Consider the following 72,089-nt stretch of genomic DNA (forward strand, 5'->3'; position numbering starts at 1 on the left):
TTCTTGCTTGGTGGAAACATGGAACTTTTTAGTGACACATTAGTGATGTATTGGAAATCCAAAAGATCCCTTCTGCTGCTTTAGTACAGATTGTGTGAGTTGTACAGAAGGTGTTCACAGCCAGTAGGAGTATGAGCCACTGCCCTGCACTTGCTCACTGTGTAGTCCTGCCAAAATGAAGTTCTGTAACTAGCAGCAATATTAATAGCAAGATTAATCTGATCCTGCTTACTTTTCCTTTTTACACAAAAGCTGTGTATTGAATAGTATCTATTGGATAGATACTGAATAGCCTGAAGACTTAGAGAGTTAAAAAAGATGAAGTGTAGAGCTAAGTTATATTTTCCAGTGTGGCACATGATTGCAGCTCACTTTACTGTGTTGTGAAAAAAGAGAACATAGTCTAAACTACTTTCAAAAAAAACCAAAACCATGGTCGGGCAGTATTTTCTTATGGCTGATCTGCTTAAGTAACTAAGTGATGGGACAGATGGTAGATAAAAGAAAGCTGGATCTTCAGGAAACCCCAACATCCCCTTTGAATTTTTGAAAAGAAAAAAAAAAAGGAAAAAGGAAAATGAGCAGATCCTATCATACTCCATATGTTCCCAAATGATAGACACTACCAAAGCATTAGGAAATTCATATTTACTCTGGGAACCTGACCGAGCTGCATATGGGACCTGCCTAACACTCACAGAGCAGCAGCTATGTGGCAAGTACCCTGTCCCTCTGTGGCACAAAATGCATACTGCGTGGGGACGGAGTAGCTCAATATTTGTTTCTGCAATAATGTCTCCTAGATATGGTCACCACAGGTTTGGATTTGGGAGTACAAAAGCTCAGAATCACAGCTGTTGAAAAAAATCAGGAAAACACTGGAAGTTCTTTCTCCTCGCTTTTCAGCAAAGTTTCAATTTCCACAGGGGAAATAAAATCAGTAATTCCTAATAAATACAAAGCTTAATATAAAAAAACTTTAAAGGTAAAAAAAAATAAGCAGCCTCTCTCTTTTCCATTAGCAGGTGTCTGAAGTCTTTTTTAGTCTTTTGGTGACACAGAGAGATGCTAAATGCAGTATTTTGCCACTATCATGGGTTGATTTATCTATGAAATGCAAATTTTTATGCAGCTGTTATACCTCAAGTGGTAAATAAGGCTTTGTCTGTGCTCCAAAATGGTGCCACTTTAAATATACCACTGTAGTTAAAGTAATACAACCCATCGGTTGTTGTTACAGCCCTGTAAAAGGGCATTCAGTCATGTAGTTGTCCCTGTATAGTGAGGGGAGGATATCTGTGGTGATTTTGTACTGCATTGAACACTGAAGTTTTTATTGGTGTTACGGTACCAGCTAGAATTAAAAGGGCAACCAAAATGCTATGCTGAGAAAGGTCTTGAGTTCAGACACGGCCTAAATGAGAAAGATTGTGAGCAGCTTCAGCTACAAACTTCATTTTCCTGTGGACAGACATAATGGTAGCACATTATGGGCTGTATTAAATATCATCATTAACAGTGACAAGAGTGTGGCAAAACCATTTCACTGAAGCAGGAAAATGTAAGGTTTCTGGTAGTAGTATCAGCAGTCTTACCGCTGAGCACAGAAGAATTTCTCAGGATCCAACTGTTGTGCAGAATAAGACCATTTAATGTTTACTATCAGAAGTCAGTGTCATCATGTTACAAAGCTGCTCCTAAGGACTAAATGAAAGTCTGTGCCATTGTAAAAAATTGCTAAATATCTTGCAGTACTTTGAGTCTAGCATTTGTTTTCTGATTTCAAACAGGCAGTGAAAAACATTTTTTGCCAAGGGTTTCCAATAGGGATTTCAGCTGGGTAAGGCTTATTTTAATGCTTGATTTTGTAAAAATCAGATTCACTTAAATTAATTGCCATTTTGCAAGGCAGAACAACTTAGAAAACATCTGCCTGGAAAAATTCTGTGGGTTCAGGGCAGAAGTTATTCTCCCAACAAGACACACATCAACATAGTGCTCAGTATGAATGACAGAAAGGCTTTAAACTGCATGCTCCATGTACCAAGCCCATGATCTGATTGTTACACTGTTGGATATTTTGAAAAGGCGTCTCTTTTTTTTCTCTCCTGTTAAATTTGGAATGGCTTTGATTTAATGCTTATGTGAGTAGAGTCATTACTTAGGATCTTAGTTTGTCCCCTGATCTTATTTAGAATTCTTTATTTTTGTATTTGGCCCTGCTGTTGATTTGCAAGGGATGTGCAACTTCTCTGTGTTATAATTGACCCATCTATAGTGTGGCAAATAACATTTCCTGCCTATCTGACAGAAATGTGCCAGACTTAATTAGTAACAGACAATGTTTTCAAAAGTGATTAGTTAGAGACATCCTGTGAAAATTGAGGTTTTTGAAGACTACCAGGTTGAGCCTCTGGATATGCATTCACACTTAAAAATTCACAAATAAGTTGTTGAAAAACAGTTGGTACTCTGATAAGATGCATTTTAAACACACTATTATATATCATAGTGAATATATTAATGGCTACATACACAGATTCTGAAACCTTACTCTTTCCCTTATTCACTTCCAAAGACTTGAAATCCTACCTGCTCTTACTTCATATATTCTGTTGCAGAGAAGGGCAAACTCTGCCAGACCTACTGAGGGTTACCTGCAAAACCTAGGGGTGATACATTCTATGGGCTATGAGAATAAAGAAGTTTTAAAACTTAAGATTCAAGTTTAGTTCTGCTCAGGATTTTATAACTCCATGAAAACATGCTTGTGTGACTGCCAAAATCTTGAAAAATATGTATTGTGATTTCGTCACCAAAGTGGAAGCTGGAGCCACTTGCACAGCACACACAAGTGCTATACAGCTGTTTTCATGATGGATCTCTTGCTTGCTGACCTGATTTCGACTGGAGTCAACTCAACACAACACTGTAAACTTCTTTGGATTATTAGAAAACATTCCTCTGAAGTATGCGAACAAACATGAGCTGCAAGCACTGTGTTGGAGATTACCTTGTAAATATAACATCTCTGCAGCAAGACTATGTACCTATGCTATATTTTTTTCTTCCTCTAGCTGCCTGAATATTAACATTTAATTGCAATCATATTAAACAACTTCCTGCCATTTTTATTTTTCCAGTCAGGAAGCATGATTCTTTTCTCTTGGAAGGAGCCAGACCAAGATATGTCTCTATAACTTGGCCTCAAGTTATATAGAGACTTGTAACTCTATATGTCTAAAGTTATGTCAAGTTATGTTCTATCAATCATAAGTAAATGTAAGAACTGATCTGAATTCAGTGTTTATTTTGATGTAGTGAGGTATGGTAATTTGGGACACATAAACTCATGGCCAATCTTCCACAGAATGTGAATTTGAAATTATGGAACCAAAAGTGCCTTCCTCATCCCTTGAAACATTTGCCAAACATGCTATATATGTGGCTGCATTTTAGTAACTATGTATTTCTCTGAAATCTCAGGTCTCTATGCCCTGGAAGGATTGTTGGATTTGTAGCACCTACACCTGCATCTTCAGAAGATTCCCTTTGCACAGAGCATAATGCATCCCCTCCTTGCTCCTAAGTGTGTGCCAAACTACAGCCAGTAACTACACACATTTTTGCTGGTTTTAGTGCTTCTGCCATCAGAAGCTGCTGGGACTCTGGGCACTGGAACACAGAGGAGGAAAACTCTGTTTCCCAACTCTCCCAGCAAACCTGCAATATGGAGAGGGTTAAAAAAAAAAAAAAAATAATTCAACTTCCTAGATGTAGTCATTCAAATTTGTGTTTGTGGCAGCTTTGGAAGAAGACTCCATCATTTTTAGATTCTCACTGATGGAAACACCCATGCTGATGTGTTCCAACTGTTCCAAAGTTCAGCTGTTGGCCTGAGGATCCCAGCCCTGGTAGATGATTAAGGTGATGTAGGCTCTGCATCATCTGTCAGTCCTGACTTGAAGGCAGTCAACCAGTGGCACTCATGGTGGACAACAAAGCAGGCAAGTCTTGCACAAGTCTGACCTGACAAACATGAATCCGCCAGATTATGGCTAATCTGGACCTGAGTAATGCAATTGCTCAATTTTTTAAAGAACTGGCATATTCTAAGAAAAACGAGTCCTCAGCAGCTTCTGGTGTTTTACATCTTTACCTCTCCAGCCCCTTCAAAAGGCAGCAAAACTATAGAAAGGGAGAATGAAGAAAAAGGTAGTGATAACAAAAAAGAGCCTGGGAATAGACTGAAGAGGAATAACAGTACAGAAATATCAGTTCCTGCTGCTTTCTGCAGAAGAATGAGTGTGCAGGAATGGGAAAAAAAGTAAATAAAGGCCAGTTGCAAATTGGAGACAAGTAAAAATAGCAGTGGAGCAGAGGAATGGAGAGGGTGAGGCAGGCATTACAGCAAAAGAAAAAAGGTGGAAAGTGGAAGGAAAAATAGAAGCCAATCTGATTTCCTTAGCTTGGGGTTAATAGTAGTCTGTAGCCCTATCCCTTTAGTTCATCTACTCTACGTTTTCCACACTCTGCAACAAGTAAAGCTGAATTTTACAGAAATTCTCACTTCACAGCAATTATCACCAGACTAAGTCCATCTTGTGCTTTGAAATTATTAACAGCTTTCAATTTTTATTTAAAGACTATTCGCAATCTAGGAGGGGGAAAAAAAAAAGATTGAACAGTTTTGCACAGGTCATCCAAACTTATTTTTAAAGTTCTTGTCTTAAAGTCTTACTGTTCTCTCAAGTATATCTGTGGTGTTTTGTTTGGGAAAGGAGACTGCAGGGACTTTATAGCACATAGAGAGATACCATGGTGATAAAACCTAATTATAATCTTTACTAAAACTGCAAGATGCTGAGGTACCAGTTCCTTTCAGATGTGCACAGACTGATTTCTTGGGCCACTTACAGACTTTTTCCTGTTACAACCCAAGGTCTTCCCTCCAAAACTGATGCCCACTGTTACATGGAGATGCAAGCATTTTGATGGTATCGCTATATAACTGTTGAACAGTGTAGCCATAGCCCTTGTGCTTCCCTTGTGCATTGCTTGACATATAGGCTTCTCCTTCACCATTCCAACTTGGCCAGAGTAGCTGGTGAGGAAATTAGGGTGTCCTCTTGCTTTTCTTTTCCTGTCAGATCCTTGTGTGATAACCAAAACCTGGTTTGCATTCCTCCACCTTCATCTCTTCTGCCACAAATATAATTACTTGATGTGTGTCTCACTAAGAGATTTCATATCTAAGACCTTCAAAAAGTCTGTCAAAGAGAAAGCAACAGGGAGGAAAGCTGAGAAACTCAAAAGTAGTTTCAGGTCAATGTGTAGTATGAACGTGACAAAACTTTACTGATCTACAAACGCTTATGTATCTAATTGTAAAATTTGAGCAGCTAATACCAAATGTATTTCATTGTTATTCCGTCTCTGTCTTTCTTTTTGAGTTTAGCCTTTCTTCCTGTAACAGTATCAATTATTTTTCAACACTGTATTGCATCCCATTCTTTCTCATCTCTTTTTCTGTACTACCCTTTCGTCTGCTAAATCATCAAAGATATTTTTGTTCTTTTACCTACCGTGGCAGAGTCTGTAAACACTCAGAAACATCTTAGAAAGAGAATTTCTAAGCATAAGCATTTGTGATGCATTTGCACTAAAAGCTTTGAATTGCTGTCTTTGATAAAGCTATTTGGTCTGATTATATTGTTTTGGAATCACACATTCAAGTACACCTCTCTGAAAAAATGAATTTTTCAAAATGTAGTATATTGCAGGTGTCAAAATGGAGGAGGATTGTTTTTAAATACTGTGTAATCCATGTAAGCAATTGTATTTCTATCCTAAAATTCACACAGCAGCAGTTAAGATTGACCTTTACAGTCCAGTATTTAAGTACCAACAACTCCTAATTTTAAAGATTTATTAAATATAAACAATAATAATTGTTCTAGGTTTAGTTCTTTTAAACTGCTTCCATGCATTTGAAAACTGCATGGACAGATATTAAACATGACAAGCATTCTTCATGAGTGCTGAATAGCAGGTGTAACAGCCATTGATGGTTGTGGTTGAAAATAATATTTCCAAATACAAATTCGGATCTCATAGACTGGAATTTAGGTGGGAGTAACTATATTTTTGAAAATTGAGTGATGTCCTCAAACTGCTGAAAGTAGTCAAGAAAAAGTGTATTCACATCATCAGAGGCCCAGAACTACAGTCAGCTGTAAGGTTACATGATGTATTGATCCCAGCATTTGAGGCATGGGCAAACCTTCCTCTCATAAACCTTTGCACCTGAAGACATCACTGCTCAGGGACAGACATCACAGTGGAACAGATTATGGGATCCATCTTTCATTTGTTTAAGTCCAAATCAGTCAGGTTAAACAGTAACTGAAGTTGAAAAAGTTAATCCACTATATTTAAGTTAATTATCAGGGGTTTTTTTCACCTGCCTTGTTCAATGGCAAGACGTCCAGAGAAATTAAATATGGATGTTGCCCCCACTTACACGTTAGCAAAATATATTTCCTTACTCTTACATGTCATCAGAGCAAGCCACTGAACACCCTCTGAGTGTATAATGTCTATTGATTTTCAAAAGCATCTTCTTGGCAGAGCTGAGCACCCTCTACTGAGCATGTCAGTGGGCCTTTAAAATCATGCTTCTGCAATAGTGATTCCTTAGCCATGTTCTCAAAAAGAATATTTTTTATAGCAACATACTGATTTTACTCTCCACTAAGTTGGTATCTGCTGTCCCTCTTCTTTTTCCTATGTATTGATGGTTTTAAAGCAAGGAACTGAACTGCTTTTAATAAAAAATATGCTGTGTTTAAAATGCTAGTGAAATCACAACCTTACATACACTAATCTGTCTTGTCTCCAGTAATAAATCAGTAGCATACATGTTGCCTTATCATATCTACAGACAACTCAAGGTACTTTATTATAAGCTGTGCAATGGTTTGATACTTTGTTTTGCTCCGGAAAAAACAAAAAAAAAAAAACCACCAAAAACCACAAAGCACAACAACAACGTTTTTCTGAAGAGAAAATATGCGATTCCAAGGTTTCCTTCTCTTTTGCCTGCGTACAGTGTACTTAAGCTTTCCATTGCATCTCTTTGAAGGACTGTAGGCAGAGAGTACTAGATGGATTTAGCGACAGCATTTAGTACAGCATTACTGAAACTCATAATCAGTCAGCTGAGGAGTTGGGTTGTGCTGACGTCTGCCAGAAGATTGGTGTCTGAGTACATCTCATGCTTTTCCTTGGGCATAGCTTTTGTGGATTGATGTGAAGACTGGAGATGCTGAGCACTTCTGATAGGGCAAGCCATTCTTGCATTGAGACTCATACCTGGACCAAGGATTCTGCCCTTTGCTAAAGTTTGTATGTGCTATTGGACTAACATTTGGAAACTGTAAAAATCCCTAGAGGTAGATATGGTGAGGGCTAAACCTCTGTACAGCCCCATTCTCAAACTCTGGTATAAGAGCGCAAGAAGGAATAGAAGATGGAGAGTTTTTGGTCCATACAACTGACTGAAAACTATATGCTATCCCAAGCACCAGCTGACTTCCTTGAAACTAAATAAAGCAGTTTGTGTCCTGCTGCTCCACACAGACTGTGCTTTCAAAAGCCATGCATGGAATTCCACAGAATTACACAGAATTATTACTAAAATATTGACTGTTGTCTGCATTTGAAAATCAGAGTTCAGAAGAGTTGATTGGAACAAAACGTGAACATGTATGTCTGCAGACCAGTATGCTTCAAACAGCCATATGAGAGTGGCCTTCAGACACTCCTATGGTCTCACTGTGCCATACAGGGAGAAGAGAGGCAGAAAGAAGGCTGATTATTAGGATGCATATACATCTACATCTAAATGTGTGGAAGTAACATGATACAATCCTCCTCAACAAACAGGGAAACTCCTAATGAGCTGCCTATTTCAACTTAGGGATGAGTCTCATTTCCAGGGAGTTTAGGTCTGTAATTCTCATTCAGGCTCTTTTTTCTTCACAAAGGTTTCAAAAGACCAGAGGAAATAAAGTAAGAGTTCAACCTGGGTTGTTTTGTCTTAAGTATCCTAAGAGACCTTTGCTTTCTTCTTTCCATAATCAAAAGTACAACTGCAGCTACATATTTACCCTTCCTATCCTAGATTAGATCCTAGCAGTAGCATTTTGTACTACTTGTAGCTACCTAATTCACTGTGCCGGGACACCAGTTAAAGGTCATTACAGTACTTAAATGCAGGTGACATAGATGCCCTAACACAGCTGTGTTCCAGAGGAAAAGAAAAGCAACATGTGGCTTCTCACTTTTGAAGAAGCATGTGTCTTACACATGAAATGTCAAACATAAGAGAAATCTTAAAGAAGTGTCTGCACTGAGGAGATCACGTCAGGATCCAAACTTGCCCAGACATCTCCAGACTCACAGTTTCAGTTCAGAGATCCACATCTAGAAGATATATCCTGCAACCCTTAGCAAAAAACCCATCAGTGTTTGGATCATGCTTGGTACAACATTTCTACCTGTCTGTCTTTACTGGAAGAATAAGAGCTAATTTTGAAACAGTTCTACTGCACAGACTAGGAGTGTAACTTCAGTTTCATGCATTTAGGCAAATTGCTAACAGTAGAGGACATTGTGACCAGTACTCTAAACATTCCCTTATCAGTGCCAAGTAGATTGGAAGGATCACATTGCTTGACCTGCTGGCAATGCTGATACCTTTCATAAAGACTGAAAACTCCATTGAAAATCAATTTTAATGAGAGAATATTGTCCATTACAAGAAGTATTTTCATTTCTGCCAGTTTCTCCCTCAAGCGAGCCACGCAAGGTGCTGTAGACAGGGTCTCTAGGAACTCACACATTTTTCAGCTTGTGGACATTCAAGTTTGCAGCTGAATAAATAAAGTTATGTTACACCCTTTCCTGTACCAGTTTACAAGGTGGAAATATGAATGAACAGATGAGGGAAATAAAATAGGTTTCAAGGAAATGTCTGAAACTTTCTGGTTTCAACTTTTATGCAATCAACTGTTTATGAGGATTTGGAGTCTTGGGTGATATGGTTTAGTGTGTGGTGTCACTGTCCACGGCAGGGGGGTTGGAACTAGATGACCTTAAGGTCCTTTCCAAACCTAACTGTTCTATAATTCTATGATTCTATGATTTATATGGACAGATGATCTAGATTTCCTATGATCATTGACCCATCCCAAGAAAATTCATGAGATTCCAAATACTATTTTGTGGACAAAACTGAAAACTTTAAAGTATTCCTTTTCCCTTTGTAAAAGTGTGCTCTGCTGGCTCTAACATTCATCTCCCATTTTCTACCATTCTCCTACATCCAATGTGCCTAACTGTGCTTTTCTCAGATAGTGCTTTCTTGCTCCTGTCTGTTAAGGACTATCTATCTATTTTGTAGACATAATTAACTATTCATTGACACAGAGTCTTGAATTTGATTCACCCCAAATTCCAGGAAAACAGCCCTAATCTCTAGGTTACAAAGTTATATTCCCTGCAGCTCATAAAGCTTTACACAATGTATTACAGCTCCAGCAGGAGAGATTAAAAAACTATCTGGGCACTGCAGTGGTTGGAAAGCTCTTCAGTAAGGTGGGAGATCTACTGCCAATCCCCTGTTCTGATGAATATTTGCTTCTAAAAAAGATGCTGACATCTCTTCCTGGCTTCTCTGAAGCCAGTTATGTTGGATCAGGGATGAATTTAGAGTAGAAACTCTGCAATCACATAGGACTTATGTATGTATTTTAGAATACTAACCATAGTCTACTAAATAGACTTGAATATAAATGAACTGTCACTATGGGAGAATAGCTGAAATTATCTTGGATGTACAGATAATATTGTCTCAATTGTGAACCCTGCTTTAGAATCTCATTTTGGTCTCTACCTTAAAATCTATATGTCAGAATAAAATAACCTGAGTGCCACCTACAAACTATAACATGACACAAAAAAGCCATCTTTCTATATGATAGAGCTACTTCTAATTTTCCCATTAGACCAAATGACATCATAAAGAATATCTGCCAACAACGTGATGTAAAACCATACCATGCATCATGAAAAATAATTGCAATTCAATTACTCCTGAATTATAAAAGCGTCAGCTAGGTGCAATAAGACAAAAGCCTCAGAACATATGAAAAACTGCTTAGCATAGATAATTCTATATGTTTGAACAAAATCTCCAAAATAAAACATGTGCGGTTTGAAGGAACAGGGTAATCATGCCAAATTAATTCTCATTTATAGGAAAGGTTTGAGGATCAGCGATTTTAAAACCATCCCCCTGAAAAGAAAATTCTAAAAGTAAATTAGCAAACCTTTCTCAGTCATAGAGGTCATACCCAGTAACTGGGCAAGAAACTTCTTTTTCTCTCTATCATCTTTTTGCTTAGATTCTGCTTTGGCAAATTATTTGCTGTTGGTGCTCAAAATCACAGAATGGTTGAGGTTAGAAGGCACCTCTGGTGATTACCAAGTCCACCCTACCTATTCAAAGCACAGTCACCTATATCAGGTTGCTCAGCATTGTGGGTTTTGAATACCTCCAGGATGGATACTCCACAATCTCTCTGGGCAACCTCTTCAAGTGTTTGACAACTCCAGATTTTTTCACTTATGTTTGAATTTTGCTCTCTGTGTTTCAGTTTGTGGCCATTGCCTCTTGTCCTGTGACTGGGCACCACTTAAAAAAGGCTGGGTCTCTGTCCTTTTTGCACCCTTCTTTCAGGTACTTATGCATATTGGTAAGATTCTCCTGATCCTTCTCCAGGCTGAACAGTCCCAGGTCTCAGCCTCTGCCCACATGTGAGGTGCTTAAGTCCCCTTATCATCCTCATAGCTATTCACTGGACTCGCTTCAGTACGTCCATGTCTTGTACTTTCACTTGCTTAGGTACTGTGGAAAAAGCTGTAGAAGTTTTGCTACCTGTCAGTTCTGTGCTTTAGCCACACTCCCTGCTTGAATAGGGGAGAGAAAAATATTACACTGAGGAAAAAGTAGGACTCTGGGAGAAATGGCTACAACGGTATTTTGTAGGAGAAGCAGAGAAAAAGATTTTTGCAGAAGAGATCCTGTTTGAACTTTCCACCGGGACTTCTTGTGAATTCTTGAGAGAAGGTATGTTACCTTTGGTATAATGAAGAAGAAAATGGCTTTCCCGCATCTCTTTTAATTATGTATACACAGAGGAAAAAGCAAATATATTTCCTAAAATACGGTTTTCCCCCTAAATTTAAAGTCTTACCCTAGCCTTGCACTTTCACAGACAAATGTCATGGAACAAGACAGATGTTACACGCATCCTGCAGCAAGGCAGGATAAGGTTCCTGCCTTGGGAACCTAGGGTAAGGTTCCCAGTTACACCTAAACTGTGGAAGGTTTTGAAAGAATACTTATTAAAATGAGAATAAAATTATTCAAACATGATGTCCCAGAATTTGCCAGAGAATTCCTCATATAATCAGTATTTTTAATAACTTTATTTCATGGATGCTATTTTTCAGTCTTCAAATGTACTTTTATAACATCTAGTAGATCTTTATAGAATATAGCACAATTTTATTAAAGTAGATATGTTAATCTAATAGATTTCACTAATAAGCTTTCTCAACCTCCCAATGATTATATTTCAATTTCTTAATTGACCTATTACATGATTCACAGAGAACTTGTTTTGCATGTATTTGTTCTTCTGTGTGTCAGACAAATATTAGTTAGCACTTTAAGTTCTTCAGAAGCATCAGATACAGGTTGCAAATGCTGTGAACTCCGAAAGAAGCACTGTCATATTCTGTCCCATTTCTGATTCAAGGCTATCTGCACAGCAGCCAGAGACCCCTGAGACTGCAGTGCCAGGCAGTGCAATAATCGCTAAGATATTGTCTGAGGTAACATTTTAAATAAAAGAAGTTTCATTATAGTGTATAGGACTCGGGAAATAAGACATTGTCCAAAGTGATATCTAAAGATGGAAAAAGGAACAAAAAACCCCCCCAAAAATTGACAGAAAAAGACAAAAATTGTACTAGAAGTTAAATCTATTTTTTTTAATATGAATCTTTGCTTTGCCCATTCTACAATTAAACTCTGTCCTTACAGTTATTTTGAAGTCCTGTGAAGCACATTCACAAGTGGCAGGTCATCTCCAACCTGTACAAGACCACAGCTTCTAGTACATATTTTTTTATGCCTCTAAAAACTGGTAATTTGCATTTGTTGATTTGTTCCCCTAGAGATGTAACTGCAATGAAGGGAAAATGAGAAGAGTATGCCTAATGCCAGGGTGCCTGACCCTTTCCCTCAGGCCACATATTGTGCTAGACAAAAGCAGGCATGAGCAGTACCTGCAAAAAGCAGTGCTAACCTGCCCTTGCTGAAGGGCATCCTGCAGGGATCAAACTTGTGTTGGTATCTGCTATTTTATGTTAAATTGAACATTTCTCATACACATAAGAGAAGTAAATTAAAGTTGTGATTGTAAAAGCATGAAGTCTAGTCTTAACCTGTACTTTTACCACATCTTTTTTTTTCTGTCACTAGCCTTGTAACTCTTCTAATTAGTCACCTGGAGCTGTAGCAAGACAGTGACAGACACATTCCTCCAGACTTGTCTTTGCAGCATTTTCTTGCTTTCTCCTTTTCTGTCATCCAGCTTTCAGCTGTGTTTCTTTACTGTGGCTGCCTGCTCAACGTACCCCCCAGACCTGCTTTTACACCATCAGGCAGCAAACCCCAGGCATGTTTGCCCCTGTTTGGCAAGCTCTCACCCGGAGCTTTTGCTATGCCTTTCTTCTGTCTTTGAAACCGCAGTCCTTAGGTCAGTGGTCACTGAGCCAGCTTCTCAACCCATGCAAGTTCATGGGAGTCCTGGTACTAACTAGAAAGATATGACCCATGTAATTTTTTATTTACAGTGTCAAAATTGTGTTGGATTGTCAGTCCTGTCCATGCCCCAGGTATTTAGCAGCAACCACAGCTGCTGCTATGATGAAGGGTGACACTTCTCACATATTCTTTAAAAGAGTAAAAGTAAAGAGTAAGAGTAAAGCTGAATTAAATTTACAAAAACATTAGAGAGACTGACCATTCCAGAACATAAACAGAGGTATATAGCCACTACTACCCTTTAGCCAGAGGAACTGGTGTGCTGGACACTGAGTTCTGCCTCTTCAATTTCAATAAACTACCCTCATAATAAAAAAAACCTGACCACTGTCACTTGTCAGAGAATATTAGGAGAAAATTTCAGTTTCAACTGGTCCAATTTAATTCACTTGCCTAATGCAAATTTAGAGGTTCCATCGTGTGTAGAAGTAATCTTTCACCTTGGGTGATAGGGCACCAAATAGCAAGTAATTTATTAATGGCCAGATCTCTAGTGAGCTAACACTGTTCTGTGACAGCAAGTACTTTTATAAACCTCTATTCAAGATCTGATTGTCCCCTTTTGAGAGCTATCCTTTAAAGATTTGTTTAAAACAAAATATACAAAGTCTTTACTGGCATCTAGAGGTACTGCCATAAGGACAGGGTTTTGAAAGAACTGTTATTTGTTGCAGCTAGTTTCTAGCTGCTTCAGCATATATAAAGCTCTACATATGTTAATACAAATAATAGGGTTTTTCATCAGGCTTTATGCAGTCCTACTACCTTGTGTATTAAGAGTAGAGCAAAAGAATGTCAGGTGATTCAACTAGATTTCAACTAAAACCATGTCAAATAGACAGACCACGTAGCACTGCTGCTAAAGTGACTAAAAATAAATCAATAAGGATTGTACTGTTATATGAAGTTATATATCCTGTTAGCATTGAGCATGTTAACTCATGTACTGATTGTGATCTGTGACTATCAAAACCACCACACCCATATTTGTCACCTGCAAAGGCAATTCAAAAGCCCTTCTCCTGCTTTCTATGGCATTTGTAGGGCTCGGTCAATTATCCCTTTCCCCTAGCTTGTAACCCAAAATTAGGGTAAATGAAAGCACATGAGGCCTAAGAGACAGCCATCCCAGCCAGTAACCCTGCTGTCTCTACCAATTGCCATATGATTCAATTTGATTTGCTAGCACCCATGAAAACAGGTAAACTTTGCACTCTTTAAAGAAAAATAACTCATAGGAAAACAGACTATTTTACACTGAAATGGCTAGAGGAGCAAGAGCATATGTATCCTGATGTTTTCTATCTGATTCTAAAATACACTTATATTTCCTTACAAAGAACAAATGATTTTCTTCATGAATAGTTAGAGTTGCTTCACACAGCAGAAGACATATGTGCCTTTTAGTTGAAACACTGTTGTCTGCCCTGTTGTGATTTGGGATTAGCTTATTTAGGCTTTGATGGAGAGGCTAACTTGAGTTATAAGTGATTTCTCATTTGGATTTCTTTGGTCGGTTCATCCAAATGAAGATCTTTTTAGCTATTACAGATCAGAAGACAGAAATAGTTCTTGGCATGCTGCAAGTCACAGCCATTTGCATCCCCAACTGGACATCTCTTAAAACTATTAGTTTTTTGCTGTACTAGTCTAGAGCAAGAACTCAGACTAGATTAAAAAATATCAATTTTAGAACTATTTTGGGAAGTAATCTATTGTTACTTAGATTTAAGCTTCAGAGCTTCTATGCTTTGTATTTGAATCACAGTTGCTTTTGTTGTTGGTTTTTTTTTTGACAGGGGGAGAAAGAGGTGTAATATTGGAATCTGTCTTTAACCATACTGGTTATACACCATTGTACATCTGTTTTGGGATGTAGGAGTTTTCATTACTAAATAGATCAGAAGAGGTAAAATTTGAGTAGTTATATGGACAGATGGAAACAAACAGCAGAGCCTACACCTCAAAAAATTCTACCATGAGCACTGAGAGCTCTATTTAAAGAAGCAGATCTGATTTTCCACTGCCTTGTAACATGTGCATGCATTTACATTTGTGAAAAATGAATGCAGAATGCTTCTCATTCTTAGTCGGAGTATTTAGAGCAGGTGTTAGTGATCTTAATGAGCTCCACAAAATGGGGCAACTGATCAGGGAAATCAACACTGTGGATAAGGTGGCAGGAGCATTATAAAGCACTGTAAGTTGAGCTCTTCCTAATTTCCTTTCAAGTTTGTAGTTGCTTTTGATTGATATGAGAGAACGCCTCATCTGTGCCCTTGTCCCTTATGATGCATTGTAGCTATGGTGCAATATCTGGCTAAAGGAATGGTTCTGGTTTAGATTGCTTTTTTTATTTTTTTTTTCTTTCTCTTTAAGACATTGAACTTTCTTTCAAAATTTGCTTTTCTAACTTAATGAGCATTACTTATTTTTATCATTAACTTTATCTGAAATTCAACCAAAAATAACAAGAAATATAATAGTAATTTAATACTAACCTTAAAGAAACCAAAACCTTCTCTTTAGCTTTGCTTGTAGTTTTTCACTTGTTGCCTAATTAAAGTATCAGATTATTATAAGGAAATTATTTCCCTAATCTATTATTTGAATTCTGCTGAAAATGTTAGTTTTCATGTGTATTTAAACCTTTATCTTTAACATACAGATGGAGTTGCACATACAGTATTGGATTCACATAATTTAATAGGTAGTGTAATTCTGGGGAGAAATCTTGTTCACCCCCAAATGAACTAATTAAATGAACTGATTGAGTTCTTGAGTGTCACTAAACTCAGAAGTGAAATGTTAACAGTGCTCTTGTATTTTCTTTTATTTTTTTAATACTCTTTGATCCTATATGCAATGTCACAAAAGTGACAGGTGCTTTAAGAAATTGTAGTAGTGAAGTGTGGAATTCAAAGGGAGAGTCTTACCAGTTTGCTAATTACAGTGGAGGAGAACAGAAGTATACCTGTAACTCAGGCTGCTCTATTCAGTTGTACTCAAAAAAGGCAAGCATGCCTGATGCAGATAGAAGGAATATGCAAGAGAAGCAACTTTTGAACCACACAGCTGACGGGGAGCAACAACCATTACCTGGGGGAAACAATCATGCTGGAAACCCGTCTCTACCTCAGAAGAAACTCCAAGAGGCTATTTGTGTGCTGCTGGTGGAACTGTGTGAGAGATTCACATTCTTTGGCATTGTCTGCAACATGATGCTCTTCTGCACTGTTAAACTTGGCTATCGCAACTACCAGGCAGCTATTGTCAATATGTGCTTTGTGGGCACCTCCATGTTGACACCAGTCCTGGTTGGATGGCTTGCCGAATGCCTTGTGGGGAGGATCAAACTTGTGTGCATCTGCATGTTTCTACACTTCCTAGGTAGGTCATACCCTAGTGACTATTTCATCTTTTCGCAATTCTGTTACAGAAATGCATTATTGAGCATTGCATTTGAAATCTAACAGTTTTCTCCAACCTTGTGGCCACCTACTCTCACAGCTAATTAATTACTTATTTTTCTCCTCTGTGAAATGCACTGCAATATTTTTGCCTGTGTACTTTTGTGAGGAAGTGCTTTGAACAAGGCTAAGGGACATTTGCATATGTATCTTGTTGATAGTGCACGAACTTGACTCCTTTAAAGTGCCTTAGCTATTCAAAACACAGACACTCAACTCAAAATTTGTCCCTTTACTAAGCATCTAAGAATATTTGGTGTAAACGCAAGGCTTGAGTCAGAGAGATAGTTTGAGAGTTTGGAAACTCTTCCCCAGCTGGTAGAAATCTTGGTAGTAAGATTTTATTGTATGTAAAGGTATATGAATGTTGTGTTTGGGCAACTTGGGAAGATGTATTTAAGCACATACCAGTACAAACAAACTATCTTAAGGAGAGAGGCTGTATCCCAATACCCATATTGAGAGTCTGCTTTCTGTTAGCACATTCTGAATCTTCCCCACATGTTATTTTGGAGATCTTTTACATAAAAGCTCTGTTCTATAGTAAGTCTGACTGTTCTGTAGCAATTGGTGCATCTCACAGCTGGTGGTTATTCTGTCAACTTAAACCAAGCTGATTGATAGAAATACTTTTTACTCAGACTAGTTGTTGAGCATATGCAAGTCTTATTTCTGCAATAGCCAGCCATGTTGTTTAGACATGCTACAGAGTAAGGAAAGAATAAGAGTAACTCCTGTAATGTTCTTGAGCTGAATGCAAAACCATTGTGCAAGCAGCCTGGAAAAATGATGCTATTATGTTCCACTGTTTCTCCCATGGGCTTCTGGCTTCTAACCACCTTCTGCCACTCATCCTTTCAATTAATATCTTAAAGAAGAAAATTAGTGACACAAACAGAATTTTATTTATCTGGGTATTGTTTTAACCAGAACTTTTTTTTGGGGGGAGGTGCACAATCGTATTCTTAGTCATTGCTAGTGTTGGTGGTGTTGACACAACAATATATTTTCAAGATTAGTCTCCAATTACAACTTGGAGAATCTCTAGGTGATTAATCTGAAAGAGTTGCTTTGCAGGCTAGAGGTGGTAGATGCAATTCATGGCAGTGCTTCTATAGGTGAAGTTTCTGAAAATCACGTATTTTCCATGAAGCTGCAGCAGGAAAAAAAAGAAAACTTTCCTCAAAAGGTTTGAGAAATTAAATTATGAATTCGTTGAATTATGATTCCCATTACAATTCTGGGGCTTAAAAAAAATGCAAAAAAGGCTACACACCACCATGGGGTGAGGTTTTTTTGTTTGATCAGTGTTTCATCAGGTGAAGTTACCTGTTTTAACTGGTGCCCTCTGGCATGTGGAGAACTACTGTTCTCTATATGCAGGCAATGGGGAAGGCCAGTGAAAGGAACAATGTTTCCAGAGAGAGCTCTTCAGTTGTCCAAAGAACCTGAATCCTTTCAGAGGAAGATTGCTTTCTTGGAGGCCCTTAGTGGTCTTGGCTTACTGTGTATATTGACATCCAGAATATGGACAGAATGAAGACCCTCCCTTTTTGCATTTCTCTATTATGTATTTTTGATTTATCATGTCTTTTTGAAATAACTGCTTTAAAATTACAATCAATTTCAAATGACAGTTTTCTTTCTAATTCTAGGCACAGCATTATTACCTGTTGTGGCATTCCCCTTTGAAGATATTTACATTGACAGACGACATCTTCTTCATACGCTAACCAAAAGGGAACAGAAAATAGTATTCTACTTTGCACTACTCACTGCTAGTCTGGGAATAGGAGGCATAAAAGCTATAGTTTGTCCATTAGGTGCATACAGCCTTGAGGACTGTGGACCAAAGGATCTTCTTTCTTTTTTCAACTGGTTGGTAACATTGTTGGCTAAATATCTGTGGGGGATCATAGAGCAATGCCTTGAAATTCACTGCTGACTTACAAGGCAGATTCTACAGACAGTGTGTTTCATGTTTTAACTACAAACCATTTAGATTTTAGAAGAATTTCCAAGAACTTCTGTAAAATTTTTCCTAATTTTTTTACTTTTGCTAGGACCTCTAGGTAACATGTAGTTCGGCCTTCTACAGATATCTTCAGTCAGAATAAGGATGAGCTGATTTGCCCAAATGCTAAGACTCGACAACCTAGTTGCTGTTAAAACGTTTGGTTTTCTACCTTTAACCTGGCTATCCCTTTAGGATATTTTGCTGTTACTCCCTAACCAACAGTGGCAAAATTCAATGACATATTAGAATTTACATCAGAGTAAATTTTTAGCAATGATGGGCAATGGTAGTACCTGCTGGTTTGCCGGTACCAGGGATTGCTAGTAGTCTTCAACTGCTAATCTCAGTAGTAGGGATCTGCTGTATTGTTTCAACTCTGTTGCTGTGAAGTTTTGCCATCAGATAAACAACTTCACATTTGTGTTCTGGTTTAAATATTTATATTTTTTTAAGAAATCTTTGAGGAAAAGCTGATTCTCAAATGGTTCTTAAAATCCAATGTTTTTTTCATATTAAGTATTTCTCTCCTTCAGTGCATCAGAGAGGTAATTTTTATTATATGTTTGCCTTTATTTACCACTTCTATAAAGCACTATACAGAGTGCTATATACATTTACTTGTACTTTCTGGTTGTACTTTGGAGTGAGGATCAAAGAACTATGGGAAAATCCAGATTCCTGCTTCAAGGCAGGGTGGAATAAACCCTAAACTGACCCCTTTTTAATCCTTTCCTTATACATGCACAGTTATTAAAATAATAACTGAGCTCATTTGTATATTAACAATGCAATGCGGAAGAATCGATGAAGGTCTTGGTGAATCAGTTCTTTCCTCCTTTGGGGATGGCTTTCCTGGCTATTCTTTTTTCCTCCAATTATGTTAATATCAAAGAGTTTTGAATTAAATCCAGACTCCAGTGAAAACAGCAGCTTTACCAAAGGTGGATGAGACTCTCTAGTTCCTTAGAGCAGATTCTGTTCCTTGACCTGCCCATAAGAGAGAAGAGGAAGGGGGGTGGGGGGGGGGGGGAGTCCTTCATTTTTACTCTATTCTGAGTTTTAATCCTTAATTAGTAACATCATTTTGATTAAATAAGACTCTGGGGGATTAAGACTGGAGAGCAATCAGTTGTTCTGAAAGAGCTCTGGAGAATTTATTGTACTGTGGTCTTAGCCATTCAGAATTGTGTTTAATCGAAGTGACATTTCTCACTGTTGATTACAAAGGAGATACAATACGAATAAAAAATTCCTTGTGGGAATCCAGTGGGTCAGTTCTTGGAACTTTGGAAATATCAAGAAAGGCACATGTGCAATTTAAAAAAATAAAATAATTTTTGTAGTGGCATCCAAGAGGAGGCTGTTTGAGTGTAATCGCAAGATTTAAAAAAACAGGAGTTTCATTCTTAACATTCTTAATCTCATTAAAGCCTCTCAGAATATAATAACTTTGGGGTTTTTTGGTAGGCTGTTTTCTTTTGGTAGGTGCTTGTCACAGGATTGAATTTTAAAGTAATATAAAATTAGATGGTTGCTACTCTTGGTGAGTTTTGTTTTTAGACAAGTTCTATTTAAATAAGAATTACTAGGTTAAAGGGTGGGTTAAAAAGACCCTTGTTGTCTAATTCAATCCTTGAAGAAGCTTGCTCTGCAATCTAGGGCCTGTTTCTAACCCCTTGAATGAACTATGACTCTGACCATTTGAATAAACAGAATATACCAATGCTAAGTGAAGAAGGGACTTGGATTCTGCTGGATTGTTTCCTTAAGGATTATTGTTTTTCTAAGGTTAAGGTTATGAACTGGTGCTATTTTTGCAGTAGGAAAAGTAAATTCTGCCCATGGGAGCAGAGAATGAGAGTAAAGGGTAAAATCCAGATGAGGGAGGAGAGTTTTCAGCGTTGGCTTACTGATCTGCTGTACAAAAAGAAAACCAGCAAGATGCAGACAGCATGGAACCAGTATTATCTTTCTTCTCCCCTCTTTCCTAAGTAATGCGTCTTTCCATGTACTGTAGATCAGTTTCCACCGTTATCCTGCATAGACTTTACCTGGACTTTTAAAAATGAGGGGTTTTTTTTACCTCTTTGTTTTTTGTGTTGTTTTTTTTTCTTTATCCCACCTTGTCTTTACAGAGAACTCCATGTTTCAGCAATTCTGAAACAATTTATTGCCTTCTAGAAAGTTGTGCTTTCGCTTGGATACTGGTCCATACATGGGATATCCTGGTGTCAGTTTAGATCAATCAAGATTTAAATTGTGAGACCTAGGCATGCTTAAAAAATAAAAGCAAATGATATTTCAAGTCACAGGAAATCTACTGAGTCTTCAAAAGTAATCCTAAAAGTGACAAAAGGTCAATTTTAGAATGTTTTCATATATTTCACTTTATCTCGGGTTGTTTCACTCAACATTACAACTGTTACATTATACAGTATTCAAAATTTTTTACTTAAACCTAAACAATGCTTTGTGTCATCATCTGGATGTTACTTCTTGAGTTAGCATAATGAATACATTTCTATAAAACATAATAAAATTAATAGGGTTTTATAGACATGTCACAATAGTATTTAGATTTGTATATGAACTGCATTCTTGAAATGAACCTCCCAGGTTGGCATTTGTAGGTCCTTTCCAACCTAGCTGATTCTATGATGCAGAGACCTTGGAGTGCTGAACCTCCAGGAAGGAGCTGCTCCCTACAAAGTTGGACATGATAGTCAGTTTGATGCATTTAATTAATTCAGCTGTGCCCTACTGGGATGTCTGAGACACTTTACATAAAGCACATCCAAATATTGCAATATTAGATAGCTGTGGTATATGAGAGCTAGCAACATGTGTTTCTGGTTTTGTAAGTTCTGATCTGCTGCTGTCAGTACAATAGGAGCAAATCCACAATTCTGATGGGTGCATTGAGGTTAGTTTCTTTCTTCTTTGGTACACAGGGATTGCTCAAACAAGCTGGGGCTTTTTATTCTCATTTCTGTGAGAGGACAGAAACTGTACATTTCAATTGTACAGTACTTTGCTATATGGTGGTGAAAAACAAAAGCACTCTTCTGTACTTAAGGGTTTTCTTTGGAGGTTCCTACTTCCACTGAAACACTCGTAGAGTCATGAAGAGCACCAGGACTTCAGGTAGCTTGACCACACTTCTTTAGAAATTTGGAAAACAGACACTGAACTTCTAACTTTAAAATTGTCCATTAGGAATTGTTTCAAAGCTTCTATGCAAGTTCTAGCTGAACCAGTCAAATAACTATTTCTTAAAAGCTTTAGCTGATCAGAGGTCAACATGCATATGTACAAAATCTTTTCAACTATAACATCATCACTTAGTAACATCATTCCAAACTGCCTAGAGACTGTTTTCAGTGGAGGGGGAAAGTCCATGATTCTGAGTTTAATTTCCTGAAAAGGTAAATTACTTAAAGGAAACAGTAGTTGGTCTGGAACTTTGGACATGCCTTGGTGTGACTTCAGAGAAATGTGTGAAGCAGGAGAGCTCACTGCTGTGTGTGCCTTTGCTGGTTCCAGGATTGCTGCTGCTGCATGGCTCTTGATAGCACTGATTTTGCCCTAATGGAGTAATCCCTTTTTTTTCTGTCACTTGCCCTGGGTCCTGTGAGGCAAGCAGCATAAGCATGTTCCCATGCCTACTTCTGCACAGCCCCATGGTCATCTCCTATCCCTTAGCAGGGTGAGAGAGTGTTATCTTTGTAACTGAACAGACCTGAGAAGTATTACCAAGGTCTGTACTTCTGTCATCGTAAAGGTTTTGTTCTCTTGGCACTAGCTAGATGTGTTGTAATAGGCAATGTCAGAACACGTGGAAGTAGTAAAGCATTAGTTCAATCCTGTAGCTTACAATATGACTATGGTTTGTCATGGCAATTGTGGCAGGCCACCTAGAAACTATTTTAAATTTATGAAATGGGGTTGAGGAAGTCTCTTGAGTGTCAAGATAGACTTGCAATTCCCCTCTTGGGATTTCCATCTCGACACACTTTGCTGGGATTGTTGATACAGGCAGCTGTAATTGTAGCTGATACTTAGCTCCTTCCCTACCCACTCATTTGGAGTTGATGAGGGATCAAGTTGGAAAGCTTGGGGCTTGGATTGTTGAGGGGTAGCTGGTCTGCTACAACATGTTAAAGTTGGGGTTTTTTTCTTTTATTGTTGAGAAGGTAATTCTAGATGAATTAGGAGACATAAATACTTGAGTCCAAATAACATATGTGAGGCAGAAGTTACATCAGACAAGAAAAAAAGCTTTGCTTCCTCAGGCAGTATGTATTAAGTCATATAATTATGTATCAATGTGTATTTCACTTTTAAATGAAACCATTTTTGCTAACCTATAGCCCCCCTACTACCAAAAACTGTGCGATGTAAACCCAATAGACATCTTTAAAGCCAACTTGGAACTTGAAAGTTTATTCCAAGTTAAAATTCTTAACTTAATTTCAAAAGTTAAGTCTGCAAGCCAGTCTAATCTGAAGCAAAAAATGCAGGTATTAAATGTGTAAATGGTAAATGTTGTGTCATTAGACTGATCCACAGGAATATTTCCTGTACTAGACTGATCATTTGTTGAGCCCTACTGCCTTAATACAGTTACTTTAGTCATATACCTCTTGCAGCTGAGACATCCAAGTGAAATTTGGTGTTAATTGTTGTGTCAATGTGTTCATGGTACTGACACTGTCTGTGTTTACTATACTTATCATGCCCTTAATGTAATGTTTTAATCTTCTGTAAAGGCCTTATATTATTCAGCCTCTCCACTCTTCTTTCTCTTGTCTGTGTGTACTAGGTTTTATTGGCTGGTTAACTTAAATTCAGCAGTTGTCTTTGTCAGCATTTCTTATATCCAGCAGTCTGTGGCCAGAAACCTTGGTTTTCTTATCCCATTTGTGTCCATGCTTATGGCTATGATCACAATTCACATGGTGCGGGGTGAAATGATTTACAAACCCAAAACAGGTAAGAGGCAACTATATCTTAGGAAATACCTTTAGAGATCAACTTGCATATCTAAACAAGTTTTTGCATAACACTGCCCTGTTTGGTTGGAGATACTTGGGTTTTAGCTCTATAACGTCTGTATGTAAGAGAACATCCACGCTCTGTAAAGATAGACTTGGAGAATCTGGATAGGCTGACAAAAGTGGAAGGCAGTCCGTGGTAAACTTATGTATATTTTCTATCATGTCAAAGCATTTGCCTCTGCAGGAAGAGGTATAATATGCAAACTGCTAGTAGACTTTGTTTTGTCATGTTTGGTTCAACGTATGCCCAGTTCCCAAAGCAGAGTTTACACCTATGCTAAGGTGCCAAGCATACTGTGTGTATTGCTTCAGCTGAAGTTGTATCTGGGCACCCAGGCAGTGTGTTTAGTCAGCTAAACAGGAATAAGTACTGGTAACAATGTAGTTTTATAATGCCTTTATCTTGCAGAACATCTGAAGCTTATTGTTATTTCAATGTGCTTGCTTATACGAGTTTTTATCCATTTGAAAATAACTAGAAATACTGAATAGTTCTAAACAGTTCCTGTGCAGACAGTGCATGTGTTTTAAAACAGAAATTCTTCTACTTCTGTGGCCTCTGGTACCAGTTAGTATCTGAGATCTCCAAAACCCTTTGCTGCCTGCTACTGCTCTCCATAGACCAAGCACAGGAATGTAAGTGGAGCCCAGGTGACTTGAATAAGGCTGTAAATGCCCAAACCTTGCTGTCCTTCTTACAGTAGAAGCCAGAAACTGAAAACAAGTTATTTCAGTACCTTTATTATAAGTACAACCTAAGCAAAAATATATTAACAGTGAGGGAATGAATACATAAATCAAGTGCCTGGGAATATCAAAGTGAGGACATCACTAGAGAGGTTTATTCAAAACAAATAGAGCCAAAAGAAATGCATCTCCTTCACAGTGCTCCCAAAACCTCGACAATATGCAGCTGAGGTCTGCAAAGACCAACATCAAATTAGCTAGCTTCTTGTGGAGAGAATGGTGGCTGTCTCGCTGGGTCTTACTACAGGTTTTGCAACTTGAGAAGGTAAAAAGATTTGTTAGTATCAGTCTGTGAGCTGGACTATTTCTTATGGACTAAATCTGTAGTTTATCATCTAACTAGTTTAATTCTGCTAAGTGGAATAACATAAATATGCAGATCGTGTCTACCTTGGCCATCAACAAAGCTAGCAGATGTTTGTGGATCAAGTGTTTTTCCCTATGAGTGTTGTTTGATTTATCGTATAGTTTTCAAGTCTTTGCAGAATGCTAATCTCTGTACTAATATCCAAAAAGCTTATCTCCTTAGTCAAAATAAAAGACAATATATTTTGTACCTTCCAGTGAGATGATGAAATTGGAAATTCTTCAGAACTGTAATTCAAATCTATAGGTGACTTTAATTTTATATATGCTGCCTTTTTTATTTTAAAGTAACTCTTCAAATATTTCAGATCATACATTCAATTATGTTTAGCTGTCAAGTGTGGACTTCATTTGCATTTCTTCCCACTGCTATAATTTTGAAGACTGGCAGGTGACCAGAGATGAGTTAAAAAACGCATATCTACCATCTAGGGTGCAATGTAGGCTTTTTATTGTAATTAAGGAGCATAGATATTCATGATTAGATCAAGGTCGAAGTAGCAGAACATTAGAGCCAAGGGCTGAAGTATAAAGGAAAAAGAAAATTACTTTCTGAAAGTTGCAATTTAACATCTATACAGATTTTTTTTTTAAAGAAAATATTAGAAATAAAAGTATAGAGTGTCTGATGTTGATCTACACAAAGTGCAGTGATATAAATACACTTTTAAACATGTAACTTACTAGCTGATCAGATTTGTATCCTGAAGAATTCACCAGTATGGAGTTGTGTGGGGTTTACTTATTCCGTTTTAAAGAAGGGATAAGATACTTATTTTAACTACATCATTGTTAAAATCCTTTTAATACCAATTAGGCCTATGTATCATTCAAGTTTCAAGTTACTTTTTGAACTGCAACTTCAAGCATCTTTATCTTCTAGGAACTAGAACTAGGTTTACTAGATTTTATAATCTGCTGGAATTCCATGCTGAGAAACATGAGACAATCTATTTGTCTATTTTGCCACATACAAAGGAATGTTCCCTTACTAGTTGACTGAAATTATATTAAAGAGGGCTCAGTTGATCCATTAGGAAAGACAGGGAAATGCCAGGATTTTTTTTTTTGTGTAGTTTAGGGGTTGTTTTTTTTCAGTAAGAGTAAGAAAGAAGAATCTGCCCAAAATCTTCTATTCCAAAGGAATGAGATGCCCATGACCATCATTGAGTCTTGGTCAGATAAACCAGGACACAGCCATGTTGCTTTGTTGAGCTGTCTGTTATATGGCGCTCCGGGCATCTCCTGATTTCAACAGTAACTGGGTTCAAACCCTTGTAGAGGAGAATCATCACATTACCGCTTTTCGTTTCTTCCTTGTGAATGTCCAACCTCTAGTGCAGGGCAGAGCAAAAAATCATCACTTCTCTGACCCAAACCATGTAATTACTAGGTCTACTAAAGAGTTGAGCCGATGCTGGCTTTTCTGCTCCTTTTTTTTTTTTTTTTTTTTTTTACTTCCAAAAATACCTCTTCTTTGACAAGAACCTCATATCCCACTTGTTTTCTGGTTAGCTTCTTAGCCAAGTCACTCTGGAAGTCTGCTGATTTTAATTTTAGTCATCAGATTTAGCCTTGAAATAATCTAGATCCTAAACTTAAACATCACTTATAGTAAGTGGTAGTAGTTGTCTAGTATAGTCATGCAGAACAACAAAAACTGTACCAACTCTCTGTGTTTGCAAGCTTTGATATGCTATTTCAGATTGTATTCAAGTGCAAACAGCCTACAAGTTAGTGCTAAACAGGCAGTTTTAAACGTTAGGCTATCTATCTAATAAATGCCCTTAGTACTTTAGAGAAAGCATTTCCAATAGGTATCAATGGATATTTCTAGAAAATAATTTCCATACAGAGATTGCAGAGGGAAAATGTTCCCCTACTATCTTAGTTCACCTTTGTTTTTTAGAAAGCATTTATTTATAGATATGCAAGTTACTGTAGTGCTTCAACACTCAGAAAAGCAGAAGTGCTGTAATAGTTATTTGCATGGGTGGCAACTTACCAAAGGTAAATAAATCTGCATTCCCAAGCCTGAAGCTAATGTATTTATCCTCATTTTACTTCTGTTTCCTCTGAGTCGGAGAACCAAGTTAGCAATTCCTGAATCCAGTAACCAGTGAGCAAATTTTAATATGCCAAATAATAGATTGGAAACTTCTCCTCTGCCACAGCATGCTACTCGGAAGTCCTGAGATAATATTTCTGGCTTTGAAATGCATCCATGATAGTTCTCTTATCTCATCAGCCCTCTTTTGAGCTCCCTTTCCTTCTTACTTGACTACTACTCTTCCCTTGCTGCTGGACTTTAGCAGATATGCAGTACTTCAGTACTGTCTTGAATTGAAAACTAACCTCATTCAATCAATAGAAAGCAAAAGCAAAGCAAATCAATACTTACCTGCTCAAGCACAGCAACAGATTGTTGTGCTGTGTTAAATAGCTAGTAGCAAAAGGCACTTTCCTCTGTGGATGTGGGGCTGGATTGCTTTTGTACAATTGGGTTGTGAACCAACTGACTTCCAAAGAAGAATGTTTTGGAACAAATCCAGTCTTTTATTGCTTTCCCCCTCCCCAAAACGACATAAAAGTGAATATTTAACAGGTTGTATTTTTCCTCCTAGTGTTTTGTCTTGTCTTGTTGATTTTAGCTGTAAGTAAAACATTCCAATGTGTAATGTGTCTGATTGTTTGCAGATAGTTCCCTGCTGACAACTTTTGGGGTAATTGTTAGCGCACTGAAAACATGCTGTGTGCAATACCGCTACTTTAGTGGAGGCGTGACAAACTGGCTAGATCATGCCAAGGAAAACTATGGTGGTCAGTACAGTGAGACTCAGGTGGAAAGCACAAAGTCACTCGCCAGGCTCTTCCCATTGTTTACCTTCCAAATTCTATACAGAATGTGTATAATGCAGGTGGGTACACTTTAAATAAAAACCTTGAAATGTACTGTGATGTGTTTACTACTATATCGCTGGGCATGTGTTTTAAACTGTTGATTTACTATGTGGTTCTTGCCACTTCTGAGTGTATGTTATAGAAATATAAATGTGTCAGGAAGCTACTTAAGATGACACTTAAGAATCCTTCAGATTCATTTCTGTCTGGATGATCTTGGCTAACCAGGAGTTTGAGGTAGCTTATCCTTTGGCAACTGGAATAACAGATTTCTAAGCTAGCTCAGAAAATCATTTTTACTTATTGATGTTAAAATGCTGCTTAAGGAAATTCTTACAAATATGTAGCGTATTCTGCTTTATTGACACTCCTGCTTGCCATCATCCTACATTCCCATCCATGTGCCTCATTCTTTCTCCTCTTTTCTCCCTGACTCTCCCTAAAAGCACAAAAATCCCAAGGAAACAAAAAACCCCAAAACCCAAAACAAAAAGCCCACATGTATGGCCAAGGCTATGCATTAATGACTAGATGGAAATGAACCAGATACCATTAATCGGGGTTGTAATAACCAGCTATATATCTAGAAAAGGTAAAAGTATTTGCACTGCTGAAAGAGATTACTTTTATTTCTTTGGCGGAATTTCCAGTAAATTTAAGGCTCACTCTTAGACTAGGCGATAGATCAGTATCTTCTTTTTAAAGATTAATAGTATTTTCTCCATATTATGAAGTTAACAGCTTTCAGTGCCTATGATTCATGTTGATGATATTTTAATTCTTATTAAGAAGTCAGTTCTGATTTGCAATAGGCAGTGGAAAGGCAGCAGGAACCAACAAAATTTGGCTCAATTCTGATCTTTCACAGTTCTGTTGCCATTTATTCACCCTTTTACAATTTGTATCTTCTCTTGGAGGTGGAATGTAGGTGAAAAATATTTTTATTAAGAGCTAGCATTTGAGTAATTCTTTGGAACTGAACAGACTCCCAGTGAGTAGGGTTGACTATAACCATTGCTGAGAAACCATACATGAGCTCAGTTACTAACTATACATTAATTTTCAGACAACTGTAAAGCAATAATATTCTACAAAATTATACGTGCTGGGAGTGAATGAGAATGTCACTGAAAGTCTTTTACCATGAATGGTTGTTCCTTTTAGCCAGAAGGTATTTAGTTTACTGTGACTTCTTCAGAAGGAAAAAAGTTGGAGAAGTTTCCAAGTATAGTAAAAATCTTACTCATGAAAAGTACCTGGTATGCTAATGGAGTGGGGTTTTATTCTTCAATACAGATTCCCTCAGGTTATTATCTCCAAACCATGAATTCCAACTTGCACTTCAGTGGATTTGTCTTGCCAGTTGCAGCAATGAATGTGATAAGCATCGTGCCACTACTGATTCTTGTTCCTATTTTGGAATGCATTAACTCGTATCTCTTTAGTTCCAAGGACACTGGACATTCTCCAACAATTTACATTGGTACGTAAAAAAGACATGTGTTTATACAGTTTTAATAGGTATTATGTTTTGGAAAGAGAAACTTTAGTAGCTGATGATGGTCCTATACAAATATTTCTGACAACAGATGTTAAGATGTACTTGTTTTGGGATGATGCTCAGGGGTGAATATGTTTCACAGGAATTGTTGAGAAGATGGTGCTGGAAAAAAGTATATTAGATATCAAGAAAAAATGCATAGCTTTTTTGCAGGAGAGACACTGAGGCTCTTCTGACCAATAAAAAATTTTGAGGGACATTCACAAATAACTAGGACACATCCTAAGGAACTGGTAAGTGAAATGGTACTAACCATGTAGGCCTGAGACTGACTTGGTTATCTTCTATATATTTGTTTATCCATTAACTTTTGGAAAGTGAATTTACTTTTAAAGTCTATTTTGGGAATAGGAGAGTCCATCAGTTAGTTGCCCTCTGATACTGGAGAAGTGTTCATTGATCAAAATTATGAACAAAGGCTTTGCTTTTCTGATGTTTTTATGCTAGAGCTGCATCGATGTTGGGACTGCAGCTCATGAGAAACAGTACTACCACCAATACAGTTTATTCCATACTCTGTAGTTGTATCACAAATGAATAAAAGTATCAGGTCTAATTGTGTATCTGCAGTAGGTGTTTTTAGAACTGGTAAGCAAAAGAAAAAGTGCAGAAAACTATATAAAACAAATGGATACATATCTCTGGACTGCTGTTCCCACTGAGGAGGCTGAACCTTTCACAGGTGGAAGGTTGGAGAGGTACAACTTTCCTCTCCAGCACTAGGATTTTCATTTGAATATCTAGTGCAGGATAATTGCTGGGTGGTTAGTAATTTTATTTATTAAAATCCTAAGCTGAAACATACCTTATTGTACACTCAACTAAAGTAAAGAGGCATCTCCAGAGGTGAAGTATTATCTCTTTCTCACAGAAGAGGTACAACAGTCTTCTCTGAGTTCTGTTTTCAACAGTAAATGTTGAAAAATCAGGCTTGCAGATTGGCACTTGTTTCACAGAAATTCATAGCCTAGAGGTAATGATGGCTTTAGTAGAGGTTCATCTGCCTTTCACTGACATTGATGTGTTTTGTTTTCTTTATTTATTTATTATCCCCCAAACCTCTTAAATTCTAGAATCTAGAGCAATCCTCTGGAACCCTCTTCTAATATCGGCTACATCTAAAACCACCAGAAAAGCAGCTTCTATTCTGTATTCGCTTAAAACTATCGTGTTTCATAGATACTCTCATTAAACTTCCTATGTTGTTTTTTTTTATCTTCCAGACTGCATTGCAAACCTCAGACAAAAATATTTATAAATGACTATTTTCTCAGTGTGCTACTATTAATTCAGTGCCCCGTGGCAAGCAGCACAGTGAGTACTGACACACACAGAGGTATTAATCTGACTAAATTAGCCTAATTAAGAGTGTTATTAAGTTTTATACAAACCAGATGCATATAGCGCAGCAGGTTGCAATTACCCTAGTTTTTAAAATAACATCTGCATTAAAACACAAAAAGCACACTCAGATAATAACTTTCCTTGAAACCATGGAAATTTCAAGTTAGTATTAATGTTCTATCCTGTTATGTTGAACAGCAGTAGAATATATGCAGTGGTTAATTCTTAATAGCTTCATTTATTAAAATAGCCTCCTGTTAGGGATGATAAATTACCCGAGGCATAAAAATACCTATGAGTACAGGCGATGGCTTTAGATGTCCAAGTATATGACTGCACCTGCAAATACGGTAGACCTCTAAGTGCCAGTATTTTTGCCAACAGTTAATTAGGTTCACAATTATTTTCGGGAACAAAATTGGAAGTATAAATAGGCTGTTGGTGTTAAGCCAACCTATAACTATATTTTTAATACAAGTCTTGTAAGAGAAATTTAAATAGTTTTCTGGAAATTTTCAGCATGTTAAGAAAAACAGTTTTCAAGGATGACCCATACAGATAATGTTGAACTGAAATATCTGATTGCTGTATAATAAGGATCTACATGAAAACTGTAATCTGTTACTATCTCTGCAGTTTTTATTTGTAAAATAAATATGATCTAAAAAACATGCAAATCATAATATGAATTTAGATTGTGTTCCAAATATATTGATTCTTTTAAAGGACACAACAGTGTCTTTTAAACATTGAATATTTGCTAAACTTAGAGTTTTATAGTTTTTCCAGTTTCACAGTTGTTTAAGGGGGGTTTTGTGTTTTGCTTGTGGTTTTTATTGTAGGTTGGTTTGTTTGCTTGCTTCTGTGGTGGTGATTGGTTTTTTGGGTATTTGGGTATTTTATTTTATGCTTTAGTCAATAGTATAGAAGATTCAACAGAAAACTGAAGGAGTGAGTCTGCTGGATAGTTGTCCATCTAAAGACCAGAGGCTTTAGCTGAAGTACCTGAGCCATAGAAGTTCTTGTTCTAATATTCTTAATGCTTGATTATCTTGAAATGTCTTATTAGTCCTGGATTTACTTCACCCAAACTGGTGTGGAGAATAGCCCTCTGTACAGTAAACAAAAGCAAGCCTCCAGTCCCATGTCTGAGGTGATTTGGGAGTTGATTATGACCATTTCTTCCTAAAAGATGCTCTAGTTTGAACAGTATTAATTTCAGGAAAGCTTTTTGACCTGTTACACTCAGAATATGAGATCAGGAACCATAAAGGTCCAATACAACATTGGTCTCTAGATAATATAAACAACAGTGTCCTAAAATCAGCCCTAAGTGTTACTAAAAAACCCTGCTCTCCTATAAAACCGAAGACTCAGAAGGTCATTCCAAACTGCTTGTTTTAAAGAGGACTGAAGGGAGAAAAGGTAGGAGGGAAGCCAGGTCTTCAAGGCTCTCACTTTCTTCCTCTGCCATGTAATGTCTTAAAAGAAATATTACAATTGTTGGGCATTCAGAGGTTACTTTTTCTGAAATGTTTTGGCTTTCAGTAAGGAAAATGCTTAAAATATAGCACTGTGTAGTAATATTGAACTACTTGAGTTTTCTTTAGTACTAACAGAATTTTTCACAAGGAGAACTTGTGCTCTGGTATATTACAAGAAGCTCCTTGAGGGCTTTATACCTGGCCCTCATAAGGTGCATTGGCTAGAAAGTGCTGTTGAATTCCCTCCTGTCATCAATTTTCAAGCAATAACTCACTGATGTTCTTATTAAGCACTAGAGGGGCCTTAGCTTCTAAGCCTCAGGTTAGGCAGGGAGGAGGGTATTTAAAGTTGTGAAAATGCAGGAAGACCGTGCTGGTAGAAAGGTATAAGGGTTTGCTGCTGGGAGAAGAAACACTGGTACATGCAAAAACATAAAAAAAGCTAAGGCCGCTTAGCTATATGAGTTTTCTGCCTTTTCTGTCCTGACACCCAGAAAGACAAACTTTACATGTGTTACAATATGAAACAAAAGCCTTTGACTGTGTAGGTCACTTCTAATAAGTGTAACAATTTCTGGTCATGAAGTGAGATAAGGCTGTGTAAGACAAGTGGAAAAACACAGTCCAGGTATTTGAGCCAAAGCTGTTAGAAGAAACCAGATTCTCAGACCTGTATTTACATTATGGTTTAGAAATATTGAGGAATCGTAAACTTAGTCAAAATCAATGGGAGCTCAAAATGTCAGAAGTATAAATATTTCCAGTTCAGAAGACTTACTTGAAAACTTTGCTTCATTTGTGTTTTCCTGAGAGGCTACAACCATTTCATACTGTCAACATCAAGAATATAAAATAATACAGTTAAGTAGTATCTTCTATGCAATGTATGTTGAAGTGAGTGTATTTAAAATACATCTGAGTTATTAGAAGTTTTTATCTTGCATTATGAGGCTATAGGGGGAAAAGTTATTTTCCTCTCTCATTTATTCTGCATCCCTAAATGCTTTCTGTGCTGAGCTTGTGTTCCTTTGCCATATATTTAGAGTTTGGCTTGTGGTGTAACAAGTACTCTTTATTCATATTTATGTGACCAGAGAGGATGTGTGGGATGGGTAGGAGGGGGAAGGTTCTTTTGCATGTCCTAGGACTTTGCTTTATTCTAAATACATGATGATCCTGTACCTACATCCTTGATGAATGCTGTCTGTGCTCTTTACCCAGTTATAGGTCAGTTTTCTGCTGCACTTTCCGTGATAGTTGCTGGCTTCTCTGAAATACACCGAAAGCATTTCCCTCAGGTGGAGCAAACACTTTCTGAGGAGGTTCTCCTGGTCTCCTCCATGCCTTGCTTCCACTTAGCGCCTCAGTACATCCTCCTTGGAGTTGCTGAAGCCTTGGTAACTCCTTCCTGTAAGTAAAATCTAATAGGTTAAAGCAAGAATGTCCTGATTTGAAAGAATGATATCATCGTCCTAAAAATAGTGTCATCTGATATTTTATCCCTGGCTCTCTTCCATGGGCTTAATGAGTAGATCTGCGCTTTACCTGCTTCAGAATAGCATAATTTGTCTTGCTGTAATTTAAAGTGAGCAGTGCCATTGTTCCAGCTTAACTGGAAGGTAGCACAGCCCAGTCAGATCTCTGGGGTGCAAACAGTAGATTACTGCTGTTTGGTGGCGGGATGATCGGAGTGGTGGGACTCTGGGCTTAGAGGCATGACAGGTCTTGAAGCTGAACCTGCTTCATGTGGGGCCTGGACCAGATGAGCTCCTGAGGTTCCTTCTGACCTGAAGTCTTTTGTGGTGGTGGTTTTTTTTTTTTGTGCGTGTGTGTGTTTTGTTTTTTGGGCTTTTTTTGGGGTTTTGTTTTGGTTTTTTGTTTTTTTTGTTTTTTTGGGTTTTTTGTTTGGTTTTTTTTGGAGACAGGACAAATAACACACATGAAAGCTGAGCTGTGGTTATGGTCTATGAGCACTTCCTAGGCCACAGTCAGAGCAAGGTGAGGCAATTTCCATTTGTTGCCCCAGCTAGTAGAATTATTATATGTTTTACACTGACAGAGAGCATATGCAGGTGGGTAACACAATTCAACTGACAAGCTAACCTGGAGAATATTGTAGGCAGATGCAAGAATCTTGTTTGTGTTCTAATTGGGAGTCATGTGAACATGCCTGCACAGAGCATCATGCCTTAGCGTGTGGCATGGAGCCAGAGATAAACACTCCTGTTTTGCAAAGAACAGGCAGAGTTTAGCTCACGCCTGCCATCCATAAATTATTTAGATGCACTTTTGATTGTGAGTCTGAACCTTCTCTCCCTTCCATAATTTACCTTTCTACATCTACACTGACATTCCTGAGGCTTATTTTGTTCTGAGGGGCATGCAGAGTGCTTACCAGTGTTTTAGCTTGCAGAGCTTAAAAAAGAAATGTTAGTATAACAAAAATAATCTGATCAACATTCACTTAAAGAGACACAGGTAAAGTAATTGACTAGCTGATCTCTGCAGGCATTTAATTCTGCCGGTTGAGTGTCTATTGTTCCCATAGAACCCAAGAAATGTTCAGATTTGTATTTAAGAGCAGAAAATAACTTCAGTGTCTTGGCTTCATTCTTACATTCTAAGACTACTGAGAGCTGTGGGTCATGGTCTGTCACTAAAAAGGTAATTTTCGCTAGTTTTAAATACTTAGCACTTTCATAATGCCTCTTCATCCGATAGCTCTCAAGTACTTAACTGAGACAGGTTTCTAGACAGGTAATTTGGTTTCTAGGTTACAGGCTAAGTGTAACTGAAAACTGTGACCTTCTCTGTTTAGCTTACAAAAAAAAAAGGTTACAAGGTGGCTTGCTTACAGTCTTCCCATGCAGAAGCATGGGAAGAATATTGCTGGTAGAATAAGGCTTTTTAAATCTAGCACTCTGGGACACAACAGAAGTCCAATGACTGGAAGATGACATTAGCCGTTAGAAAAGGGGAGATTTGGTTTTGTTTTGGTTGGGTTTTGTTGGTTGTTTGGGGGTTTTGTTTGTCTTTTTTGTTTTGGGGGGTTCAATCTTTTTAAAAGATTGTGATTAGAATTTCTTAGGAAGAAAAGCTCTCATTTCGATAGTGATTAAGCATGTTGCTGAGAGCTGCAGTTAGAGGTGCAATTCAAGAATCCAGGTAAATGAGACTAAATCTGATTTTGACACTTGCATACAAAAAAACGGCGGTATATACCTAAAATAGCAGGTTACTGCTGTAGTTGGTAGGGATGCAGGCCTCTATTTACTTGCCCACACATAGGTGTCTGGCACCATTTGTCATGGAGTATCTAGGCTATGCATGTAAGGCAAGCAAGCTCTTTAAAGTGTCAGTGTGGCCTCCAGTTGATGCTGGAGAAGAGCATAGTTTTCCCATAGGTCTTGCGCTTTATCAGACGGCCCCATGCATATAGCTGAGATGCACTAGAGCATTTTTGGCAGCACTGGGCATCTGTATTCAGGCTCCTGGAATGATCTCTAGGTTTGTACTCCAATTTGAACTAAACTGCTGTTCAGGAACCATTCAGTGGATCTCTGTGGATAGTATTGACAGCCTAGACACTTAAATAGTTGTTTCACCTTTCCTGACATTTTACTGCCTTTGTTATGCAGAAGGTCAAATTCAATTATCATAATAATTTACTTGACCTGAAAGTACATGATCCAAGTTGAAGACAGAAACGTTCACACTTGTAATCAGAGGGAAGAGAGGAGATATCTCATCTCTGAAATGCTTGGTTAGAGGAGGTAGATTTGGCATATTGAACTCTTCATCTACATTTGAGCCCTGATACTTAAAATTGTGTTTATAAGATATATTATCTTGTTGATAGGAGTTTTATATAATCATCTGCTTCAGGTGGCAGGAATATCTCTGAGAATAATATCAGCATTTAATGTGTTCCTAGCACTGAGTTAGTCTTTAAAAAACGAAACAAAACAATGATAAAATAATTGCTCTCCTCTGCAGTGTTAGAATGTTGGACCCTACAGACCTCTGACAGCTTAAATTTGTAACCCTAGCTTGGTTTAAACTAGGAAATTACTCTTTTAGAGCCCAATGATTTAAAAAGCAAAAGCAAAACCTCTGGAAAAAAATACAACCACACACACAAAAAAAAATCCCAACACCACCACCTCTATCCTGTGAGACAACATTAGTAGACATTTGCCCCACAGTGCCTGAGACTTGTTGAAGGGCAACCAGCCTGCTGGCCACAGCAGCTATTACACTGCCAAGTGTCAAAGCCATCCGTTGCACTGGAACTGCTTTGCCCTGCGAAGGGTTAGCAGATTTGCAGTATTTGCTGAAGTGCTGCAAGAATATCATCTGCCCACAAGTAAGTCTCAAAGCACTTCAAAATGGGAAGTCTTATAACAATCAGATCTGTTAGTTAAAGGATATATTGGGGATCACTTCACCCACTGATCAAAATGCAATAGTCTCCAGGGTGAAATGCAGCAGCTGTTTAATAGTTCACAGCAGCACTGTAGGAGAAGGGAGGAACAGAGTACGCAATTGGAACAGCAGGGGTAATTTAGGTAAGTAGGATGCAATTACCCAGGCTGAATTTGGCCAGGATGTATGTTTTGCACCCCTGCTTTTGAAGGGAGGAATAACCGAAAACTTTTTAGGCTCTTGGTAATTCAAATTAGCTGGGACACTGACTGTACCATGTTTCAGACTGTACTGTTGCACCTACAGATGGTGTCCCAGGATCACCTGCTTTCTCTTGCCGTCGGGCTTTTGGTTCCTATTGTGAATAAGAAAAAACCACTGCCCATGGTATTTTTTTTTTCCTTTAATATGTTTCCAAAGCTCTCATTTGGGCATCCAAATTAAAAAGGATGGAAGATAATGATTGCAAAGTTTGATTTGTATTTAGAGATGCTTCAGGCAACTCAACATCCAAATAGGATCCTCTGCTGACAATTTTCTCAAACTGGAGGTCATTCAAATTCAACAAATAAAAGCAGGCTGGGAGACATTGGGGGTCGGAGAACAAGTGTGGGTCAGAGCTCAAGATGCAAAAGTGCGAAACGAGGTTTTGATAATTGGAAAAGTTACTCAAAAAGAACAGCTATCATAACAACTTAGTGTTACAGTAACCTAGTTTAGCCAGATTACAGCTGATGGGATTATTTATAGTCACCCATGCTACAACAGAATGCTACAGCTTCCCCTTGCCACCAAAGCTGTTGCTTCTCCTGGCTTAGTCTTCTGGTAAGAAAGTGAAGAACAGTATCTTAAAATAAATTGCCAGTAACTCTGGGAGTTGCTCTCTAGGGAAAAGCAGCATTGTCCAGCCTTACATTAAAGCAAGGTAACTGTCCAAGTTAAGGTAGATCTCTAGATCTTGGAAGCATTTACTAGTGGTCATGCTGCATTGGCTCTAGCATAAGATGTCCTGCTGTCCTGCAGTTAAGTATCACATCTGCTGTCTTCATGCTTGATGACTGTGGTGGCGTTTCTCTTGTCCTGCTATGCCTGAAGTTTTACAAGGTGAAAGTAACTGTCTGGGTGAAAGATCTTTACATAGCTGTGGCGTATCGATAGTTGTATGTGAGATAGTTTATTATGGAGATTAAGTTAAGCAGTTTAGGTAACCCTTTGTTAATATGGCACATAATCACATGTCTACCCTTCTGCAGCAATTACATTATCTGTAAAATACAGAAAGTCCCTATCAGAGACACTTTGGATTTTTTTTTTTTTTCTGTCTTATTTATCTTCTACCATAATTTACCACTTTTTTTTTTTTTTTTAACCTGTTTCTGTATCTGCTTCCTTTCTAAGGTTCCTTGCTTTCATTCTGGCTTGTGCCAGAAAGAATGAGAGGAATTTCCATGCATTTTTTAACTCTCTTTAATGGAGCTGGCTGCTTTATGGGAGCTTTCTTTGTTCAGACAGCCCACGCAGGCACTCAAGGTAAGAATATGCTCATGACTGGTGTTCCTGAGCAGTTTTCTTAATATTATTGATTTGGAGAATTAGGCAGCAGAATTAAAGGGGATGCCAAAGTTTTATTGATTTGCTCTCACAATTAAGATGGAATTAAGATAGGAAATAGCCTTCCAGCTGTACTCATCCAATTTTAATGAGTCATCTTAATTCTTATAGTTGGAGTAATTAGAGGATGGCATCTTGCAGGAAGCCCTCACCTCCAATCTCTATACTTCTGTTCTGGAAGACAAGAAAATAAATTGTCTAGGAAGCACTTTTTTATGTTCATGAAGAAGTACGTTCATGTTAGCCATGCTTCCGTGGAAGCCTCTGGCCATGAGAGCAAGATTAGCGCTTCAAAGGATGGAAAACATGCCTTTCTTTCTGTTCCACAGTGTCATAGGGGAAAGGAGGTTGGGTTGAGTGTTTCAGAGCTGTCTAGGGAATTTGTTGTCCTAGAGCTGCTGCTACTTTCCTGTTTTCTTTACACCTCTCCCTTTGCCCTGGAAGCTACTGGAAGAACCAGATTCTGTGACAATACAGTCTCATTGTAATTTTACCCTTTTGCAGATGGCTACTGCATTTCCTAGAGAACTTTCATTTTCAAAAAGAGTTATTTTGCATTCAACCTGTTGAGGAATATTTAGGTTAAGCCCTGAACTGGAGATTTTTCTGGGATGCTGACTTTCAAGATAGGCCAAGAATTTCATGAAGTTTTTTTTCCTCTGCTGATGAATCTTTGTTCAATACAAAAGAGACTTGTTTCATAAGTAAATTTTTACAGTAAAGCACTGGAGTTCTTGAACTGAAGGACAGGGATCCCTTTTGTCACATATTCAGCAATAGTTCCACTTGCGGAAGCAGTACTTCTAAAGATGCTTTCCACTGATAAGCTTCGTTGTTATTGTGCTACAGAGAGCTGCTCTCTTATAGAGCACAACTGCTGGCCCTAATGCATGACATCGTTACAGTTACCACAGCTGAAGAATTTTGTGACTGCTCATAGTTAAGTTTTGGGTTCTTCTCTTTCCTGCATAAAGAACCATGCAATTTAAAAAACAAGGGAAAGTGGATTTTTTTGAAAGCATGACAAGAAATTTTAGTTCCTATTTGCAAGATCTGAACAAATGAATGGTTCTTTGACATGCAGTGCTGGTTTTCAGTTGACAATTCAATTACAGTTTTATTATGAGGTATAAAAGCATTACCTAGAGATGGGTAAAAACCGGAAATTCTTACCCAGATGAATCTATCAAAGAACTTATAAGTATCAAGGCAACTTGTCTGGAGACCAGAGCTCCTTGAATGTCCCCCAGAGAAACAGATATTATTTTTTTCAACTGGGTAATACTGGTTCAATGAAACTAACACTTCAAGAAACACTTCATTGCTGACTTTTTTTCTTCCCCTTTCTCAAAAAGTATGGAAATTATTAAGTTTTATGAAGTTGAAATTGACATATTTTACTGCAATTTAACTTTGGGTATAATTAAACATTTATAAAATAATCAAGCATAATGTCAGCATCAAAACATTTTGCCTATGTTGTGCTACTATAAGTGTAATTTATTCCTTTAAGAATATTTTTATACAAAGTAATAGAGGAAATAAATTTTTGCATTTGGCTTGTAATTCAGTAGGTTTTTGTCTAATTTTAAATCAAGCTGATATATTCTTTATCTGTAAGTCTGTATGAAAACATCTAATTGATTCAAAAAGAAAATGTTTATTTCTTGCCAGAAATACTGTTCTATCAGAAGCTTCACATTCTTATCCTGGCTGCAACCAAAAATACCGAACTCTTCATGTTTTCCACAGACTGCAATTGCTATTTTCTAACCCTTTTTGCTTAAGATTTTTGAGCAAACTAAAACATTTGCCTGGCTATAATACTGATTCCTTTTATGAAATTGGATGGCAAACTTCTCTACTTAGCTTTGGAAGAAAAAGGTATAACTTAAGGCTTTATTTAACTTTGTCAGGCCTGCTGTTCCCGTAGATGGAATTGACTGCACCATTATCCTGAGCAAAAGTCACTCTTAAATTTCCAAGGGATTCAATGGCAGTCTGTATTCAGATGAAGGTGCTGTCATGGGACAAAATAAGCCCCTAAATAAGGGAAGTCCCCTGCAAAACTTGAAAAGCTTTAGAGAAAATACAGTGAAAAATGGTTAATGTTTGCTCTGTTGCTCTAGTTAGAAGCGTTAGAGATTACTTTCCCTATCAGTATGTAAACAACATATTATTGGGTTCTCACATTTTATTTCTAAAAATAAGTGGAATTTCTCAGGGTATCTCTTTCCCAGTGTTCCCTTCTTGAATGAGATTATTTATTCCAAGTGACCACAATTCATGCAGTTCACAGTTTGTAAATAATGGTGATGTTCCTGTTTCTTAGAATCATGGAATGGTTTTGGTTGGAAAGGACCTTAAAGATCATCTAGTTCCATCACCCCTGCTATGGCAGGGATACGCTCCACTACACCAGGTTGCTCAAATCCCTGTCCAACCTGGCATTCTTTTGTTTTACAATGCTTCTGAATGAAGATTTAGAGTACTCACTCCTCTACTCATCCCAGCTATACTTTTGCCTTTCAGACTTGTAAATCAAAGTAGGCTTGGGGTCAGACTTCTGGAGCTGGTTATAGATTACAACAAAACCAAAGAGGCATTTAGGCTTGGGTTTGGTTTTTCTTCTCGTTTGATAGGAAATGTTATATACAAAATTCTTTTCTTCCATCTGTATTTTTTCCAAACTCTTCCATTGTGCTTCTTATGGTATTCTTTGATGCTTGTGATGCAAAGCTTAAGATCAGAAAAATAAAAATTGTTAATTTATAAAACCTAATGGTTACCTATTGAACATTCTAAAGATGACAGTGCTTCAGCAAATAAAATTGGGAGCTGTCTTTGAATTAGATCAAATTAAGGTCAAATGACACAAATTAAGCTCTTATTGCTCGCATTTGGTATTTGTTTCAACTTTGTTTAAAGAGTTTGTAAAACATTTGGTAACTGGACCAAATTTTTTTTTTCTTTTTTTTTGCTAAAATGCTGAACTAATATATTTATATTGAGAAAACAAAGGTCTTTCTCTTTCGCTGAAAGATGATGATTGTGTTTATTCAGTGATTTTGTAAGATTTAACAAGGCTTAGTGTGCAACTCTTAGACTATTGGTGCTTTTGACTTGTCCCATGGTTCTCATTTCACTAAAACCTGAGCCAAGACTATTTCTGGTTCTCCCATCTCTAAGCAATGTGACCATGTTTTTCCATGAAACAATTCAGGATACAGTGAAGTAGATCCTCCAGTGTGTATTTTGAAGTGCTGAGGCACAGAGGGTGTTGACAAAATTTAAACATTTTAATATCCTATTTCATGTCACTAGTTTAGAATTTTATTTGGGTTTTTATTGGCAAAGTTGATCAGATATCAGTCACAGTCAAAGCTGCATTAGTCATTTTTAACACATCTATGGAGGATGGTGTGAATATGATAAAATAAGACTTTTTAAAAAAAATCTGACGAGTGCAAACAGATGACGGGTGACAGTGATATTTTCAGTACAAGCTGGGAAACTGCTTTCTTTTGGATCTCTTACTTCTCCTAACATTTTAACGGAAGAAGATGCAAGACAAAACCTGTCCTCCTATGCCAATCATTTCAGAATACATTTCTCTAAAAATATTAATGTAAATATGTAAGAAAGACAAGGGGGGGGGGGGGGAAGTCGGAGGAAGGAACCTGCCACAGACACAACTTTACCTGCTTTTATTTAGAAAACTGGGGTTGGTTTTGTGGGTTTTCTTTTGGTTTTGCCCTTTTCATTTTTTTAATAATTTTTTTTCCCTCTAGTTTGGAGCCTTGTGTGATTCTAAATACCAAAGATGATAAAGCTAAAGGATATTTCTTGCAGTCCAGATGGTGGTGTCCACTGATGCCTACTTAGCTAATAAGGATTAGAGGCAGACTGAGGCTTTAATTTCGATATGATTAAACACTAAAGATATGAGCACTTGATGAGATCGTGGAAGGCCATGCAATCCTTTTGTAAGATATGAATTAATTTTTTCTATAATCATCGTCTAGGTTGCAGGATAGCTGTAAAATGTGTGAATCTAACTTCTGGCATACGACTGTTTTGCTTTGTCTTTTGTTTTCCCAATACTTAAATACAATGGTGTGTTCAGTAAACAAATTGAATGCCTTCCCATGCAACTTTGAGCTTTGTTGTGAATCCCTTGAGAGCTCCAAGGGAGCCATCATAGTATCAGACACCTTAGAATCATAGAATCAACTAGGTTGGAGAAGACCTTTAAGATCATCAAGTCCATCCCCTGATCTGCCAAGTCCACCCCTAAACCATGTCACTTGTGTTCACTAGTATTTGTCAAAGACTGGCTTTACAGCCCTTTCCACTTCTTTTGTGATGGCTAATGTCGCCAGCAGTTTGCTGCTGTCATCATCCACAAGAAGTAGTCCAGGAAAGCGGGGTTTTGTCTGTGTCCTAATCCATGCTTCACCTGTTTTTCTGCCTGTGTTGGTAGGATCAGGTGTGTTCTCTTTGTGTTATAAAGTATTCCTCCTTTTTGTACTACCTGTGCATTTTTGAAGCAAAATCAATAGGATTGGAAAATGTTAGTGAAAGTTTACTGGGTGCTTTATTTCAATGACGTATGGTATAGCGGGCTTGAGAAACTGACTCTGCCTAGACTTAATCTTCTAATTTGTTCTAAATTTGTCATGAAATGCATAACCAATTCACCTCTAACCAATAAGAAAAGGCTCTTTAAAATATGCACAGCTAAAGGAAACTTTTGATTCTCTGCAGTGATTCATGCTACAAAGTATTTCCATTGTTGGAATAAAAATGGAAATCGGGAGCTTGTTGTAGAAAGTTAATTCCCAGTGAGCAATTATCTATGTGACAAACCAACCTTGTAATTGGCACTTCTGTTGGCAATCTCCATAGAAAAGTAAAGAATTGACAGAACCCAAAGGCAGTGTCTTTTGGGGGAAGATGAATTGTTAGCATATTGCATGCTGATTCAAGGATGAGAAAGTGCTGGACACTTCAGACAGAGTAGTACTCCAGCAAAAACACACTCTCTCAATAAGTTCCTGACATTCACATCTAGGAGTAAAATCCTGAAAGTATGAACCCCAAACACAGTCAGTGGAGGGTGCTGGAGTGTGCAGACCACTTGTGGAAGGTGTTAGTGAGGTAAGGGTGGAAAGCATCTAAAAGCAAGTTTCACTGCCTGAAACACATGGTTGTTTTAACAGCCATGACTGTTCTCCTAAGGCTTCCTGCCAGCAGAAGATTCTTGGTGCAGTGAGCGTAAGCAGAAGTAAATGTCCAAGTTTATCCCCTCTCTCACAGGAAACCAAATTCCACTTAAAAAGAGGAAAAAGAAAAACGAGAAATATTTTTTTTGGCTGAAAGTGGGAAATGGTTACATTAATCTTTGCTGTATCCACTGAAGAAAATGCATATTGGCAGTAGGATAATAGTCCAGATGTCTCTAGGACTGCTGCCATCCTTTTTTCTCTGTAGAGAAAGGCACCCCTGCCAAACCTTGTTGCCCCTCACTGAAAGGAAGGGAAAGCCAGGCTCCTACTTCTTGCTTTGGGTAGACCAGTGAACTAGAGAGAGCACACGCACTACAGGAGCTGGAGTCTTAGACCATGCCCAGTCTAATTTTGGCCCTGCTAGTGCTGTTGGTCATTTATAATACAAGACTTTCCAAAGGTTTTTTGTCATTATCTTGGCCTCGCTGTTTAAACACTGGCAATTACTAAAAGAAGCAGTGAGGAGACTGAGCAGTGGTCTTTGATCCAGGCCATGGAGGAGACCAGTGGTGAAGTGGGGGCTGAACCCTGTCTTCTGCTCCCCAGGCTGCCCTCCTACCCTGCTAAAACCAAGCATTCCCGCTTTCAATGCTCCAATATGGTGCTTTGGTAGCACTAAGACAGTTCCAAAGGTCCGGTTTATTCTGCTTTCTTAGAAGATGATAAAGTTTTCTTCTTTTTTTTCCTTTTTTTTCTTTTTACCTTTTAGTATCACTCAGCACTGTTTTTCAGTACATAATTTCTGTTCAGGTTCCATTGTAAATGCTGTTCCATTAAGAAGCCCCTGCTGCTCATATAGTTAGCCTAGCCAATGTGAATAACCTAGCAGACAGTGTGAACTCTGCCTTGACAAGCCACAGCGCTGAACCCCATGCATGCTTTCTCTTTCATCAGATACATGCGCTCTCCCCGTGACTTCTGTTGGCCACTGGGGGATGTGAAATGAAAAACTGCCTGATTGTGAATTACAACAGTAAAAGTTTATAAGCTACTAAAATGAAGTTATAGCACCTAGGAGCTCAGTCAACTGACAGTGTTAAATGAGACAGTTTAGAATTCACTCTGAGACAATGCTACAAAAGGAACTGCACACGCAGAGGTGAGGTGGTGCCACTCTGTGACAGGAAGAAAGGTAACGTGGCACAGAGCAAACTGCGGAGGAGTTAGGGAAAACTGCTATGATGATGGCAGTTGTTCTCTGATAATCCCAGGAGTGCTAAAGGTAACTGCTTTGAAAAGAAATGTGTTTACATCTCTAAGAAGATGTGGAGGAAAGAGAAAAATGTAAATATATGTGTATGTAGTTGGTGTAATCCTTTGACTGGTGGCTCTCTTGGGCTATGGAACAGCTCGTTCTCTCCAATTAGAAAATTTTAACAAGCTAAGAATAGCACTGGATAGCTAAAGATGGCATTAGTGGCCAAAAGATCAGTTAAGGCTATCAGGTTTATACAGCACAACTATAGCAAGAAGGCTGTTTTTCTTCCTCTCCCTTTTAGGTTGTTCAAACAGTGAATAGCCACTCTGTTCAGATTGGTAGGACTTGATACCAGACTTTGAAAGAGCAAAGAAAGGCCACATTGATGCTGGTGTTTTAGTTCAGGTCAAGAGTGTGCTTTTGACCTGAGGCTCCTGATCTTCTCTGATTTGCATCACAGAATGATTTTGGAGCACAAAAACCTTCATTCTTTAGGATAGAACTAAACCAAAAAAATTCTTGCGCTTGATGTGTTCCAGCTGATAGTGGGAACTGGTCTGATGTGACCCCCTACCTGAGCCAAGTATAGTGTGCACATCACGTTCTCAGCACCAGCTGTTTCATGCTCTGTATTTGCTCCTACTGCACTTCACTACTTGCTAATGAAGACAGTCTCTCTTTCTTCTTCAAAGCAATAAAAATTCTGTACTCCCAAATAATATAAAAGGTTGTTACAGCACGGTAGAGCTCTCCGATTTCTGTATCTACTAACTTCTTTTTCACCTTGGTTTTACATTTTTGCTGTACTTGATTATGGTACTTCAGGTACTGATTTTCTTCAAAAGCAGACTGGCTGGGATGGCTTTCTTTTCGAACATCTTCATTTCCATAGTTATTTTACCACCTGAGCTTGTTTTCAGACTGGTTGCAATGGACAACATTGAAAGCAATAGTTACAAACTGAAGTACATGAGAATAGAGGCAGAAAAGTCTCTGAGTGTATATATAGGTGGCACTGTCCTCTGCTGAATGAAGTTTAAGGTGCTAAAATGTCCCAGATGCTGTTGTCAAAAGCCTTGGTAGAAAAAGGTTTGTTTTGTGAAATTAAATGCTCTGGACAAGGAAATGTTGCAGACTTACAGCTAAAGGCAGCTATTAAAAAAGGTAAAGTAAAATGTCAGGTAAAGTCTTGATAACGGAGCACCATTCAATGCACTGAACAAATGCCCTTTATGCATTTTTTTAGTTCTGTTTTTGGGTTTGTTTTCTTCCACACACACCCTTCAAAAGGGCCTATTAAAAACATGAGAGATATGAATAAGGATTTCTACAGACCACCTTAGCTCTTCCTAAAATTTTCACATTTGTCATTCATTTAGCTATGTGCACAGGATTATAAGAGGGAAAATGGCCTAATTATTACAGTAGTAGCTGTGCAGAGTTAGGTTTTCCAGTACACTTCAGATTTGTTGAAAGTTCTTTAGCTTCTCTAGATCTCTATTGCCTGCCTGCAAAGCAGGAGCAAAGGACTCAAAAAAACCCATAGATGCTGCAAGAATGCAGTTTGTGTAAACAGCTACTGGGGGGGGGGCGGTTCAAAGCACCTGCTGTGATTGTGTCTTACACAAAATTATCTTTGTGTCTTTCATATGAACCATGTCCCATTCTGAAAGGTAAACTAAATCTGTTTCACATGTCTGCTTTGTCAGGCAACTGGTTTCCACACTTGCTGCATGAAGGTAAATTGGAGAGATTCTTCTTCTTCTTGGCTTCCCTAATGATGGTGAACACCCTGGGTTTCTGGACCATTGCACACAGGTATGCGTGAGAAAATGAAAGCTTGATGTTTCGCTTGTACATATGGACAAAAATTCTTGCAAAACCTGTAAACTAGTGTGTAACAAAGAATTGGTAGTGATAGATTGTATGTTATCATTCCATTCAGACTTCAGTATTTTTCATTTGCCTTGAGAGAGATTTCACAGTAGAAATTCTGTGGTAAGGTTAAAAAAATACTGTAATTAACCTTAAATATTTGAGGGGTCTTATTAATATAAAATTGCCTTGAAGAAAGAGGAACATCCTATTTAGAGAAGGATCTAAATATCTCGACATGGATTTTAGCTGACAACACCAAGACATGTTAGTCATGGGACTTACCTCCACTTGCACTTGGCTTTGTACCGATATGTAGCAAATGTTGTCTCAGTAAGCTTAGTGTAGGACATTAGGTGAAAGGGTTGCAAGAAAAGAGCAGACTGTTATGGGTTAATGCTGAAAGCAGTGGTTTCAACATAATAACCCTGAAATATTTTCTTATAATCTACTGGGCAATGAGATAAAAGCAACTTTCTACTGGAGACAATTGCTCAGTTAGCCCACACACAGGAATCAGTTTTATGCCACCTACAAAGCGTAGGTTTTATACCTAGGTATTGCCTATAAAATATAAGGAACTCACAACTGCAATCCCCTTTTACATCCAGGGTTGGCTTGCCTCCTGTATTCCAGAATATTTAATCACAGTTAACTTCCCATTGTCAGTGTTATAAGTAATACTCGTAATCAAGAAAAGGGAGGGAAATAACTTGTGTCATCAGGAGTGGGAAGGGTCATTCTGTCTTGTGAGTGAATGTGAGTGGCATTCTCTCTTAGCCATTGGGCTGCAGTTCTGTGGAAATCCTTCAGAAATCCTGGTGAAGTGTAGTGATTTGATAATGACAACAATAGATTTCCAAGGGCAGTGTACTTCTAGAACTCTTGAGAAAAATACTGCTTTCTCTATTACACATAGCACTAACTTTGCAGCAGCAAAGATTACCATAACATCTTGTCAATTTTTTTTGGTTTGTCAATCTTTCAGTGTAACCTGAGACACAAGTGGCCATTTATTCCGGTAGCTAGGTCTTGATTCTCGTCTTTTACGTGTGACCTGAGCCATGACTAGAAATGTTTCTCCTCCATGTACTTTGTCTTCCTCTTATAAAATAGGATTTTATTCTGCTGTACAATGAAATTTTTGTATGTGATATTTACTGATGAAAATTAAAAGGTTTTGATTGTCAAAAAGTGGCTATAAAACTTGTTGAGTGCAAGACAATTTTGGCAAAAATAACATATTTTTATGAGGAAATTTGTTGACCTCCAGTCTTAAAAAAAAAAAAAATCTTTCTAAAATTTTATTTAAAATTTTTATTTCACTTCAAAATCAAGGTGTACATCGCTTTTCAATATGACAGTCAAAACCTACATGACATATGTTTTTTCAGATCAAATGTAATTCCTTAATTTTTTGCTGAATAAGAATACTCAAGAAAAAGACAAAGTGTGACAGCTATTCAGATAAACACTGATTTAGAGATGGGGAAAATCAGGCTTTAAACCTTTGAATTAGAAAAAAAAATATACTAGATTTTGTCTGAGGGGAAAAAAGCATGTTTCTGTTTTAAATTTGTTAAAGTGACACAGTGCAGCTGCTATTAATACTTGCATCCCATTTGGCACTTTTCATCCTGAAGTTCTGAAAGGTTCTAGGAAAGCACATATCGCTACCCAATTTTTTTGGCTGCTTAGAAGTCCAGAACTCAGAAGGCACTGTAACTTGCAAAACATTACCTAATAAACAATAGGTGAAGCTAATACCAGAAAGGATCATTATTTTGGTATTTTCTTTCTTTATCCTTCTTCCCAGATACAACAATCTGAATCAGGAAAGCAGCAATGAATTCAGAGCAAGTCTTCCTGAAGAAAAGCTTTTGAAGCAGGGAAAAGGCACCAAGCATTATGATAGTGTCCTGGAAAGTTCTCCCATTTTGTCTCCTATGGAGAAAACCTGATAAAATTTCACCCTTGTTTGACTTAATTTTGATTGTGTTATCAAGCAGCTTTCTAATGCTAAACTACTTAGCGTACTTAAAGTGGAACTGACAATATATTTATTAATTATCTTGGGAATGATAATGTTATTTTTAAGATTACAAAATAGCAGTCATCATAGGATTTGGCCTTGTGGGATGCTTGTGCTGTTATAATGCATGTTGAAGGCAAAGGTTGCTCACTGCTTCGCATGGTTTATGGATAGAGGCTTTTAATATTTATAGGATAACAGGTATTCACATGTATTTGTACTTAGTAATGGTTCAGAATTAATAAATTCATAAACACATTTGTTTAGCAAAATACTTTGTGACAGTATAATTTAAAAATATTTTTTGGATACTGGTATTGCCTGGTTGATACTTGCAAAGGTGGGAGACTTCTGTGATATTCTGATCTCTTCTACTTATCTGCCACGCACCCTTCAGCAAGTTGCTTCTTTACTTTAGTTTTCCTGTCAGTAAAATGGACATAGCCATACTAACTTTCTTTACAAAATTGCTTTGAGACCTACCAAAAGTATGTTAGAAACTACATACTGGTAATAAGTCCATAAAGTATGTAATGAAACATTTATGATGGGGTCTTTTATTTGGTAGAAGCACTGTGAGATTTGCCATTCCTAAAGGATGACTTACAGAACATTGAGAAAAGGAGAACTGGAGACTAGAACTTATTTCCATCAAAATTACTAATTGTAGCCCAGTTGAAGGGTATAAACACAACTAGGAAAAGTAGATGCAGTTGGAATAGGGGGGAAAATTGTTAGTAAAATGCATCCCACTTTAAAAATCTAAACAGTGCTAAACACTCCCCAGATTGGCTCACTTGACTGTTGTGAGTAATGTTAATCTAGCACATAACATTTAAATTTTTTAAAGTGGTATTAATAAAAAAAAGTGAGGATACAAGTGGGGTTTCTATGTGCTGAAGAAACGTATTGAACTAACTAAAGGAGCCCTGTGGTACCCGATGCTTGTATTGGAAGTCTCAGTCAAGCCAGAATGCTTGCTAGATACAAACAATGCTCTACCACAAAAGAAACTACATTAAAGGAATATAATGCACTGAAGTGACACAGGGGGTAGTTTGTGAGCTGAAACTATGAAAAAGCTGGTAAAGGAAAAAATTTCTCCACCGTTAACCATATTTAACGCCGTAAGTTTGGGTTGGGCATTGCAGGAAGGGAAGCAAAACATAGTAAATCTAAGTAGTAGTCAGAAAGTCATTCAGGAGCTGTTAGTTTGCTCTCACTAGTATTTAAGGTTGATTTTTTGTGGGTTTTGTTTTGTTTGTTCTTTGTTTGGGTTTTTAATTTACGAAGAATATTTAAATTCATGAGATAAAAGGAATATCGAATAAAATGCCATACAGATATATTAAAGGTAGATTTGCCAGACTATCTGAATGTCAGTGTGAATGAGAACTCATTTTCTAAACAAAACATGGTAAATATGATTTGCCTTAACTTCAGTAAAGCATTTGACATATGTCCCATGGGAAATAACTTGTGAAGATGAAGAACCATGTTCAGCAGAACAGCTATAAGGTGGCTGAGGAACATGTTAAAGCCCAGGTGCCAACAGATATTGTAGAAAGGGGAGGTAGCCATGTGAAAGCAAATTTTTTGTGTGTGTGCATCCTGTTTAATATCTTCCTTAGTAGTAAAAAAGAATGTGATCCTAGGATGCACTGGTGGAGATGGAAGAAGTAAGTATATCTTCATAAAAGTTCATCTGAAATGGTCATCTGTATCAAAGATATGCTTTCTGACTAGTGTGGGGTGCAACGCCTTGATGTCAGAGCTGAGGGTACAACTCTCTGCCCTGAAACAAGTGGTGTGGAGGAAAAATTTCTGCCTGCTTGCCCTGCCCTGGCTCTTGCCCTGCCCTGGCTCTTCCCCTGCCAGCAAGAGACAACCTCTTTCTCCAAAATTGACTGCATAAACTGTGCTGGGGCTGTGACAGAGAGGGGAAGCAAAAAGCTGAAGGACACTAGAGAGTGGGAGGCAGACTAATTTCCACATATTTGAGTAAAGCTGTCCATCCCACCTGACAGTTACCTGCTTGTAAGGTAGTATTCTCTAAATGCTATTTGTATTGCAGTAAATCTAGCTTTAAGCCGTGGAAACTCCTCATTTCTTTCCATAAAGAATAAGTGAGAAATTCCTGAATACCTGACTTGACCTTTGTCTTGGTATGGAAAAGCTGAAAGATGCTGGCTGGAGTCTGCTGACAAGAGGTATGTGGTCTATATCAATGCATTTGAGAGTTGTGCACAAAAGAACTGCTACTATGTATAAAATGGTAACATCTAACATTTGAGGCAGTGAGTATAATTGGGCCAGAGATGCTTTTAACACCTAATGATTTTATTTATTTATTTATGTTTCTTGTACCAGCACACAGTAAAATTAGTATAAAGGATTCTTTCAGTTTGGTCTTGACTTTGAAAGAAGCTGCTTTCCCATCTGGTTTAATACATTAGAAAAATGAGGGGACTGAAAAACTAAGGAGGTGTACATGCGTGTGAAATAATGCAATATGCAGCTGCAAAATGTTAGAATAGCCTTCTTTTATTCAACATTTTATTGATCTGTGGCAGTTTTCATGGGAGGCAAAAAACATTCAGATTTGATGGTCTGTGTTTGAGGTCACCTGTTGATGTTGCTTTGCACCAAGTAAATGCATGTTGTAATCTTCACCATAAAGAACTCTTTCAAACTTCAAGTGAGGTTAGGAGTGACTGCGAACATCACAGTTCAGTTTTGTTGCTTGAGTACTGCCTAAATTTTCTGAATTTTGCCCCAGAACACAGTGAAATTTGTATAAAGGACTCTGTAGATACGGTTTTGACTCTGGTGCTGTCTACCGGCTCTGATTATAACTACTTGAGTAGTGCTCAGCAGAGGTCATTACTAACTTATTATTGCCGATTACTGCTGGTACAGGTTGGGCTGGGGGTAGGTGTTTAAGGGTTAAATATGTGTTTTGTACTGTATTCATGTGTTTTATACTGTATTTATGTATGCACATACAAAAAGTACAAGCTCCATCCCAGACAGTTCATTGAGCACCTCAGTTAAGTCTAAATGCATGGGACACCATTCTGAGTGAGGGAGGGTGAAGAAAGCTCACTGCAGAGGATTAAGATCTCCATCTGTTAAGTTTGCACTGATGATAAAACACATGCTCCCAGTTGGAACAAGATGCATTAAAAGAGCAATTTCACTTCTACTGCCTAGCAACAATGTCATTGAGCACCTGCAATAGTTTAAACATTAAGCATAATTGGCTTTGCTTGACACAAATCTTTAGTTTTGTAAATAAGAGCAGTTGAGTTTCCATGTAATACCAATTAGCTATAAGGAATGCTTTGTTTGCTGAAGCCTGCAGTTTTGCAGAGGAAAGAGGGAGCTGTTAAGACTCAGCAGTAGTAGTCAGAAGGTAGAACCCTGATCAGACATTACGCAGGCTTTGAGTGTCCTTGTGCAAGTTATTTAATCTATTTCAGTCAGGTTCCCTAGGTATAAAAGGAAGAATAACATTCGGAAGTCTTTTTTTGGTAGAGAACCTTGAGTGTGTCTGATTAAAATACCTTGGAGCATTAAACTGACTTGTCTGGGTCTGTGCTGGATTTGTTTTCCCTTCTTTTAGTTAGAGCTACTATTGCATCTTGAAAGTTCTTGTAAATTGTCTAGAATCACTTGCTTTCTGACAGTGATGGAAGAAAGAGGTGCATGACCCACTTGGTATGAAAATCAGTCTTGTTCAGCTACTGTGAGAACTCTGAGTTGGAAAGATGAGGTAGGAGAAAACCTTCCATGTGGCCCAAGAACAGACCTGCAGAGCAAAACTAAAGCTTTTAAACTTCATCATGGTGTTTATTTGCTATAACATGTACTAGATTTCCTTTGGCAAGAGCAAGTACAACTACCTTCCACAGGATGTTTTGAAATCTGTTACTTAATCTTAAAAAAAATCAAAAAAAAATCAAAAAAATTCACAAGCCGCATCATCATGTCTCTGTTCTGAATAGAATAAATATTACCTTTTCCTTTCTACCTACCTGGTCTCTAGAAAGTCTCACCACAGAAGTAATATTCTGTTGGTGTAGTACATTATTTTAGTTTCCATCTCTGTCTGTAACTATAAATATAGATTTCCTTGATTCAAAGAAGGTTGACATCTGAACATTATTCAGTCTCTTAGTACTGGTGCCAGCTCTTTAAAGTTAGTTAATCAGTTCTGATACTCAGTGGTAGTAAGACTGAATGGAACCACTCTGACAACGATTTATTTCAGTGCTTTGAATATACATCATCTCTACAGAGTTTTGGATAATACACCTTAAGACTACCAAATTGTAGATACAATCTGCACATTCTTGTTGGGGGATACATGCTCTCAGAAAGAAAAACAGCAGAAACCTTAAAACATGACCAGCATCATTTCCTAGTTGTTTTTTATTTGTTGGGGGGGGGGAGTTTTTTTGAGGGTTTTGGGTTTTGTTTGGGGTTTTTTGTTTGTTTTGGTTTTGTTTTTTTTTTTGTTGGCTTTGTTTGCTTGTTTGGTTTCATCTTGGGGGTGGTGGTGTCTATTTCTTGTTGTTTGATTGGGGGGAGCTTTTTTACGGTGGGTATTTGTTTGTTTGGGGGTTGGTTTTTGTTGGTTTTCTTGGGTTTCTCCCAAGATTAAATAAAAAATGTGGAGTAGGTGTATCTACAGTTTGGCTGGGGGTTTGTCCGCCACCTTTCCAAATACCAGGCTTTTATGTAGAAACAAAATGTGCTTATTCTAATCATTTAATCCACTTCTGGAAAAAAAGCATCCATCTAGAAAACACTGCAGATATTAACACTGCATTCTGAGAGTTAGGCTTCTGTCCTGTTAATATGGGAAGCTCCTGTTCAAGTGCTTGCTCTATCATATCTGGAACAGCTTAGCTTAGAACAGAGGTTTTGAAACTGAGTCTCATATACCCAGCTGAATATGCTGATTGGATGGAGAATGGATGTCAGTGTGCATATTTTCTGGATACTCCTTTTACTATTTAAATATATATATGTATATTCTTTTTCCTTTCAGATCAGAAGAAATATTTTGAAATCTGAAACACTTAACAAACAAAAAGAAACAGCCATGGGGTGGAGGGTGTGCAGAACCAACAAAAAAAACCCTTAAAGCAGTCAGCATTTGTCTTACCTGGTTTGTAGCCCAGTAAAAAGCATCTTTTGAAACCAGATGCTGAGTGCTTTCATTATCATGTCACATGAACTTCAGAAGCAAGATCACTGATGAGGCTGGGAATAGTAGTTATAGTAGCACTCACTAAAAAGGCATAGCAAGTTACCTCAGCTTTGGTTTTGGATGGTCAATGAATACAATATGAAGACATTGTCTATTTAGCCGGCAGAAAGAGGCAATCTTTGGTACAAAGCAAAATCGTAGATTCAAAACAAATGAATAGTAAACCAAAGGTTGCAAGAGAATGCTGCTTGAAAGCAAATCTAGCATTACATGCAATTCTGAATTTCTTTACCTTGACTCATAGAGTTTTGTTATTGTCTTGAAATTTTTCCTTTAAAAACGGTTTTTCACCTTTAAAGGTAAAAAACTTGAGAGATTTTAATATCATTCTGACAGATGATAACACCCTCAACAAGCTTTGTCACTGTTTATAAAGAGCTGTCATTTAATGGAAACATTCTTTAAGCTTAAGCTGTTTGTAACCTAAACTTTAATGGTGAGAATATTATGTAAAACTTAAGCAGCAAAAAGTCCTGCCTTATGTATCCTGTGAAAAAGAGCTAGGGAATGTCTGTGATTTTTAAGAGAGAAACTTCACTGCAGAGATCCAAGTACTGAAATTATGCAGGTCTTGCAGAAATAAGCAAATAATTTCAGCAACAAAGAGAGCAGCAAACTGTACCAAGAGGGGAGGAAGGCGATCATTACCTACTTGAAAATGGTGTTGCTTCATTATGGTATGCTTCATTCAATGCAGTTTTTGATTGCTGCTCCTTGCTTGGGGTAGGAAATTCATGTTTATGAGAATACGTGAGAGTGGACAGAGGTCTCGTCTCTAAATACTGCATAGATGTTAAAAAGACTGAATACAGTGGCAGTGAGTGCACACCTGAAGTACATATTTCTTGTATTTAAAAGAAAAAAATTACCAGAAAGAAGGTACTCTTGCAGTTCTGGCTGAAATAGCTGAAGGGTATAACTTAGTAAATCCACTGCTGCTTTTCTTTCTTTTCTTTTCAGTTCCAGTGCGAATTACCAGTCAATTGATTCTTGCCCTTGCAAAGTTTGCTCATCTGATTAACTGCTAAAGCAGATTATTCTCTGCTCAGTTATTTAAATTAACAGCCCCTGTTTCTATCTAGCAAGGGTTAACTAAATCATGCTGATTTTGTTTTTGTTCTTTCCCCCAGTTAGCATTTTCAAGCTATCTTCCTATTGTGAAGCGATCGCTACACCTACCTTTCAACATTCTTTAGAAAACAATATTTTCACTTTCTTCAAACCTTTTTAAGATGCAGAGAGTTCCAAATAATCACTTGCACAGATGCTTATAAATACCTTTTTTGTTTTTTTTTTTTCTTTTGAGATACTTGTGTAGCTCTGACACAGGCTCAGGCATGTAGATCCTTCAGAAATGCTCAGAGAGAGTGGCCCAATTTAAATTATCTATTGAATGCTGAAACACAAATTGCACATGAAATCCCCAAGCTTCAAGGGTCTCTGGCAGGTCACATCCTACCAGTCACTCAAACATTTAGTCAGTGCTACCCCCATGCACCTATGAAACTGAGGCTGTTTGACACCTCTGAGAATATTTCTCATGTTAGATCTGTTGTAAATGAGCACATGGTCCAGAATAATTAATGGTAACACTTCAGTCCTTTTTTGACAGAGTTGTGTTTCTTACGCAGTTTGTGCTGGTCTGTCTATTTAACTGCAATCAGCCATGCCTGAAAGACAGGAAGGAACAAGACGGACAAGTGTGTCAGTGAGTGAACCTCTTTTCTGTAATTAGAAATGCACAGGGAATAAATTATTCTCTAATTCAAGCTGTCCAGCTCACACTAATAATAACAACCCAAGAAGCAATCTGTTTATAAAAATTAAAACTGAATTTGTGAGACTCCTTGGTGCAAGACAGGCTTTACTATGCAGTCTTGTTCTAGTTTATCATGCTTAAAGGGCTCTGTCAAGGCATGATGAGTGTTTCAGTCTGGACTGCACAGCCATTTCATGTATGCATTTCCTATCACACAAAATTAGCTAAAACTTAAGCAGACATAACTGTAGCAACTCTGGGCTAAATTCTTCCCTGCTAAACTAATGGCAGATAAGGAACAAATGCCACAGAATAAAGGTAAGAGCAAACTTGGCCTAAGCCATTTTTTAACTTCTGTTGACACCTTTTAATACTTCCCCATTCAATTGTGTTTTAGCTTGCATGGGCAAAACCTTTTCTATGGAGGCACTGGGGAGGACCCTAGCGATGTTTTGAAAGTTGTTGTTTTGTTTACCTAAGTACCATTCCTGTGAGTGTGGTAATTCTTTGTAAACACTAATGGAACTGTTTTATCTCTAATGGCTAAAGATTTAATTTACATTACTCCATAGTGAGTCTTACAGTTTTCAAACCATGGTAGTATTAAAATAGGAGGAATCAGACTGATTCTGGAGAGTCTCTTTTACTGCAATAAGACTACAGGCTAAACTCTTCCTTCTCTGGCCTCTAAGTGGATGGGAAGCTTGAGCTTTTGGGCCCCAAAATGTTTGGCTCAATGGATTTTAACTATTCATTGATATTTTTTTTCTGTTCTTTTTTCCTAAATTTACATAGGCCTTAATTATGTCTAACTTCTAATTATAGCACCTGATTACGATGCAAAGAGCTGAGTGCTGAAGGATGCAAAGCACTCTTACTTGACTTCAGCTTGAAGCTGAGTGGAGGAGATGCCAAAGAACTAGCTTTCCAACAGCGGGTCTGAAAATGAGAGAGCACAGTCCTCATTTTAAACCTGTGAAAGTAATCAGGTCTCGGGATTAGATACGTTACTTATGCTCCTTTAGAGCCAAAAGCTATAAAGAACTGCTCGGAATTTGAACAGCTGTCATAAAGCATCCCTGACATTTTTAAGCAAACTCAGATCTTTGGATGAAGAGCCATGATAGTAACTCTTATTTTTGGAAGGCTGAAACGTACACAATGAATTCTCTGTCAGACACCATGCTGCAAAAGAGAGTGTCAACTACTAGAAGTCAGCCTAACAGGTAACAATTTCTTATTATAATCGTGAAATCTCAGCAAATCACTTTATCCATTTTATTCTTCATACAAAGCATATATATTATGGTCAGTTGCTGATCTGAAAGTATAGATGAGGTCCAGGGAAAGGAACAAAAGGTATCTAGGTTTTCTGATAGACTTGTGTATATACATCACTTCAAACTGAGAAGAACAAGCTTGAAGAGTCACTGGCCAGCAATTCAGAGTACCTAATTAATTTAATTGCAAACCATTAAAATCTCAAATTAATTTATTATTCAAATATATTCATGCACTTTCCTCCCCCAGGGCTCTTCCCCTAAAAAAAAAAAATCCCTGCCTTTTCAGTGCATTTCTGTTTTGTGAACATCTGAAAACCAAACAAAAGAATATCCACAGTGTACCAGACCAGTCACCTTTCTAGCAATATGTGAGCAGAAAAAATACAGAACAAGCACAAAACCCTTCTGGTAAATCCTTCCAGGCATCCAGGCTGAAGGAGTAATACCTAGATCTGTGGTTTTGTTCATCCCAATAGCTTCTGTAACTAATCAGAATACTACTAATAACTAAACATAATGCTAATTATCAGTTTAGCATGTTCTTGTGAAACATGAGATGTAGGTACTCATTTTCAGGCTTGTTTTTTGTTTGGATTTTGGGTTGGGGTTGGGGTTGGTTTGTTTTTTGGTTTGTCGTTTGTTGTTTGGTTTTTTTTTAGAATCTCTCTGCTAGTGCTTGTGCTCTTGCAGGCTTTTTATGCCTTGTTTTTTGAAGTCCAAGGTGAAATCAGCCATGGCTCAGACCCTTCACTGCTCAGGCTTTTACAAGTAGGAAGGGGAGGAAGGATGGAGGAGAGAGAATAAATTCACAGATCACCTTCACAGAGTTCAAAGTCTTCAAATATTATTTTGTATGAGCAACTGCTGCCATTTCAATAGCTTTGTAGTTCAACATCTAACATCAGCAAGCTGTGCTAATAAAAGGAGGTGGGGACAGAGGAGGGATCTGGTGCTTTTTGTGGTGTATCCTTTCGTTATAAGCATGAAATAAGTCATAAGCTGTCAGAGCCTGAGCTTTCCAAGTCTGCAGAATAGGCTTAGATTGATTTGAAATTTAGCTCATTAATCTATTAGTAGGAGACTCCTTTCATGAGAAAAATAGGATGATGTCCTTTTTTTATCATAGTAAACAAGGATCTCGGTCCTTCCTTAATGGCAGAATTAGGTCTGACTTTTTGTAATGCAGTAAAATAAATAAAAGTGAGTTGATGCTAATTGATGCTAACACCTTGGCTTCCTAAGCTTTCAAGTGAACTTAAACCTCTCATATGACCTGACCTCAAAAGAAGGATGTGTAGAAGTAGTCTTCCTGATGTACTTTGGGGTTTGCTTTTGTTTTTCTTTGCCTTCTCCAGCTTTCATCCAACCAGTGCCCTCAAAACTTTGATATGAAGAGCACCCCATGGTGTTACAGATGTTCTCTTGTTATTTCAGCTCTTCTGGATGCTTTTGACAGACAGATGCTTGCTGGTCTTGTGCTGGTATCCCTGCTCACCTTTCCTCTCATTTGTTACGGCACAAGGGTCTTTTCCATTTGCCTCATTGCACACTGCTCTCTAATGCAGGCTTCCTGCACATCTCAGAAGTAATTCTGCTTTCTCTGCTCCCTCTGAGGACCTGTCACCCAGCCTCGCTCAGTGTTGTATTATTAAGCACCAAGCAGACACCATGCAAACTTGATGGAAACTGTATTCGAAGAGGGTTTCTCTCTGTGTGTGAGCTGCTGTTCCCCTGCTTTCTGGTTTGCTCCCTCACATGCATGTCTGTGCGCATCAGGGATTTGACTGCTGTGGGAATTATCGCTACCTGCATCCTTGGACACTCTATGCTCTTTGTCAGATCTGCTGGTTTTGCAACTGCCAGGTAGAGGGTGTCTCTGTTGCATCTGAGGAACAGTGGGGACATCCAGTGGTCACATGGGTTCTAATTAATTACTCCCGATCCCATCAGCAAGATCAAATTTCCCAGCTTTCTTGTTTTCTCAACATTTGACTTGTTTTTCATCATACCTCATTATGCTGTAAAGCACCTGACAGAAGGTTGGAATGACTTGTTTCTCTCTTCTTTTTCTTTTTCTTGCCTTCTTTGTGATGTTGCTTCATATTTATCAACAACTGCAATCAGGAAATTGAGTCTCTCTCAGAAGACTATCTGGGGATATCTTTTAATTGCTTTTCAAATGGAGAATTTGGCAGAATGAGTAAGGAAAATAATAGCTATTGTTTTGAATGCATAACACATGAATAACTGGTAAATAAATGTTATTGCTAGAGGTGACAGAGATTTAAGAAAAATGGATGTCAAATAATCACAACTTAAACTTTTTATACAACTTTTTCAAATTACCTCATGCATTATTCATGTGTACCTTGGTTCATCTGGAGTCTGTCATGAGACTGAGAGGAGCCCTCTCCTTCCCTGTTCTGAATCTGGTGGTGATCAGATTCAGTCACTGCTCATCAGGGGAGCAGAGTCTCCCATTTTTCTGACTGAGTGGGCGTTTTCTGGGATAATGCTGAATGGGATAGATTTTGAAATCAATGAATAAAAAAGACCTGTGATTGTCATAATGTAATGTAGAATAACAGCATCAGTGAATTCCAGACCTTTACATCAGAGGATGGAAGATGTTTCTTGCCCTGCCCTAATGACTGCTTGTTGTATGGTTGTGTAAAGGAGTCAACTGTACTTTGCCCACTTAGTAACTCCAGAAATGGCACTAGCTGGTCTTCTAGTTAGTAGCATCAGAACAACAATGTCTATCTGCTGTCCATCAGTATAGCCAACTTTGCTCCCTATTTTTCTTCAGAAATATTAAAAAAGAATATGAACTCTCTAGGGATCAAGAGAGCACATAAATAACTTCATTTCTTTTTATTTGGGGGGGGGAAGTAATATTACTATATTCCTCATAATCCATGTGATGTTAATTAATTATCTTGTTTTGTTGTCAAACTACAAATTAATTTAAACAATATGATTTTTCCTCTACTGTTTTTTTATTTCTCCGTTGAGATAGAATTTGTGGAAGCCATGGGAGGAATTCTTGTAAAAGTCACTGGCCTAATCGTAAAATGTCTTTAAAATTTTTATGATCCTTTAATGGAGTGTTATTGGATAATTCCTCCTGGAAAGGATCTAGCTCTGTCATATGGCCGTTTGAAGGAACAGTGCAACTTTGGTACAGGTCTCAGCAACACGGGTTTGCATGTGGTGACAGTGACCAGTAGAAATGCCTTAAACATTTGGAAAAAATATCATGCACGAAAGAGAAGTAATGGATTTGAAACATTACCTTTATGAAAGAGTATGACAATTTCAACAAGGAAAATTCTTACAGAAGGAAAACATTTGTCATCTGTGCAAGTTATATCAAATTATCTCCACTTTATCTGTGAAATGATAACTGGCTTGTGCCACTGTCTCATGATGGTTAAATTTCAACAAATCCTTTTTTTTTGCTGGGTGATTGGGGTGGTGGGAATGCCAGACTGGAAAAGCTGTGGTGTTCTCCCATTTTCTGTTCTTCTTGCTGGTATTTTCCCATGCAAATTCATTTTCAATCCCTGCTTCAAAAATTTGTATAAACGTCATAAGGTAGATAAAGAGTGTGACTGAATTTATGTCAGAAGTGAGCATTTACATACCCTCATTTCTAAACGCAAGTTTCTTTTTAGGCCAGCCATGTGCTTTTTATTGTCTGGTGAAAATCTTCCAAATATTGACTTGTTCTTGTTGATACTGAGCTTTGAAACAAACTGATTTCAAAGGGCTGGATTATTATGTACATGATTTTTACCTGTTGCTGACAATACAGTAGTGACTGTTCTTTTTACCTCCTTAAAATAAAACAGAATTCTAGGACATTTGAGGGGGTGCTCAGGAAAACTCAGGGCTGCACATCCTGTGTAGCAGGTCATTAATCAGCTCAGTGGCAGAGCTAAGACTACATGGCAGCTCACCTGTTTCCTCCTCCACTTCTTTCTGGAGGGAGCTGCTGCTTCTGCTTGATGTCTCCAAACAACCTACAGTAATATGCATTTGAAGTTCTGCCAAAGGAAAGTGTAACAGTGTTTGACAGTAGCGGATATTGTGAAGATAGGAGGGTTTTTTCTGTTTGTTGTTTCATTTTTCGAGATGAGCTTTTCCGTTTTTGCTTGAAGTTTTGCTTGATTAATGTATTCATTAAAGAGGAGTGATGGTAATGATTAAACAAAAACATCTTTAAAATGCAGAGTTCATTTCAACCCATTTGGTTTTGTTGCACACAAATTGGATTGGCATTGCATCCTGCACAGCAGGTACTCCACTTGAAATCAAAGACAGATGCTTTTGTAGGATTAGAGAGGATATCTTGAGGGGTGGAGGAAGAGATTGAGGTTGGGGGGTTTTGTTGCTTTTTCTTGTACTTTTTAGTAATAATGGTAAATGAATGATGATAATACTGCTGTTTTGTCTGCCTTGAGTACCAATAATATTGTTTGCTCACAATTAAAAGGAAATAAAAGCTCCATTGTAACTTGGATCATTAACAAATCAAGAATACTTGAGATTCCTTCCCTCATAAATAGCTAATGACACCTGAGTCTGTTTGAATTTTAATGCTAAATATCTATGAATGAAAATATTTGACTGCTGAGTCATGTCGGGCAGCCACATTAATTTTTATTACTTCTTTAATTATCTGGCACTATACATGTCTTTTAAGAGCTTCCCAAATCGTTTAACATAGTCTCTGTTCAAATAAAAACCTCATGAGGGAGCTGCAGCTTGCAGGGGATTGTAGTTGGTTATAATAAATACAATTGAAGCTTGTCTCTTGAACAGGAGTTCTCAAAGATCAAGTTCTGTGCAGAGCTACTGAAGGTGCTGACCTTCCTCAAATGCACTGCAGCCAGTTGACTGAGGAAGCAAACAGGGGGACAAGTTTGGGGTCATTTCCATGACTCCAGTGATACCTTCCAGTCAAAATGCCCATTTTGGTTGCCCTTTAAGAGGTGTGATTTAAAGAGTCATGAGCACTCTGTGAAAATCAAATTTGGGTGAAATATCACCTTGAGCACCCAAATCCCATTTGCCAGCAAACTACAAGCCAGCAGAACATTTTGAGATTGTTTGGCATCAAAAATGATCATATCATCGCACTGGCTGTGGGGCTTCTGAGTTGGAGTACATTGCTAGTAATCTGCTATGCCTAATCATGCAGTATTTCTGCAAGTTACAGCCTTTCTGACAGTGGCTACTGCAGCTTGCGCTGTTCACTACTTTCCAAGTAAACATTTCATTACATGCTTATGCTTTACAAAATATTTCTTACTTAATCTCTTTCTAAATATATAATTTTAAGAGCTTCTCCTGCCTCTTGACATTACAAAGCATCAAAAACATTGGGTTTTCCCACTGAAAACATACAATCTTTTTTAATACTCTCTTATCTTTAGTAGAATCTTAGCCTCACCTGTAGAGAAGAGAGTGGAAGGGAGGAGCACCTTGCTGAGAATACTCACTTTTTTAGTGTCATTGTCCTTGGTGTGTCCAAAGATTCAGATTACATTTGGGGTTTGCTTCCCATGGAGTGTCTCTTATCCCAGGAACTTGTTGGTGCCTTTTGAAACAATGAAGAAAAAAATAATACTGAGAAATAACACATATTCTAACCAATTAGAGTTTTCTTCAGCTAATGTCTTTTCATAACACCATTTCATGTAGTTTGAGTTTCATCTCAGCTGTTAGTGAACAATATCAGTTCCAGATCACTCTGGTTCAGGGTTTAATACCCAGTTTCATTTTGCTGCCTGGCTTGACTTAAAGTCTTGTGTAAGAGTCTGAATGTGTCCAGTATCGTTTTCTTGAATTATGGCATGACCTATGGGCTTTTCAACCACGAAGTCCTAAAATTGCCATAAGGATTTTGCTTATTGTTATTATTGGATCGCTTTACATTTTCTACATTTTGTCTGCAATGTGTATGTCTTACAGAAGCTAAGAACTACATTTAGATTTTGACATAGTAAAGTGTGGTATTTTGCCATTCATGACTTTACTGCTGCAGAAAAATACTGAAGTCCAGGAATCTGCAGATTATTGCCCCAGACCCTTATCTAACTTTACTTTCAAAATTGATCTCTACTAGCAGATTTAACCATGTATTTTTCTCCTGCTTAAAATCTTTTCAAGGTTTTTCTAGAGCTAAATTTCTTTATCTGTGTATGAATTCCTAGACTGATATAATCAATGTTCTGCTTTGGTCTTCAGGATAAAGGATCTTAACCTATTGTCCTGGGTTCAGCTACAGCAGTCATTTTTCTCCTTCTTAGTAGCTGGTGCAGGGCTGTGGTTTTGACTTTCAGTCTGGGAACAACGCTGATAACACCGATGTTTTTAGTTGTTGCTCAGTAATGTTTACTCTGACCAAGGACTTTCTCAGTCTCATGCTCTGCCAGGGAGGAGGGGAAGCCGGGAGGAAGCAGAGACAGGACACCTGACCCAAACTGGCCAAAGGGGTATTCCATACCACAGCACGTCATGCCCAGTATATAAACTGGGGGGAGTTACCCGGAAGGCCCAGATCACTGCTCGGGTCAGGTTGGGTATCGGTTGGTGGGTGGTGAGTGGTTGTGTCCTCTCCCCTTGTTATTCCTCTTATCATTATTATTGGTAGCAGTAGTGGTTTGTATTATACCTTAGTTACTGGAGAGCTGTTATCTCAACCCATGGGAGTTACATTCCTTCGATTCTCCTCCCCACCCCTCTGGGAGCGGGGGGAGGAAGAAGAGAGGGGAGTGAGCGAGCGGCTGCGTGGTTTCGAGTTGCCAGCTGGGCTTAAACCACAACACCTGTACAGTTTACATAGCCTGGACCAGAGAAATATACCAATAAGTTTCTATTGTACATTTTTTCTTGTCCTACTTCAGAAATAAATTTTGACATTTAACTACATGCAGGGCAATAACTGTCTCTTTCAGAAAGACTTTCATTCCAGTCTTAAATCAACCTACAGATTCCAGAGGAAGATGTTCATTCCTGAAAATGAATAGACAGCTGCAAAGTAAAAATATAGGTCAGGATTTGTAGAGGTATTTTTTCTAATCCTAGTACGTTTGTATTAGAGTCAGTTTTGGGGTTTTTTCTGCCTCCATTATTAGTATATAAGGTCTTCAAATGGCTGAGACTTTAAAGAAGTAGGTAATGAATGTTTGCTTTCCATTGAACTTTTGAGAGAGAGATTTGTGATGCATTCTTTTAAATTCATGAACAGAAAAAAAGTTTGCTTACTCAAGAACAGTATCCCCACTGAAAAAAGATGTGGTGTTTATCATTTAGCAACCAGCTTAATTGCCTTCCATTATGAAATTGGCTTGGATTTTTGGGTTTCTGCCACAACAGTTTTTAATAGCACAAATGAATTTTTCATAGGATGAGAATGAAAATAAGTTCAAAAATTATGAATTCAAAGATACATTTTTCCACTGTGCATTCTTCTGTACTCCTGCTGGAAACCATTGAGTCATTTGTTTTTATTGCTTGTCAGAAGGCCCATCCAGGTGGAAAGTCCTTCTATTTTATATTAGCTGTAGGAAACCAGAAATAGGGAAGTGGAGACAACTCTGTAATCTTCCAGAACTGAATACAAGAGGCATGTGATCAACCTCACACAAGCACTTGAAGAGTTTCACTTCTGCCTGACCTCAGTAGGAGCTCAGGTATCTTTAGAGTCATGCTACTGAGAGCCTTGTCCCTGACCCACAACACTCTTCAGTGCTTATTTTCCCCACTGTAAGGAGGAATATACAACAGGTCAGGCAGTTGCCTTCCTCTCATCTTGGAAATGATGGCCACTTCAATCCCCTAAAGGCACTGCTTAGAAAGGTGATGCCACTGAGTATCTGGAAGAAAAACAACTTTACTTTCATGAACTTGAAGGGGATCTTAAAGACAAAATGTGTAACTCTTTAAACATGTCTGATATTAAAGTAGTCATATCCCTTTCCTCGTAAGTATAAAGGTAACTTCTGCTAACATAGAGGGGTTTGCATATTGGAAGTAAATCTACATTTGTTTATGCCAATTTAACTATGACCAGTAGATGTTTGATTGTATCATTGCTCTTCCATTAAAAAAGAAAAAAAGCACCCTTTAACTTTCTGTACTAGAAAGCAGATTTTGGTTAACTATTGTGTTTACTATGTGATATGGTATTCATAAACAGCATTCCACTACAAATTCCACATATTGTTTTCTCAGTCTTTCTCTGCTGCTGTGGTCTAAATATTAACATATCCCTAAACAGAGACTTTCTAAAAAGAAGCATTTTGAGGATGATGTAGGGTTAAATAAAAGAAACCCAACCAAATCAACAACACAGTTTTGCAGTGCTGCTTCAGCTTTGTGAGCATTGGTTTCCTGATTGGATTTGTTGATTTGATTTGATTATTTTTTTTAACTAGGTAATTTATTCAGGTGGGGTTTTTTTAATACCACTGATTTTTTTTGTCTATGCTATTGTAAGGCTATTGCAGAGGATGTATGTCTCCAGGCATTTAATAACTCTTCCTTAAAACCAAGTAAAATTTTAAATTCCTTATATCTCCCATGTAAATGCAGTGATGAAAGCAAATGTTGCTATTGAATTTCATGTTCTCTATTCCAGAAGAAGAGGGAAAAAGAAAAGCTTCACTGGGATAAAGTTTTAAGGGTTTTTGCTGGATATTCTTTTTTAGGAATTGGAAGTTGTCGTGAGAAAGAAGAAAATAGATGGAAATATAATTGTATAGATTAAAAAACAAACAAAAAATATTTTGTAGGTTATGCTGAAAATGATCAAAATCTGTGTTTGTTTAAATTTCCCTGAAAACTAATTCTGAAGCCAAAGTACTTTGGGAATCTTATAATCTAGGAAAATCAAACCAATATCTGACACACATTAGTAAATGCTGATTCCTTCCGGTGGTAGCTGCTGTATGTGCTTGTACCTGTCAGGAGATCATTTGGATGCATCGTCTGATAATAGCTGTATTTTTTACTTACCTGTCAAATCTGAAAGGAAGTATTGATGGTGCACATGGTTTAAAAGGTATGGAAGTGGATGTACACAGTATATGTCTGACAAGAAAAGTTGGAAATGTGTGAGTTAATTGTATATTGTTTTGTTGTGGGGTAAATTTTTAATCACATTGTATATGTACTTTTTCAGTGAAGGAAGTAATTGATATTTGGGACACAGAGGCATATAAATATTTTATTCAACCTCCTAAAAATAAAAGGACTCATGTGGGTTCTTTCATGAACTTATATGTTTGTAAGGTTTAAGATGAAGGAATTTATTCATGAATGTTGAGAAGCAAAGATCCAATCAACAACAACAGCTGCCTAAATCAGTTGAGACAGTAGTGACTTACATAGTTTTCTTTTAGATCTGCTTTTACTTTTGAGGGAAGGGAGCTTGTAAACACTCGCACCTTTGAAAATGAGTAAAAAGCTCCGTAGGTGGTGACACACCTCCTTTCTTTTCGTTTACTAAATCTCATCACCAATTCCTGCATTCCCAGTCCTCTTTAGCACTGACAGTATGGAACAGAGTTATCAATATGAGCTGCAAGAAAAGTCTGAAACTGAAAAATCTTTTTATGCTGAAACCATGAGTGGAACATCTGGACAATAATGTGACAGTAGCGTTATGTACTTCACGTGGCTGTTCACTGGTTTTTAAGGCTTTGTATTCAGGTATTCAAAACCAAGAAAACATCAGAATGACACAGTAGTACTTTATTTAGTCACACAGCTGGAAGCGTGTGCCAAGTTAGACGCAAGTGGTGAGTATTAACAGTACTGCTGAACATTTTAGGCTCCAAATCCCCCTCATTCATACCCCAGATTTCCCTATGAAATGTCCTATGACATTTCCTAAAGCCCTTCTTTCTTTTTTTTTTTTTTTCAGGAGTACAGAACATAGAGGTTTTGCCTGTGTTCAGACTGACTGTGCAAACAGCACAGTTAAGCATTACTGTTGCTGGCCCCTCTGTAATCACCATAGAATCATAGCATGGTTTGGGTTGGAAAGGACCTTAAGTTCCAACCCCCCTGCCATGAGCAGGGACACCTTCCACTAGAGCAGATTGCTCCAAGCCCCGTCCAACCTGGCTTTGAACACTGCCAGGGATGGGGCAGCCACAGCTTCTCTGGGCAACCTGTGCCAGTGTCTCACCACCCTCACAGGGAAGAATTTCTTCCTTATGTCTAGTTTAAATCTACCTTCTTTCAGTTTAGTGTACCGGAGTACATGGGCAGAGAGCTTTGTATCCACCAATTTGTGAGTAGAGCAAGAAACTGAAATGGTGTAGCAAAATAAATGTTTACAGCATTTCCCCCTTTCTTTAGAAATTCACTATTAATAATCCCCATCTATGCATGTGCAAACACAGTCCGGCACAGCCCTGGTCTAATCAAGGAGCAGTGGCGAAGGCAGGAGAAGAAAGGTTGAATGGGTGCTGATGTGATGGGGAGGTGGAAGTGTTGTACTGGATGTTGTTAGCAGGGGATTGTCAGCCCTGCCAGAGCCTGTCCTCTGCCCTTAAATCCTGCCTAGTTAAACATGATAAATCAAGAGTTCTGAAAAGCTCACTGAAAGCAAATCCAACAGGTTCACCAAACCTGATCAGTGCATTGCATTGTCTCCTTCCCTGTTTATCCAACTTTGATAATGCTATCATCAGTGCCTCATGAAAATATTCGGCTTAAAATCTGTGCAGTAGCACCAGTTGTTTGGTTTTGTGGTTGTCTGTGTTGCCTTCGCTCTCCTCCGCCCCCCCCCCCCCCCCCCCCATGCCTTTACTGCTTGCTGCCATTTGAGCACAGCACATTGTTTAAAAAGCCTGTGAAAATACAGATTGGGTGATCTGTCTCTTTTAGACCATTCAGTGATGAAATTTCTACTGTACTACTTTATTGTGACATTACCTGACTAGATAAAGCCATTTTCTGTCTGAGAAAGGAAAGAAGCTGGCAGTGTCTACATAAATCGTGTTACTCATTTCATGCCGAGACAGGGGTTCCCAAAGGGAGATCCTCTGGGACACGTCCCTCCTCAGCAGAAAAACAAACAGAGGCACAGCCTGTTTCTGAAGGATGGGGCCGATGGGCTTTGTAATATTGCTGTTATTACAATAAATGTTTGTGGTCCAACTATTGCAGTTTAGTTTAACAGATATCCCAATAACTATTAAAAAGTAAAACATGTATGAAAGAAATACACCCTCTGCCTGCTCACTCCTTTCCCCAAAGCACTTGACATCGCCCTTGTACTCCAGTTCCACGGGAATGACCAGATGTCTTAAAATAATATAACGTGGGATCATTCATGCCAAAATTACTACTTTCTGGCTTATTTGAATACTATTGTCTAGTACTAGTGTGGCAGCTGTCAGATCTGTTTCGAAAGCACCAGTTTTTAATAGCACTTTATTTTGTGAGCTGTTCACCCATAGATCCTAACGTGCTTCATAAAAAGAAGGTAAAATTCTTATCCTTGTTTTGCAGATGGAGGACTGCAGTCTTTAGGGATAGATAACTGAATAGGGAAGCTGAACAGGATTTCTGGCAAAAACTATTTTTTGTCAGGAAACATTGGTTCATTAAAGCTCTTTTGCAGAAGAATACGCTTCACTGAAACTCCTGTCATGAAGTTTTCCTCAAGTTTGGAACAGAATTTAAATGCAGAATTTATGCCCTGGTAGAAAAGTGAACATGGACCTTCCTTCATTACTGTGGGGGGTCCGGGGTCACCCATCCTCACTGTTCAACTGCTGCTGGAGCTGCTACACCTTCCACAGCCGTGCTGGACAAGGCTGGCTCCTCACTGCAGAGCACCCAATAGACACCAGTGATGCAAAACCTGCTCTTACAAGCACCTGCTGCTCACTCCAGTGGGGAAACCAGCCACTGACCCCCAGCACCGCCCTTCAGAGCAGAGCTGTGGGCCAGCCTGGCATAGACAGCAGTGCTGCTATACAGCTGTAGGTGCGGTGTTATGCAGGGTGGCCTTTTGCTGTCCTCTCTGTGTGGCAGGGAAGGAGAAGGGGCCGATTTTCCACAGGCTGCTTTGTAAGCCTTATAGACTGTCTAGGCTGTCCAGGGTTTTTGTAGTGCTCTCACTAGGCAAAACCCTGGAATAACTTTGGGGACAAATGCAAAGCAGTATAAAGCAGAGTAAAGCTATATGGGCAGAAGAGATAGAACTCAGAAAAATTAGTTTGTGCTTGACAGAAAAAACAGTTTGTTCTGTCCTACTGGTAGATACTGGGAAGCAACTACTGACAGCATCCTAGAAATCAATAACTGTACGCACAGTATTTCTGGTGAGGCTGTATGGACATCCTTACTGCTGTTCTGAGCCTTTAGAAAGAGGCTATTACTTTTCTGGTGGAGTCCTTGATCTGCAGCGAACAGTCACAACTCTAACAATAATATTCTGTGCTTTTTTAGTACCTGCTACACAACTCAAAACTCCTTTACAGAGCCTGCATGAAACAACCTGGTGTGCCTGAGCAGCGGGATGGATAGCCAGTCTTTTTACTAGTGGTGGAACTGGAGATCTGAAAGACTAAGTGATGTGCCCATGGTCACACGGGAGGTCTGTTGTGCACTGGAGACTGAGAACAGACATGTCAGCTCCTTCAGCATGCAAAGCGTGCTCACCTGTGCTCTGCATTGCACTTCAGGCCTCCTGGCGCTCTGTTCCATGCCTTGCCCACATTACCACATCCCCACCTAGAGGCTCAGTGCTCTAGGAAGAAATTAAAATGTAAAAAACCCCCACCCTTTTATATCCCAGCTGGTTTAGGGGGGTTTAAACACAGGTGCTTTTTTTGCCTTTTTTTTTTCTTTTTTCATGTATGTGTGCCCACTTTGTTTTCCAGCTCTATCCAAAATACCCAGGACTACATAGTTGGCTGATTGGTGCCTTCTGAGTCTTTTCTCCTTTGATAAAATGCTGCTAGCTGTTCTGTACCTGCTACTTTATATACTCCCCCCTCCCCTCCTCCCCATATATAGCTACCTATATCATATGGAAAGGATCAAACAGTTTTGATTTTTCCCAATGATACTGAGAAATGCAATATTTATCACAGGTTACTTGCAGAGAAGAAGAAAGGAGAATCTAAGAGTGTTCCCTTCAGCTGTGCTTCTGTCAAGGCATGGTGTATGTCCCAGTCCACCTCTGTTTTGCTCGGTGTGTTAGTTCTGCTCACTACAAGGCGTAATGCAGCAAGACTGATAAACTTGGTTGCCCACTGGCCATGTGAAGAAGGAAAAACAACCAAAGCTGGTTGTTAGTTACCCTCACTAAAGTGCTAAACACATCTCCCAGCAGCTAAACTCCCTTCCCTTTTTATTACTTACTGTACCTTGTAAATCAAATATTTATTAACTGAAAACAGCTTTGCTCACTGACTGATCTTGCAAACATGGGACAAATTCACTGCAGCTGGCTAGTAGCCAATTGCTTATTCAGGCTGCTGAAGGAGATCAGCCTGGTGGAAAGACAAACTATGTGATGATTTTTCTTCCCCCATCCTTACTTCCGAGGAACAAACTGCTAACATCGCTACTTTGTCTGCCGTATTTACCTTTCATGGAAATGAACGCGTCTGAATGAGGTCACTGCTACTCTTTTGAAGAGGACTTTATTTTTATCATGCCTGTGTCAAAAACAGAGCTTTAGTGGTTTGGAATCGCATGAGCAGACACAGATATTGTTTCAATTAGCATATCAGGTCCGTCACCTGGTGAAATGAAAAGATCCTTTACGCGTCTGCTTCTGTGATTACCGTCTGATCATCTCTTACTGTCTCCTGGCTTCATGTTAATCCGTGGGGGTCCTCAACAGTCTGGCTGCAGCAAGCTGAAGCCCTTGGATGTTGAGGGATGACAGGATGCAAAGAACAAAACTAAATTCACACTCGCTTTCTCTTTCTCTGGAAGCGCTGCCGGTAAACTTGAAAGATCTTTGCATTGTTCAAGGCTTTGCATTTGGCTGCTGTAATGAAGGTGATTTGCTGGCCGTTGTCTAATAAATACCCCTGGGGAGCACAGAATGACAGCGCAGTTACACTCATTCACTGAAAGGGAAGCAATAGAACAAGCAGGGATTGCAGGCATTTAAGAATGACTTTACAAGGAGTTGTTCATGGATACTGCTTTCCCCACACCTCCCCAAACTGCTGCAAGCATATGCGTTGCAATAAATGCACGCAGCAGGCTGGGTATTGTCAGTCAGTTTTCCGTGTCTCATTTTGTGTCTGAGGATCCGCACCTCACGTCCTGAAGTTTTGCTCAGCAAATCTGTGCCAATGCTCGTCAGCTGTGCTTGCATCGATTTCACTAGTTATTACCAAAAGGACTTCAAATCTTATTAACGCTTTGTGTAATTACCTTTGTTCTCTCTCTAGGACTAACCCTGCTTAATACCTGAAGTCACAGGTGACCAGTTCTTGTCAGGCTAGCCCCATTATATTTTCTATTTTCGAAAGGCTGAAAACCATAATCACATCTGGGTCTTCTGACCCGTCCCTTTGTGAATTATTGCTAATATTTTCCCTTTTTCATTTTTATACTTTGGATAGTTGGAGATGGATATACTCTGACTTTAATCACTTTGCCAAGCTGGAAATATGTATATACTAAAAAATCCACATTTTATATTTGTGATAAGATGCACAAGCATTCCTGAGCAAGCAGCAACTGCCAGAACCCACAAATCTCTGTGTTTGTTTTACATTCACCAAGCAGGGACAATATATTTTACGACATGCATTAACAGGATGGTCATCTGAGACCACTTATTTAGATAATAAAATAGCCACCTAGTTACTGTTCCTTTGTTGTGGGGTTTTTTTTACTTCTTTTTTTAATGTGTGTTAACTATTGTCTTCAAAGCTCCCTGAATGTGTAGGAAGAGCGAAAGAGGGAAAGGCAAGAAATCCGTAGAAAGCTGCTCACAGTCTGGTTGGAATAATTAAAACAGAGGGTATTCAATTAAAGGACACTTTAAGATTTATGTAATATTGTTCTGACCTTTAGTAATTCATGACTTTGTGAAACAATTTGCTGCAATACTATCCGTGGCTCCATCACAGGCTTGTCTCTCAATGAAAACTAATTTGACTGATGAAGACACACGTATAAATCACAACGGTTAGTTTGAATTTTCCCATATGGATGTGGTCTTGTTCACTGTTAGGAATACTTTCCTACTTAGTTTAATCTAGGAAATGAGGAAATGGAAGAACTTCTTTCCTGCCACAAGCATCCATGCAGAGGATGTTGTGTGATTTGGCAAAGGCAGTCAAACTGTTTTTCACTACCTCAGTCATCTGCATGTTTCTCACAACTTGCCAGGCTTCACTTCCAGGCAATCCAGGTCCTTCTGTGTAC

General features: G+C 38.2%; 1 protein-coding gene across 1 annotated transcript; it reads left to right on the forward strand.

Moving 5' to 3' along the window:
• The first annotated feature begins 15,981 nt into the window (after positions 1 to 15,981).
• On the forward strand, positions 15,982 to 48,266 carry SLC15A5 (solute carrier family 15, member 5). Its single transcript, XM_010011940.1, has 9 exons — positions 15,982 to 16,351; positions 18,087 to 18,309; positions 23,271 to 23,440; positions 27,316 to 27,536; positions 28,816 to 29,002; positions 33,130 to 33,318; positions 37,732 to 37,863; positions 46,140 to 46,248; positions 48,122 to 48,266. Exons 1-9 carry the CDS (start codon positions 15,982 to 15,984, stop codon positions 48,264 to 48,266), a joined length of 1,746 nt encoding a protein of 581 aa, XP_010010242.1.
• Positions 48,267 to 72,089: the final 23,823 nt, after the last annotated feature.

Source organism: Nestor notabilis, unplaced genomic scaffold, assembly GCF_000696875.1.
Source record: "Nestor notabilis isolate BGI_N333 unplaced genomic scaffold, ASM69687v1 scaffold2093, whole genome shotgun sequence".
Classification (NCBI taxonomy): domain Eukaryota; kingdom Metazoa; phylum Chordata; class Aves; order Psittaciformes; family Psittacidae; genus Nestor; species Nestor notabilis.

Bases quoted from the DNA above. Each gene is read 5' to 3' on its own strand.
- SLC15A5 (XM_010011940.1), top strand. From the start codon at position 15,982: ATGCCTGATGCAGATAGAAGGAATATGCAAGAGAAGCAACTTTTGAAC. The intron at 16,352-18,086 runs GTAGGTCATACC...TTCTAATTCTAG, and splicing joins CATGTTTCTACACTTCCTAG to GCACAGCATTATTACCTGTT. The intron at 29,003-33,129 runs GTACGTAAAAAA...CTCTTTACCCAG, and splicing joins TTCTCCAACAATTTACATTG to TTATAGGTCAGTTTTCTGCT.